Consider the following 72,089-nt stretch of genomic DNA (forward strand, 5'->3'; position numbering starts at 1 on the left):
GGACATTGTTCATCCATTTGGAATTATTACCTCCCTATGACTAGGGAACTAAACACAATACACAACCATGATGAAAAATTTCTTGGTGGTTGATAGGCCATCTATCTATAATGTAATCATTGAGTGTCTCAACTTAAGTGCATTAATATTTGTGATGTCCACACGTCATTTGATGACAAAAGTTTTTGCTCTAGATAGGGTAGGAGAGATGAGAAGTGAACAAATGGCGACACAAAGTTGTACAACAACACTCAAGGGAAAATCCTAGGTGCAAGGAATATTAAGTGGAGACTTGATTCAAAACATATAGATGGCTTGCATAATGGAAGTCCCATGGACAAGTCGGTAGAGGTTTTTACGAAGGAACAAGAAAATGAAAAATGTGTTCGCATTGGTGCAATCCTTCCAAAACAACAAATATAGTCGCTTCTAGGGTTGTTAAGAGAATATACAAAATAATTGCGTCGATAACTAAATATATGCTAGGGATCAACCTTGCAATGATCACACACAAGTTATAGGTAGATTCAAATCATCAATTTTTTATATAGAAGAAGAGACGCTTTTATACTAAATGATTGAAATTCATTGGTGAGGAAGTGATATAATTGTTGGATTCAAGACTTATCAGAGAAGTACACTCCCTAGAATGTTTGGTCTTGGTGAAGAAAGTAACGAGAAGTGGAGAGCATGTATTGATTTCACTGATCTTAACAATGTATTCCCTAAGTATAACTTCCCTCTCCTTTTTGTTCATGAGTTGTTAATCTTCATAGATGCATACTCTAGATATAAGTAGATTCCCATGCCTCGGAAGGATGAGGTGAAAACATTGTTCATTATATGAAGAGGTTTGTATTGTTATAAGATGATGCTTGCTGGTTTTAAAATGCAAGATCAACTAAACAAAAACTAGTTAATAAGATTTTGAAGGACCTTTTGGTAAAAAATATAAAAGAATACATGGACAACATTGCAGTAATGAGTTTATAAGAACTTGATAAAATGGAAATTTTTTAGAGCACCTTTGAACCCCTTTAGAGGTATTATATGAAGTTGAACCCAATAAAGTATGCATTTAGAGTATTAGTGTAACGACCTGAAAATTCTTACCATTTTTTTTAAATATATACCACAAAATAAAATACTCTGTTACCCCTGATAATGTCTGCTATAACATCTTAGGCCCTAGGTGGGCACTGAGGAAATTCCTGTTTACAGAATAACATACCTGTGCAGTAGAAAACATAAAGTCATACATTTATATTTACAATACCATAATCCAAAATTTTCCCTAAATATACATATATAATTACACAACGTCCCAGTATCTTCTACTCAAAATTCCTGAATACTATTCAAAAATACAATCCCCTTGATAACACTTACCCTATAGATAGGGTAGTGCAGATGACCTCTCTACCTGCGAGCCTGGTCTGCTCGTCTAGTTGGATCTCCTGAAAAATATTAAGTCACTGGGATGAGACAACGTTCAATAAGAAGAAACATGCTATTATTAGTATGTGGCAACTGAGTTTACATAAATAATTTACTAATAAATAAATGTACTTATTACCATATACCCGCAATCATTATGCGGTATTGACATTTCATCAATCATATTTCCAATGATCCCATTGCAGCTTTCTAACTTTACAATGTTCACCTTTCTCAGTATACTCATCATTTCAATATTCACATTTCAATATTCATATTTCAACTCCCACATTTCAATGTTCATATTGCAGAATTTACATTGCAATATTCCCACATTTCAAAATTCATTTCATAGTAATACATATATGTCTCTTTTCACATTCATTTCATTCTCATGTTAGCATATAACTCATTTCATGTTTTTCAATACTTCTCAACATACCCAAATCAGTATTCGTACTTTCTCATTTTAATAAAAATCATTTCTATGCACGTATTTATATATCATTTGCATCATTTCCAGCAAGCATATCGATAGTTCTCATTTCATTATTTTCTTAGAAAATACTCATCATCAAATTTCACATTTTTCAATATACATCACAAGCCACACAATTTTCAACTAATATTTATGATATACTAATTTCACAGGGAAAAATATTTTAACTTCATTTTTCATATATTCATTCAATCAATAATATAAAAAATACTGCTATAATTTATTCCCCTTACCTGACTTACTGAGAGTCTCGTTAAAACCCAGATCCCACACCCCCGGTGCCCAAAACTCAAATCTTGCAATTCACGTTTTTCTCAGATTAATTAACTCATTTTTTGAAATAATACCCATATAACCTTCCTAAGGCTCTATATACTCCAAATTAACATTTAAACTAATATTTAACACCCTTACCTGGTTTCCTGAATTATGCCTCTAGGGTCTCGAAATTACACCCGCGACGCTTATCCGAACCCTGAATTCAATAACTCTAGTTCAACCTCAGAATACCCAATATTCTAACATTTCTAAATTTACATTAATTAAATAATAATTAGCCCTTTAATAACTCCCTTATCCTAATTTTGGGGTTATGTCTATGATGATCTCACAAGAAATTCGCTTCGCTAGATTTGTAGAGAATTATCCCTAGATTCTCGTGGTGGTGTTTGATCGTCAATTAGCCTTAAGATTTACGCAAAATTGAGATATAAGTGAGAATTTAGCTTACCCAAGGAGATATGCCTACGCCGCTCCTACGACAAATTTGCTTTGGTAGAAATGAAGGTGGCAGAGAATGGAGTCTAGCAATATTTTCTGATTTTCGATTGGCGCCCGATTGGTTGAAAAATCGGCTCGTTTGGCTGAAAAATCGGAGAGAGAGAGAGAGAGACAGAATGAAGAGAGAACTTCTCTTTGAAAATTACTTTAGATGCTTCCTAAAGCTTGCTTCAAGAAGCTTTACCTTTATAATAATAATAATATTATTATTATTGTTATTTATTATTATATTTAATTAATAATAATTTATTTAATTAATAAAAATATAAATAAAATTTAATTATTATTTTTTAATTTTCCCTTTTTTTAATTTAATTTAATTAATATATATATATATATATTTTAAAATCACCCCACTAATCTTGTATAACCATTTTTGAGGTTATTACAGGCTATCCTCGCCTACATCCTCGCCTTAGGCAACACACCTAAGGATTTTACTATACCACTCCATTACGGGTGGAGTAAACCTTTTACAACACTCTTTTAATAGGATAAAACCCTCCTTTCCAAGTGACACCTCACACTCAGTACAACGATTCAACAATCCTAAACCATTAACAAAACAACAAGAGAATTTGGTGTACAAAGACACTCTCAACAAGAGCTTGATTAGTACAAGTATAAAATACAACTATATACTTCAAATCAAAATATCAAATATGGAAAATTTGAAGCTTTAGAAATCTATCACCATGATCTTCTTTCTTTAATTGAAAGATTCAAATTTGTGTGCAAAGATCGATGAGAAAATCTCAGCAAGATTTAATAAAACTTCGGCAAGTATGTGAGCAAGAGAGTTTTTGAAGATTGTAAGCAATAAGGCTTGATTGTTGGTTTTAATTCTTGGTGTCTTGAATCCTTTGTCTTGGGGGGTATTTATAGAGTTTGTAAAGTATATTTCGTGTTCTGCAAGTGACTTTGAGTGTTTCCCAAGTTTTCATAACGTTTAAAATTCAAAAACTTAATTTTGGAAACTTCCCATTACTTTCAAAAATTTGAATTTCGAAGGGTCAGTCGATTAGACTCAAGAGGTCAGTCGCCTGGGCCTTTAAAAATTGTAGAAATTCAAAGAAGTGTAGGGATAGTCAAGTGGGCTCGTTAGGGTTAGTCGACTAGGCCTTTACTATCTGCCCAATTTTGTTTTGTATAAATGTTCAGTCGGCTGGGCCAGCAAGGGTCAGTCGCCTGGACAGTTCAAAAAACTATTTTTCAATTTGTTTCCAAAATATTTCGTGTTCTTTTATACTTGTCAAAACACTTTGAGACTCTTGAAAATATTTTTCAAGGTTCAAAATATGGTCTCTAAGTTGATGATTTATCTTAATAAGTTTCAAATAATCCATATTGACTTTTGAATAAAGTACTTACATAAAGACTTTCTTAAGACTTAAAAACGTTATAAGCTTAGAGTTTTCATATTTGTCTTTTGTTTAGTCCATCTTAAATTTGAGTTTCAATACTCTTTTAAACTTTCATCAAATCATCTTTGAATCCATGCTTTCATACTCTTAAAGTTTTCATTTTTCAACTCGTCCTTGGATTGTAATCTTTCAATAAGGCTTGTGATCACTTAATCTTGAACTTATATACTTGATTTCTGAAATATCATCACTTTAACCAAAACATGTTAAATAGTCTTGATTTGTTATTATCAAAATAAGATTCGTAAGCCATGTTATGCCAACATTGGGCTAATATAATTTCAAATTTTCAACACTTATTTTGTATTATTATAACATAATGATAACATTATTTTTATTTATTTTTATCGATTTGTATATGTTATATTAATTTATTATAATAAATACAATAATTGCATGTTATTATATACTATTATGAGAGTCTAAAACTCCAAAGAGTCCAAATATTAGGGATAGATTAATATTTTGATCCTCAAAATAAGATATTTTTGGAAATAAAAATTTTTATGAAACTTATCTAGAGAGTATGGGAATGTGATTTCTATAGCAATGAAAAAATGCCTAATCGATAGATTTTGGTTTAACGAGGACAAAGAGCAAATTGAAGTATCCTTGCAACTTGCACATTGGGGGCAATGCAAAGTCCACGCCGCCCCCGCCGCGCTCATTTGATGGCACCCGCGGGAGCGAAGTGACATGGAGACGTTAAAAGGCGTTTGTGATGATCCGAAAGAAATTAACGGACAAGAGCTCAAACCGTCACCAACGGTGGAGCCTATGGCAAAGGTGCACAGCGCTCAGCACCCTGAAACAAATCCACGCGTCCATGGTCATCCATGGCTTCAACAACAGCCCCTCCGCGCTCAGAGAACTTGTTTTTGCCGGGGCTGTTGCCATATCGGGAGCCATAGAGCACACCCACAAGGTGTTCGCTTATATTACTGAACCAGATCTCTTTATGTGGAACACCATGATTAGAGGCTCAGCTCAGAGTCCAAACCCAGCAAAAGCTATATCTCTGTATACCCAGATGGAGAAAAAGGGTGTGGCACCTGATAGCTTCACGTTCCCCTTTGTCCTCAAGGCATGCACCAGGCTTCGCTGGGTCAATATGGGTTTGGGGACACATGGGAGGGTTGTAAAATTTGGGTTTGAGTTGAATACTTTTGTCAGAAATACTCTTATTTATTTTCATGCTAATTGTGGGGATATAAGGATGGCAAGTGTGCTATTTGATGATTTGGCGAAGCGGAATGTGGTTGCTTGGTCAGCGTTGACAGCTGGGTATGCAAAACGGGGAGAGTTGAGCATTGCGCGGCAGCTTTTTGACGAAATGCCTGTTAAAGATTTAGTTTCTTGGAATGTAATGATTACAGCTTATGCGAAGCAAGGGGAGATGGATAGTGCGAGGAAACTTTTTGATCAGGTGCCTGAAAGAGATGTTGTCACTTGGAATGTAATGATAGCAGGATATGTACTTTGTGGCTCACACCAGTTAGCATTGCAGATGTTTGAGGAGATGAGATGTGTTGGAGAGCAGCCTGATGAGGTTACCATGTTGAGTCTTTTATCTGCATGCGCCGATATGGGGGATTTAGATGTTGGGCAGAAGATACATTTATCCCTGTTGGAGATGAGTTCAGGAGATTTGAGCATTGTACTTAGTAATGCGATGATAGACATGTATGCCAAGTGTGGAAGTATTGAGAGAGCAATCAAAGTGTTCCAAGGGATGCGAGAGAAAGATGCATCGACATGGAATTCTATAATAGGGGGGCTGGCTTTCCATGGCAATGCTGAGAAATCAATCCATCTATTTGTTGAGATGCAAAGATTGAAAATCAGACCGAACGAGATTACATTTGTTGGAGTTATAATGGCTTGCAGTCATGCTGGGAAAGTTGAAGAGGGTCGTGAATATTTTAAACTTATGACAGATAAGTATCATATCGAGCCAAACATAAAGCATTATGGGTGTATGGTGGACATGCTGGGGCGTGCTGGGCTGTTAAATGAAGCCTTTGATTTTGTTGACAAAATGCCAATGAAACCGAATGCTATTATTTGGAGGACTCTGCTTGGGGCTTGTAGAATTCATGGAAACGAGGAGCTTGGTAGGCGTGCAAATGAGAACCTACTTAAAATGAGAAGGGACCAAAGTGGGGATTATGTATTACTTTCTAACATATATGCGTCACGAGGTGATTGGGGTGGAGTTGAGAAGGTGAGGAAGTTGATGGATGATAGCGGGGTGAAGAAAGAGCCTGGCTGTAGCCTAATTGAAGAAGATAATAAACTTCTCATGCATTTCATGTTCGACTCAAAACTTAAGTTAAGAAATAGAGTTTTCAGAGCTGCAAAGGGGTGAGTGGATCAAGTTTTCTAAAATGTTAGGCATCTGTATAAGATGAAAATTTTCCCTCTTTTACTTTGCAAAACCAGTTTTATCTTCTTCAAAACCATGCGCATTTGTGAATTTCAGACAACTAACTGATGCAATCTGACTATTCTATGTATTTTGATATGTTTATCAATGGCAATGACAAACTGGAATTATGACTTGGGTGCCAAAGAAAATATAATTGGGTCCTATTTATTTGTTTAGTGCTTTAAGTAAATGAATTATTGAAACTTTGTGGTGCAGAGAGTTCAACAATGTACTAATTTTTGACTTAAGGTCAAGATTGTCTCCATCATCATATAAAATTTTTTTTCTGGCTATTTTCAATAAGAATAATTAACAGACAGTCTTACCCTAAGCGTAACAAACAGATAACATTGGTATTACAATATATGTTTATGCTTTTAGATAGCTTGTTTTAGAATATTTAGAGCTACCTCGTCATGTATTGGCACCCTAAAGTTTTTCAAGGAACTAATCTGTTAAATTTTTTTTGGGTCTGATACGACTATGTGTAACTTCTGAGACTGGTATGGGGTGATCCGATTGTCATAACGACCGTTATGGACCATTACTGGCTGTTACAGACTGTTACAGTGCCAGACTAGCTGTGAATGACAAAAACAGCTTTTTGAGTTCTTTTTTTGCACACACACACCTCCCACCCCTTTTGTTTCCCCTTGATTGAAGCTTAGAAATTAAATTTAAGTTGGTTTACATAGTAAGTGATTTTTTTATTAAATAAATAATTTTATGGGTTTATTTTTCTTGACATTCAGCATGCATTTTTTAATAACAACCATTCAAATAAGCCCTACTTTTTCTCTCAGTGAATTACATATGTTTGTATTCTTAGTTCTTTCAATTTTTTTTTTCCTGTTTTAATTATAACTAGATTGGAGACTAAAGAAAGTTCTATTGTATGCATTTTTGTTCTTGTTTAACATATGACCATTCTATATTTTACTTTTTGGATAACAAAACTTCCCATAAAGATTAAAAGAGTAAAATAATATGGCATTATATATTTTATATTTCTTTATATTTATAATTTCTTACTTTGAATTTCACTTATTAATCAATGAAGTAGTGAAAATTAGTCAATGCATGCTTCTTCTTGCCAATAGCAACTAAAACAACAAGAGGACGTTCAATACTTGTAGTATATGTCATATTTAAAGTGATTAAAAAATTTACTAAAATCATTGAAAGCATTAGTATATAGGATTATGGGATCAAAACATGTGAATCTATATGTATGCAAAATCGAGTTCATGGATGTGGTGTCCATTATCCATTATGTAACATCTGCGATGGCTGGGACCATTACACTGTGATCATTACCGTTACACAGACCGTCACAGTTATTTAAAACCATGGCTTCAACAAAATAGATTCCATGAGTTCCAAAATATAGTTAAGTGGCTTCCTTTCTAACACAACTGGAGGACTGCTTTGTAGGTAGGCTGGTTGTCACAGCTTCACTTGTTTCTTGTAAAGAATATATTAAAGGCACTGGAGGAGTGCTGCATTTTGCCCAACCAAAGTTTTCACCATTTCTGCAGCAGCAGGTGCACGTTCTTGGTTGCCACCATCTCTGCGCCTCTTTTCAATGCCTTCAAGACCATGCTTTGCAATTTCTCTGGTTCTGCTACAACATGCAAGGTAGCTCTATGCACTCTTCCATCACTTCCGATTATCCCCATTCTTTCCACATTTTCAATGTCTCAGATTTTTTTATTAGTCACCACTACAACTGCCACACCATCTGATGCCTGGTATATCTCTGCTAGAACTGATATGTTCTTTATTGTCTAATTGATAGTTTATTGGGTTTTTCAAAGTGGATTTTGTTTCTGAATCTGGTCTCTTCCCATGTTTCTTTGAAGATACTTATTTATAGGCCATGTTTGGTAGCTGGGTAGGTTAAAGAAAAAGAAAAGGGAATTGAAAGGCTTTTATCCCTTGTTTCTTACTTGATTGATATGTTCTGTTGCATCTACAGAAGTGCAGCTTTCCAGTCCCTTTGGAGATCAGGCAAGAACTCCCCCAAAAGTTCCCAAAGCAGGTGCCCAAAAAGAAGCAAGTAAAAAACTTTATCCCGTAACAAATGGAAGATAGTTTCTTGTCATTAAAATAAATCCTTGCATTTGTGGCTTCACTCAAACAGATCCCAAGCCATAAAATCCAAAGAATAGCATACGCTGCACAATCCCTCAAAGTCCTCCCTTTTTTGCTTCTCCCAAAACCCCAAAATTGCACAAACCAGAAGTCATCAACTTTTTGTGGCTTGCCTCAAACAGAGATCCAAGCCGTCTAGCTTCTGCGACAATGTCGAGAGGGATGCACTTTAATCTTATTAGACTCTAAATACATCATACATTTTTCTGGGTTAAAACCTTGTAAGTCATTCATATTAATCCTATTATGAGTCAAAGTCCAAATAAATGCCCTGGTCTTAAAAGGAACCTTAGTCTTTTAAATAACATTGTTCAAAGGAGAAGTAGGAGAGGTTGAAGGTTTCAATAAATGGAGAAAGAATGATTCTGAAGAAAAAGAACCAAATATATTTCTACAAACCCTCAAATCACACGGCATCTGAGGAACAAAAGAATGCAAGACTCAACAAAATAATAAGCCCATCGGCTTCTATTTCATCAAGATTCCCAAAGAAATCGAAGTGTCAAGGAAGACAGCCTCTCTCCAAAAAATAAAAGGATGTGATTGGAGCATTATGAATGGAAGACAATCTAAAAAGGTGAGGCATTAGAACCTCCAAGAAACCTCTCCCACCCAAAAATCTTCCCCTTAGCTAATCTTGTTGCCAAATTGATGTAGGACAAGGAGCAAGACCTTGGGAAGATCCAAGTCAGTGACTACTTAAGAAGAATTGGATTGATAATTGTTGGGTTAAGTTAGTAGTTTATTGTGTGTTTCATATTAATTAGTGTAGGATTGTGTGTATTTGGTGCTTGTTTGTAATATTTTGTAAAGTAGGGGTATATTTGTAATGTAATGTAATTTTAGGGGTTTATGTGTAATTTCATTTAAGAGGTTTTCTTATAAATAGTGTATGAAAGCCATGTTGTAGTAGTTATTGATGAATTTGAATTTAAGCGATCGTGAATTTTCCCCTTGGTATCTCCTCTCTCCTCCCTTCCCCTTCCTACTCTTCTAATTTCTCCATGGCTGCAGAACCTTGATGCTGCCCATGCATCACAGATCAATTTTGAACATTGTAAAAGGAATAGTTGAGCAGTAGTTTCAGCTCAACAAAGTCAAACAGTAGTTTAGTTATTCTCATAAATCGACATGGTTACAATATGTTTGCTTAAATAGCCATTGAGAAAAAAAATAAAAACAAAAACAATATCTAGCATTTGCTCAAACTGCTTCTTTTCAGTATTTTGCTTTTGTTCAACTTAGTTTTGGTTTAATTTTTTGGGGCTAAATACACCTCTTCTTTCTTGAACGTTTTTCAAAATACTGCAATCATCCTTGATACTTAGTGTTGGCTCCCGATAACACTTTTTTGATTTTTGGTATTTTGATTTTCACGGGTTATGATTGTTTACTGCCTTGGTTTTGGAAGATAAGTTACTGGATTGTCTATTTGAAGATTTCCCCCCTTTTTGCAAGATTATCCTCAGTCTTAAGTCTTAGCTTTCCTTCATGATTGCATAAATTGGAGGAATTTCTATTGTCAGTTGACCTCAATGTCGACAATGAAATGTTATGCTCTTGCATTCTTAGCTGGTGTGATGATTTGTTTAGATTATGGTTGATTAAATTTATAGGGGATATGATGCAGCGTACAAGCAAGAGCTAGTTTCCTAAAGCTTTGTAATCCTATAATAAGGCTTCCTATGTACTAGTTTATTTCAAAGTTGAATTACAACTGTCTTCCCTTGACATTGATCCTACATCAACTGGTATGAAAGCAAACTCTAATCTAACATAGCTGTTGATTTTAGTTAACAGGGTTCACAATTTTAACCCAAATTATCACAGCTGCCAGTCTTTGACAGGGTTGTCTAGAAGTTTGAACTCAAGTTTCTAGGATTTGTGATTTCAACTTAAGTCACTTTGTTTTTCCATCTCTGCACCTTTGCTGCCTTACTGCCACACCATCACCACTGCTGTTGCTCTACCACCTCCGACCATCCTTTAGTCACACTGTCACAGTTAACAGGCATTATTTTCCATCGTTGCCATGATTAGCAAAAGCAGAAGCTGGAAAAACATCCCGCACATCCTCAAATCCCTTCAAACTCTAAACCAATCCCAGCCTACTCACATCATATTTGTTTAGAATTTGAGGCAAACACCTTTTGATTTTTTTATCTGTTGAAGGCTTGAAGCCAACATCACAACCTGAAGCAGTTGTTGACAAAAATCTCAATTGCTATCAGAATAATAGCTGACAAAAGTCACCATTGCTGCCTGTCTGCGATGCTCTTCTAGAACCAAAGCATGCATGACATCCATCCGCCACTGTTGTTCCAGAAGCAGAGCTAAATGCCATTGACAGAGCTCTACCATCTCTGTTGAGCCATTCCTTTGCTGATGACTCATCATTGCACTGCCTTCAGGTCAGTTGAGTGTGACCAAAAAAGTCCAAAAAATAAAATAAATAAATCCTCAGTTTTGATTGAAAAGGAGGATTTAAAAGAACCAGGTTGCTTGATTTGGACAGTATTGACCCAGACCAACCAGTATGGGGTAAGCATATCAGAGGGGGAAAACGTACATGCAAGAAAACACCGGGCAGATGAAAAATGTTGATTAACTTAACCTCTTCAATAGCTATGGAAAAGTTTGATGGTATGAGCAAGCTTGACTCTATGCTTTGCACTCTTAGTCATTGATCCTAATTATTGTGAATTAGAAGAGAGGCCTTCCTTTGAACTTTTTAAAGAGGAGGTAGCCCAGGAAGAGGAAGTGGTTGAGGGAGCTACTATTGAGATTGAAGAACCGCCGGAAGAAATAATAGATGCATAAAAATTGGAACCGCAGCCCCAACCTGTTTAGGTCATCATTCCAAGTAAATTTATCAGCTGCACCTCCAATGGCTCTTCTATAGTACAATCCTACTTCATTTTGAAGCTGGAAAATTGCATTGGTCTTCATCAGGTATGGTCTGTTTCTGTGATCTTCATCATTCAGATATTTAAAATTCAAGGTTCAATTTTTTATAACCATAGCAGAATGATGCAGATACAAGCAAAGTTCGACTTTTCTAATTTTTATTGTATTTTATTTGTTTTATTTAGGATTTGTTTTTGGGATCATATCCTAGGATAGTTTATTTAGAGGAATAGTGTTAAAATTATATATGCTTTTAAAATTCATGTTTTTATTTAGACTACTTTTATTGGGATCATGACGTTAAGATTATATGATATTCTCTTTAGGGAATTATCATTTTACTTTGTTTTTTGGTTTCTGAAATTAGTTTTCTTATTTCCCACAATGTTTTCAGCCTATAACAGTCCATCTACTAATTTGTTTCACAATTGAATCACAATAATTTTGTCTTGAGTACTTGTGTAGCCTTTAATATGCCAACTCCCATATGCTGCAGATTACTTGATACGGAACCCCAAGAATGAACGTCTGGAGACCCCAAATCAGATTTATCAAAACCCCAAACCCAAAATAAGTTTCCACATGGCAGTGGATCCTTGACCTATTGCTTGATGTGAAGCACAAACCAAGAATATCAAATTAATGGGATGAACGCCACAAAGGTAGCACCTTTGATAAGTTTGGTGAAAGTTCAATGAAGAACTTGAAGAGAAATAAACCTCACTTGTAATTTTATTCAGCAAAAATAATCATCCTTTACTACAATAGAGAGTTGACTACTTATAGAAAATAAAAGAAACCCATGACATCAGTTCGGCCAATAAAAATAAGCTATGACATCAATCTGTCCAATAAAATAATCCCACATAACCTTAAGCATGTTATGTCATTTAATGAAACATGTGCAAGTCACATGACATGTGTCATTTAATGAAACATGTGCAAGTCACATGCCATGTGTCATGTCATTTAATGAAACATGTGCGAGTCACATGTCATGTTTAATCCATAAAAATTCCCCAAACAGCCCTTATTGACTTAACGTTCCAGCTTCACACGCCTTTAGACAATTTAACATCTTAGGCTCTTCAAGAAAGTCTTTTTCTTTAGTGTCCATGGCCCTCATTGACTCTTGCTCAAACAATTTCTCGATTATTCCTTGCATAGCCTCCTCGACCTCCTTGGCTCTAGCTCTTGTGATGGGTCCGCTTGGCACGTGCAGATCATCGTGTGCAATCGGAGCTTGTGGGTTCATATCATTCCTCCTCTCTTCAAAAAGATTCGTCCTCGAATCATCACCGACATCAAAAAAGGATAAATCAGAAACATTGAAAGTTGCATTGACCTTATACTCACCTGGTAGATCCAACTTGTATGCATTATTGTTGATCTTTTCTACCACTTGAAAAGGTCCATCACCCCTCGGGTGTAGCTTTGTTTTCCTTTTAGTAGGAAACCTCTCTTTTCTCATATGCACCCATACCTAATCTCCCGGTTCAAAAGTAACGAACTTGCGCCCCTTATTAGCTTGAGATGAATATTGTCGGTTCTTCTTTTCAATGTGTTGCCGTGCTTGTTCATGGATCCTCTTCACCAAGTCAGCCTTGTGTCGTCCGTCTAAGCTAGCTATCTCATTCACAGGTAGCGGCATCAAATCCAATGGAGTCAAAGGATTAAAACCATAAACAATTTCAAATGGAGAAAAATTAGTAGAAGCATGCACAGTTCTATTATAAGCAACCTCAATAAGTGGTATGCATTCTTCCCATGATTTTAAATTCCCTTGAATGACCGCACGCAATAAGGTTGCTAAAGTCCGATTAACTACTTCGGTTTGACCGTCGGTTTGGGGATGACAAGTAGTAGAAAATAATAGCTTAGTTCCTAATTTTCCCCATAAAACCTTCCAAAAGTAGCTAAGGAATTTAACATCCCTATCACTCACAATTGTCCTAGGAATGCCATGCAATCGCACAATGTTCCTAAAAAATAAATTGGCTATATTTGTGGCATCATCAGTTTTATGGCAAGGAATAAAATGTGCCATTTTAGAAAATCTATCAACCACCACAAATATAGAGTCCCTACCCCTTTTGGACCTAGGCAAACCTAATATGAAATCCATTGAAATGTCTACCCAAGGTTCACTAGGTATAGGCAAAGGAGTATAAAGGCCATGAGGTAAGACCTTAGACTTAGCTTGTTTACAAGAAATGCATCTAGAACACACTCTCTCTACATCTCTACGCATATGTGGCCAAAAGAAGTGTTCATGCAGAATATCTAAAGTCTTTTTTACCCCAAAATGTCCCATCAAACCCCCACTATTCGACTCTCACACAAGCAATTCTCTTAGGGAGCAGTTAGGCACACAAAGTCTATTCTCCCTAAACAAATATGCATCATTCCTATAGAATTTATGAAACGCAACTTTATCACATGCCTTATACACATTAGCAAAATCAGAATCTTTAGCATATAAATCCTTTATGTACTCAAAACCTAATAGCTTAGTGCTAAGTGTAGTAATTAAGGCATACATGCGAGAAAGCGCATCAGCCACGACATTTTCTTTCCCCTGCTTGTACTGAATGACATATGGGAAGGTTTTGATGAACTCTACCCATTTGGCGTGGCGGCGATTTAGCTTACCTTGCCCCTTCAAATGCTTTAATGATTCATGATCAGAGTGGATCACGAATTCTTTAGGCCACAAGTAGTGTTGCCACGTCTCCAATGCCCGTACGAAGGCATACAGTTCTTTATCATACGTGGAGTAGTTCAATGCTGCCCCATTGAGTTTTTCACTAAAATATGCAATGGAACGCTTATCCTGCATCAAAACAGCTCCAATACCAATCCCGGAGGCATCACGTTCAATCTCAAAAGTTTTAGTGAAATCAGGTAAAAGCAACAATGGAGCAGAACACAACCTATTTTTAAGCATTTTAAAGGAATGTTCTTGTGCAGTACCCCATTTAAACCCCACGTTCTTTTTTATTACTTCAGTTAAAGGTGCAGCAATGGTGCTAAAATCTCTCACAAACCGCCCTATAAAAACTACCCAACCCATGAAAACTACATACATCAGTCACAGATTTAGGTGTTGGCCAATCTTTTATTGCTTTTACTTTTTCCTCATCCACTTCTACGCCTTTAGCACTCACCATATAACCCAAGAAAATAACCTTTTCCATGCAGAAATCGCATTTCTTTAGGTTAGCAAACAAATTTTCTTTTTTAAGAACATCTAGTACACCTTTCAAATGATCCAAGTGATCATCAAGATTCTTGCTATACACTAGGATGTCGTCAAAGTAGACAACAACAAATCTGCCTATAAATGCACGCAACACATGATTCATCAAGCGCATGAAAGTACTAGGTGCATTGGTCAGACCAAAGGGCATAACTATCCATTCATACAAACCGTACTTTGTCTTAAATGCAGTTTTCCATTCATCATCCGGTTTCATTCTTATTTGATGGTAGCCACTTTTTAAATCAATTTTAGAAAAGATGCAAAAGCCATGTAGTTCATCTAACATGTCATCTAGTTTAGGGATAGGATGGCGATACTTTACAGTGATTTTATTGATGGCTCTACAGTCGACGCACATCCTTCATGATCCATCTTTCTTCGGTACCAGTAGCACGGGTACCGCACACGGACTCATGCTCTCCCTCACATGCCCCTTGACAAGCAGCTCCTCAACTCGTCTTTGAAATTCCTTAGTCTTCTCGGGGCTGCTCCTATAGGCTGGACGGTTGGGAATCGTAGCCTCGGGGATGAAGTCAATCTGATGCTCAATTCCTCTAATTGGTGGCAAACCTTTGGGCACGTCCACAGGAAAGACATCCTTGTATTCCTGCAGCAAAGAAACAACAGCACTAGGCAAGGAAGAGGTGAGTTCGTTAGTGCTCAAATATGCCTCCTTGTACATGAGTACAGCTAGAGGTCTTTGTGCATAAAAAACTTTCATACACTCTTTTTTTTTTGCATACAAACTCACTTTTTCCTCTTTCGTTGTTTTTCTCTCATTTTTACCACTTTTTTTTTTTCTAATTTCAATGCTCTCTGCCTCTCCTTTTATTTTATTCTTAGCCTATTTCTTGTTGTTCTCATCATTTGCTCTTTTCAATCTCACTTGATCTTCATACACTTGCTTAGGAGTCAATGGTACAAGGGTCACACTCCTCCCATCTTTTAGAAAAGAATACCTATTCTTGAACCCATCATGAGTGACATGTCGATCATATTGCCATGGCCTGTCCAATAAGATGTGACTAGCATGCATAGGGACCACATCACATAGAATCTCATCAGAATATTTTCCAATTGAAAATACAATCAACACTTGCTTATTCACCCTAACCTCCCCACACTCATTCAACCATTGAAGTTTGTAAGGCCTAGGATGTTTTATGCATTGCAACCCCAACTTCTCTACTAATGTGGTACTAGCTACGTTAGTGCAGCTCCCTCCATCGATGATCATGCTACACACCTTATCATTGATGTAACATCGAGTATGAAATATATTCTCACGCTGCTCCTCATTTTCATCTTTCACGACATGCATGTTTAAAGCTCTCCTAGTTACTAATGCCTCACCATGGACAGCATACTCAACATCACTAGAATCTTCTAGTGAAGGCATGGACTCATGATCGCTCTCTTCATCATCAGTCTCAATAGTACCATCATCTCTCATAATCATTGCTCTTTTGTTTGGGCATTGTGATGCAATATGACCAATCCCCAAACACCTAAAACACTTGGTATTTCTGTACCTACTAGATTGAGAAGAAGTTATACCTTTTTCATGGTTGCCCACTTTGTCTTTGCCTTTCTCCTTCTCTTCTTTGGATTTGGAAACAACCATTTCTTCTCTTGATTTCCCCAAATTCGGTTTCCATGTGAAATGGGAAGCCGAAGTTGTTGTAGCATGCTTGTTTCCACCCTTGTGTTTGAGTTGCCTCTCTACTTTCATTGCCATATGGACCATGTCCTCTAACTCCACATGCTGCGGCTCCACTATGTTAGCAATTTCCCGGTTCAACCCACATATGAATCGTGCCATCATAGCTTCTCTATCTTCCTCAATATATGCCCGAATCATAGCTATTTCCATCTCCTTGTGGTAGTTCTCCACACTTTTGGTACCTTGGGTAATACTTTGAAGACGTTGGTGTAAGTCTCGGTAGTAGTGGTTTGGTACAAATCGCTTCCTCATCACCGCCTTCATTTCAGCCCACGTCAGGATAGGTCTTTCCATGTTTCTACGCCTACTAAGAAGAATTTGATTCCACCATACTAGTGCGTAGTCAGTGAACTCCACAGCTGCCAATTTCACCTTCTTTTCTTCGGAGTAGTTATGACACTCAAAAATGAGCTCAACCTTCCTCTCCCATTCAAGGTATACATCCAGGTTATTTTTCCCTTGAAAAGGAGGAATCTTCATTTTGATGCTTCCGATGTTTCTATCGATGTTATCTCGACCCCTTAGCTCCCATCGAGGTTGTTGCTCTTGCCTAGCACCTCGATAAGCAAATCTGCCCATACCGTCATGTTCATCATCACTTGCTTCATTGCTACCTATATCATGTTCAAATTCAGCAATCGGAGGAGTATGTGGCCTTCGCCGCCATTCATTGGATTGCCCTCTTCTCAGTCCATCAATTGCAGCGTCTTGTCTATCCAATCTATCTCTAAACTCCCCAAAAACCGTATTGAGTCTTTCAAACTGCTGTTGAATGGCTTGCAAGGTGAAGAATGAGTCTTGTGGAGGGTTCTCATTCTTGCTACCTTTGCTGGAAGTTTTAGCGCCATCCACCTTTCTACTCATAATTTTAAACTTGCAAAAAGGATATTAGAGAGAAAAAAAAAATTCCTCATTCACTCCCTTACATGTTTACCCTCCAAACAATGACACTCAACGCTTGTGTTTTTGACACAAAATTTTTTTTTGGCTTTTTCCCTCTGATACGCTCATACACTCGTGCCTCTTACCACTCAGGATTTCTCTTTTAGTTCTTTAATGAACTAATCCCAAACAAATCAAACGCAACTAAATCAATGAAAACAACTAAATCAAGACACGAAACAACGAAGGAAAGACAAAAAGAAGTCAAGAAAACAATAATGACGCAAACGAAATAAAAAGAAATTCAACGGAACAAAATAACCAACTCGGCCAAGGATATATTCAAACACAAATAAGAATAATAAGTTGCTGCCTCCTCTTTTTTTATATTTATTTTTAATGCAAAATACTGCCTTTTCTCTTTTTTCTTTTTTTTTTGAATGCACAAAATGGTTTTTTTTTTAATGTGCTCTAATCGGCCTTGCTGTATTTCTTGCAATTTCCAGCCACAAAAGATTCAATCTTGATGATGGACGATATTAAAGAAGAGATGGAAAATTTCGAAAACAAGAAAACAAGATAGGTAGGTCGGATGATAGAAGAATATGAAATAAGGATAAATGATTATAAGATAAAAGAATTTTCGAAAGAAAACAAGAAAAATAAGATAGATAGAACCTAATTTGAACCAAAGCTCTGATACCAAATGATACGGAACCCCAAGAATGAATGTCCGGAGACCCCAAATCAGATTTATCAAAACCCCAAACCCAAAATAAGAATCAACATGGCAGTGGATCCTTGACCTATTGCTTGATGTGAAGCACGAACCAAGAATGTCAAATTAATGGGATGAACGCCACAAAGGTAGCACTTTTGATAAGTTCGGTGAAAGTTCAATGAAGAACTTGAAGAGAAATAAACCTCACTTGTAATTCTATTTAGCCAAAATAATCATCCTTTAATACAATAGAGAGTTGACTACTTATAGAAAATAAAAGAAACCCATGACATCAGTTCGGCCAATAAAAATAAGCTATGACATCAATCTTGCCAATAAAATAATCTCACATAACCTTAAGCATGCCATGTCATTTAATGAAACATGTGCAAGTCACATGACATGTGTCATTTAATGAAACATGTGCAAGTCATGCCATGTGTCATGTTATTTAATGAAACATGTGCGAGTCACATGTCATGCTTAATCCATAAAAATTCCCCAAACAGCCCTTATTGACTTAACGTTCCAGCTTCACACGCCTTTAGACAATTTAGCATCTTAGGCTCTTCAAGAAAGTCTTTTCTTTAGTGTCCATGGCCCTCATTGACTCTTGCTCAAACAACTTCTCGATTAGTCCTTGCATAGCCTCCTTGACCTTCTTGGCTCTAGCTCTTGTGATGGGTCTGCTTGGCACGTGCAGATCATCGTTTGCAATCGGAGCTTGTGGGTTCATATCATTACTTGTCTATTGTAGTAGAGCATTTCATTTTGTAAATAATGCTGGTTTTATTAGTTTACCTTTTGTTCTTGGAGATTTGTTTATAACTTTATATTGGTTACATGTTTGCTGTAGTTCGCAATCATGGTAGTTTCCTTATGGGCTTACTTGGTGCTTGTCTGTTGCCCTTGTGTTTTGTAGTCAATCAAAAGGGTTGCCCGACAGATGCCCTACTCTAATTGATAATCTTTTCCTGCACTTAATCGGGCACATTAAAGAATCTGCAGTGTTACTTTCTGTCGGCTCCCAAAAGAAGCATTGTTTGATATGTTGCTTAGAGGTATGTGGCAATGTCTCATTTCTTTGAGAATAATAGGAAGCTCAAATAAAGGGTGAATGGTATTTATGGATTTATAGGAACATTTATTGAAAAAAAAAAAGGTCAAACATGAAAAATTTTCAGTCGTATAAAATTTTATAGTTCTTTCTTGAAGTATTCAATTCTTGGTTGGCCTGAGTACTTGTTTTGATTAATCTATTGGCAAGGGTGGAGATCTTGAAGTATAAATTAGTTAGTTTTCAATGACTGCTCGCAAGATCATGTCAATATAAGATGCAATGGGATTTCTATGGTCTAATTCATTATGGAATGTGAAATTGATTTCTAATCAATTCACATTAATTTTATTCTCTAGATCTTGATGGTCATGGTAGTCTATGATGGAATGGAATCTCTTTTACACTGGTTCCAGATTTAAGTTTGAGCATGATGCATGCAAGAGAGATGTGAAACACATTCTCATATATGCTATCCAAATAATATGATCTTAGCCTTGTCTATGATTTAATTTGATACTCATAAATAGAATGTGCCTGACCCTACCTTCTAGAGTTCTAGAGTGATATATTTTGCCTATTTCCTTCATTATTTGTTTCCATTTTTGAGAAAATGATATGAAATTTGTAAGCCTGTTTTTGAGAAATTCTTTGCAGTTATGTGGTGATGTTTCATTTCTTTGTGAGGATTAGGACCCTCTAGGAAATAAAAATGTTACATAGAAATGATCAATAGGAAAAAAAAAAAAATTCACTTTATATTCTTTTTTAAAATATCATTTTTTTTTTTTTGGTTAGCTTGCATATTGATTTTTGACTAATCTATCAGCAAGGATGGAAATTCTTAAGTAATAAATTACTTATTTTTCTATTTGTTGTTAATGAGATCGATAAGACACACCAAGGGAACAATTAACATTTTCTATAATTGTTAGATGTGAGGGATTTTGGGGAGTGGTGGTTTTTTTGGCCTTCGTAGTCCAAATTGGGTGTTTTTTTTTTTTTGGGGGGGGGGGGGGGGGGGGGGGGGGGGGGGGTGGGGGGGGGGAAGGTTATTTAAAACCAATTAAGCTTGCTAGTGATAGTTAGGGGGTTCTAGGGTGACTACACAAGGATGTTCAATTTCTTTCTTTACGATTGTGGCCTTCAGGATTTTGCTTTGGCTGATGGTCATTTTGCTTCGTGTCTTAGGGTGATAGGCTAGCTTCTTCTCATGTTGATAGATTCTTAATCTGATTCAATGAGGCCCCACTCTTAGATTTGAAAAATATGTTGTTAATGCATCCTTCTTTTGAGGGATGCGTTGAAACTTGGTGGAGAGGTTGTTTTTAGGGGTCATTGGGTTGGTGATGAATAAATTTAAGCTTGTGAAGAAGAATTTGAAGGTATGAGTAAAGATCCTTTTGGAAACATAACAAAGAGAAAGAAATGTTATTTTTTTTTTTGAGAGTTTAGATAGGTGGGAGGAGTATGGTTTGGCCCTTGAAGAGGACATAGCTTGAATAGTTCACATTTGTAACGATTTGGAAATTGATCCCTTTCTAAGAGGATATTGGTTTTGAATAGGAATTTAGGGTAAACTGGGTGAAGGAGGGGATTGTATCTCCAAGTTGTTCCCTAAGATAGCTGATGGAAGGAGGAAAAGCCTTATTAAGAAGTTGGGGTTAGATATGGTGAGTGTGTTGCAAGGTCTTAAGAAGATGGATTTCTTTAGGGCTTGTACACAGGGAGTTTTCAGCTCCATTTGACATTATACGGCTTTGTCGGAGTCCTATTGGTGAGGGGTACAAGGTCTTAAATTTCAATTTCAAATCAAATTTCAAAGGTTCGAAAGTGAGGAAATTTCGACAGAAATTTCGATTTCAATGTCAATTTCAATTCCAATTTGAAAAAATAACAAAAATTAGTAGTAAAACATGGAATTCTTTTATGGAACTTTAGAAATGGTTAATAGACATAATAATGTCAGTTTTAGGACTTATATATTACAATTTAAATACATCTATGTTGTGTATGAGGTGAAAAATTTGTAATATAATATGTGTATCAACTACCAAACATACTTGCAAGATAATGTGCATTTAAGATATTAAGTTAATACAAATGAAATTTATAAATTATTTAAATATTATTTATTATATAAATAATGATAATTTAGACATGAAGGTTAAATAAAATGTTGTACGTTTATTTTTTTTCATATAATTTCAAAAGTCGTCATAATAATTTTTTGTTTTGATAAAAAAAAATTAAAATAGAAAGAAATTTCACTTCACTCCTAAATCTCTCATTTGAATTATGAGGAGATTTCATTCTATACTTAAAATTTTGACAAGTTTTGCTAAAATTTTAACATTTTTTTGATAAATTTCAGATAATTCATTGAAATTTCAATGGAAATTATGTAAGATGGAAATTGACTGCCATTTTGATTTCAAGGGTGATGGAAACCGGAAATTCAATGGAAATTTCAACAGATTTTGTGGAAATTTAAGACCATGATAAGGACCTAGTTGTCTGGTTAAAGAGAGAGTTTGATATTGCTGAGGTTAGGGGGCAGTGTTTCAGATGGTGAGGGACAAGCCCCAGACCCTAATGTTTATAATAGTCTTATTTGAGGATAGCTGTGAGGTGAGATGTTTTTTCATGACTTTTATTGGAATAGTGTGGTGAGGAAAATGTTAAATTATACTTTAATGATTTTGTTCCTAAGAAAGAGCATTCTGCAAGGGTGAGAGACTTTCGACTAGTCAGTTTGCTTAGTAATCTATAACTGACTAGTTTGCTTAGTAGTCTATACAATTTGCAAAATCTTTTTCTCTAAGGGATCAGTGGGACCACCTTATGTTATGTGTTGAATCGGAAAAAAAACGTTGAATTTGTTAAAGTATTGATAACAAGTATTGAACTAGATGAGTACTAGCAATTATAAGTATTGTTTGGTTGTGAGAAGATAAGTACTAATTTCTCTTGTACTTATAAAATAAGCAATGTTTGGTAATAATAATTATAGATGCTATTTAAAAAAAAATTACACACATTTTATACTTCAAATTAATTTACAAATGTTGTGTTTGATTAGTCAGAACAATAATATAAGTATTAAATTTTAAAGAATTGGACACATAATAATACTCTACTACAATTTTTGCAAATATATCATTTGAGGATTTAAAATAAAAAGAACAATATTTTTTGGTAAACTAAAAAAAAAAAAAACATTTCCCAAAAAATCTCAGAAAAATTCCCAAAGCTTATCAATTATGATATTTTTCTGTAAATTTAAAAAAAAAAAAAAAATTCCCACTGACTGCAGTAAAATGATGCCAAATAATAAGTATAAAATGAATGATCACATTAGCAAATTTGGAGCAATTTGAAATACAAAAGTAAATGGTGAATAAAGTAAGTTGATTTGAAAACAAAATAAATGGTTAGTTGAGTTTTGCAACAATTTAGAATTCCAACAAGCAATGACCTAGCTTTGGAAGTTCTATTTGGCACCGTTGTTGAGGACGAAGCTATCCTAGGGGGGGTTAGAGCCACGGCGAACAAGGTAACAAGCAGGGTGACAGCGACACTAAGGGACTTTGCATGGTAAACATGGGAAGCTATGGCGTGTGGTGTGTGCATTGGAAGTCAAATAAGGGAATGTAATCATTGACAATGGGTTGATGACGATGATGTGGGCGATGAAGCTATTGAAATATTCATGGCCTTGGTGGTTGCTCATGGATGGTGGAGCCTGATTTTATGAGGAGCACAATGATGAGAGCCTGATTTCGCAAGGAGCACAATGATGAGCTAGATGATCCAGTTGGAGTCACCTATAAAGCTTTGATGTCAACAACAATGCCGATGATTTTGGTCAGAAGGAGTGGCTCCCTCCTGTGGATGAAGAGTTTCTTCAACGCTTGAGAAGGAATGGCTTAGCTATGACCATTGGCTTTTTTGAGGAGAGAGAGAGAGAGAGAGAGATAGGAGAGAGAAGGGAGGCTCACGACTTTTGGCTTTTATTACAAAAATGCCACTGTGCATGAACAGGGACCTCTTATAAGAAGTGGCAAAAGTCATTGTTCTTTGCTTATCAAGATCCACTCTAAAGAAGTTTTTTTTAAAGCATGTTTTTTTCATGAGTACACTTTTGGGAACATGCCAAATACAACAATAAAAATAAATCAAGCCTTAAGTCCCATTAGGTGGGATCGGCTACATGAATCATTTGAATCATTTTCCAACAATTATGGGAACATGCCAAATAACACCTTTTTTTTTTTTTTCCACAAGCAGTTATTCTAAGTATTAAGTGCTATAAGAACCTTTTTAAGTGCTGGTAAACAGGGGCTAGAAGACTACAAGAGGTTTCAAGGGCACACAATAACTTAGCATCAGTCCACCTTCATTAAGTGTGAACAGATTTTATGGTCAATATTAATAAAAGAAGGTATATTAAATAGAAAGAAGAGAAGGTACAACATGCTACCATAAAAAAGCACCAAAGGGAAAAAGAAGAAAAGAAAACAAAAAAATAGACAAGATCCCAAAAAAAAACTGAAAATAATCAACCAAGAAACCCCCTTTTCAAAACCCTTTCCATCATTATTTACCAAACTCTTCAAATTCACTAATTCCCTTTGACCCTTCATCTTTTGACTTTTGCCACCACCCAAACGCATGTCATTTCTTTCAACATCACTCAACTTTAAATCCATTTTATCCAAAAGATTTTGAGCTTCCAACTCCTCCGAAATCTTCTCCACTAGTGCAGGCAAAATTCTATCCCTACACTAACGCTTATTCACCAACCCATCTTTATCAAAACTAGAAACTCCCTCCAAACCTTCCAAGGGGGGTGGATGGACATAAGATAAATCCCCTATTTCATCACAAGAATAAAAAAAATGTACCCATATTGTTCTCAATTCTCATCCAACAACAACCCTCCACCACAATCAAAATCACTAATATCATCACTTTCTAAATATGAAAAATTTTCCCATTTCTTTACCACCTTACATTTTCAAATCTCATTACTACATCCGACAAGCTTCTTAGGGTGAGGGACTTCCACAATACTGAACTCTCCTTTAGAATCTCTCCTTAGTAACTTTGTCAATTACTCACCATAATTTTCTCTCTTATCTTCAAATATCTTCTTCATTTCAGCATCCAAACAAGCTACCTTTTGATGAGCATAAATCTTATTGCCTTCCAATTAATCCGTATAAAGACAACAATCATCAAATTTCTCCCCCAACCCCGCTTCTTCTTTTTTACTCTTCTCAACACCACCTTTATATACATCTTTAGAACTAGACACAATTTTATTACCACAATCTTGATTCAAATCTAATTTGCTCGCGGCCTGGGCTTCCACCATCTCTTGATTAGTTCGATTCGTATTTCTAAGCTAGAGGCTGAATAATATTCCAATAACTGGATGGTGAATAAAAATTCCATCACCAGAAGTTATAGTCACCAGAGGTTGTTAATTTAGGTGTAATCCCTAGAGGGGGAGTGAATTGGGTATTTAAAATTATATTGGTATTTCAATCCTTAATTGAAAACCTAATCATACTAGCACAAATTTAGATATACACTGATTTTAGTATTATACAACTTAATTGATTTAATCAGTGGATATCTCAATTAATTCAGTATTACTCAATTATTCTCATGTATTTTAAATATTCATATATACCAATATTTAAAACATGCACAGCAGATATAATATGAATATAAGTGTGAAAATATAAAGAAAGAGAGAGAGAGAGAGAGAGAGAGTAGACACCGAATTTTTAATGAAGTTCGGCCAAACCCGGCCTACGTCCTCGCCTTGGGCAAAACCTCCAAGGATTTTACTGGGACGAAGCTTCCCTTTACAGTTCGCTACTTACAAGAGATACAACTTCCTCCTAATCTGCTGCTTACAAGAGACACATCTTCCTCTTACTTCATTACTTACAAGAGGCACAACTTCCTCCTACTCTGCTGCTTACCACGAGGTGTAGCTTCCTCACTATGGTTCGCACATCGAATCGCAAATACAATAGATGAATACAATTTCTCGATACACTTAAATGCTTCTTAGCAAGCTAATGTGTACAATAAATTCCTAAACACATTCATAGGACATAACTTGAAGCTCAATAAGTGTATGTGATTTTTTCAATAATATTTTTGCAATAATTAAATATATGATCTTTGTATATAAAAATATATATGATGAGTTTTCTCAAAGATCTACACCCAATGCAATATATTTCCAAATATTGATTTTTCAAATAATATAAGTTGGAGATCTAGGGTTTTCTCTAATAACTTTTGGCATGAATAAAAGAATATTAAATCTTTGTATAAAAATAATATCAAGAATGCTTCACAGATTTAAAGTCCTAGAATGAACTTCTCCCATAAGATTTTTCAAACAAAAATATGAAACTTAGAGTTCTTGCTCTCTTAATAAAATATTAAATAAAAATATGAGAGACGAAAACTTTTACAATGAAGATTAAATGCCCAAATATAAAACCTTGTATACCAAACCTCAATATCAAATGTGCTTAGCAAGATGTGTGCGTGAATGCCCTTTGTGAAGCTGAGAGAATGCCCAAAAGATGTTTGAACTTGATAGTGTGTAGGCAAAGGAAGCAAAAGTTCTCAAAAGTATGCTAAAAATGATCTATTCTTGTCTTGTTATGTTCTCCTAGGGTTTTGGGAGTGTTTAAACATGTATTCTTGGCATTGGATCAATTCCTGGCCTTTGGATCATTTAAAATAAACTATTTACGTTCGTGTCCGCATTGAATCGTCTTTCTGCGCCAGGAACTCGTCGACGAGTGCACACGTTCGTCGACAAGTGTTCAACACTCGTTCATCGACGAGACCATGAATTCGTCGACGGGTGGACTGTCTGAGATTTTTGAGCTCTCGGTATTTTCTCATCAACAAGAACAGATTGTTCGTCGCCGAGTGGCCTGCATGCATTCGTCGATGAGGCCATGAGGTTCGTCGGCGAGGCCTCTGTTTTCCAGTATTATTTTGCCTCTAGAATGTCCGTCCAACCTAGAACTAATGTAAATATATTTTTCATGAAATGCATGAGTCCTAAGGTCAGTCTAGGGTATATTTGAGCTTCCAACTATATCTTATGAAATATGTAAATACAAGTGAGATTAAACACACATTACAACTGAAAATCTAAGGTGTCCTCATCCTTTTGCTCTTTTAATTTCATGGAATATGCCAGGTTGTATGTGCTTCAAGTTCCTCATGGTTTCCATAGCATTCGTATCATTTGTGCGTGTTAAATAATGATCCTGCTAAAAAGTTCAATGCACAGATGAGATAATTGTGTTTTGTTATTATCAAAACAAGATTGGACTCAAAAAGTCAACACTCTCTTCCTTTTTGATAATGTTAAACACGAGCAAAATGCATAAATTTCAAAATAGATATTGTAATTCAAATATATTCATAGAGAAGACACTGAGATATTTCAAGTTGACAATTTTAAGTTCAACTCAATATGCATCTAGATATAGCAATAAAGCATATGTACATTAAACCTCTCCCCTTAAAAATCCTCTCCCCCTCAACACAAGGAGTATATCGTTTTGCTCATTAATGCTCTCCCCCTTTTGGCATTAGCAAAAGGGTTAAGTTAAATGTAAAAACAAAAATTCTTAGCTTTAGAAAGGATGACTCCCCCTTTTTGAATCAATTTTTATTTTAGCTCAGAAAAACTCTCCCCCCTTTTTAAAAAAACTTCCCCCCCCCCCCCCCTTTTTTATTTAAACTTATACACATTGTAGACTATGCAATTTAAAAAAATATCTCTCCCCCTTTTGATTTCAAAAAATTTTGCTCTAGTACATATTTCTCACCTTTTGGAAAAAAAAAATTTTGCTCTAATTTTTTTTCTTTAAGTACATTCCGAAAAGAATTATAACTAGAAAGATTAACCATACAGATTCTAATTATATCAATGCATTTTAAAACAAGATTATATGGTTAACTCAAGGAACTGGTGGCAAAGTAATATATTTTTCATTTAGAGTTCAATAAGATCCTCATGATTGAGTGCATGCCACAGAAAGTTCAATGCACATCTAAGCAAAAAAGTATTGATGAGCATAATAAGATAGGAAATAATTTCCAGATGCTCCCCCTATGAGTTTGAATACTTGCTTAGATGAAATGAAATACTTGTACTTATCACAAATTAATTTCCCTAATATTTCCAAGTCGTATAAACAATCATTTTAGAATAACTTAGACCAACTATAGCGATACCATGATGCACATGAGTTCTTTATGCTCTTTCTTTAGGGATGGAGCTTAGCTTCCCTAAATATTTTCAAGCATGCAACAAGTTTAGTTTAGTATAGTTTAAAAAAATTCACGTGGTTAACAAGTTGCATCAAATATGCATAGAAGAATTTACACAGACCATTCATTATTTGATACCAAATGTAAATACCAAATGTGATTATGCTTATTTTTCAAAGCCATAGTATTTTCAAGTTAATTTGCTCCCCCTCAGTTATGCACTTATCATCGTCTTATGTTTTTTTCTTTTAATCATTCTTTTCCAGTTTAATCAAGTGTTCTAAGATTTTCAATGATTTATACTTGGCTTTACCTTCTTTGGCTTAGAGGACCAAAAAGTCATAAATAATTCTTCTTCATGGTCATAAGCCTATATTGTCTCTTTTCTTATGGATCTCAACGCATAGATTTATTAGATATTTGCATTTTTATATATTTTGAAACCTAGTGCGAATAACTTAGCCATTTGACATATTCAAAAGCTTCTAATAGATTTGACTTGAAGTTTGAGAGTTTGTGAAGTGAGATTTGACAAATACTCTTATCAATTAAATTGCTATTAAGTTTAGAAGAGTATTCATTATGAGTGGACAGTATTCAAAATATTTTCATGGACGCGAATATATCGAACTACTTAGGAAAAGAGCAATTTGAGAGAATATTAATTTGTGAATGTTGCTCTTTAGGTATTTTTGATTATCCCACCATTGGATGATACTCTACAAGTATGATCTTGATTTTAAGTAAGAGTATGAGCCAAGAATAGATGATTCTTTACCATATATGATTGTGGTATGGTAAAGATTTCTTATGGAGGAAATGACTTAATCACAAATCAAAATTAGGGAATTTTACATTTTGTTGGAATTGGTGTATTCCAAGAGGGGAGGGGGTGAATTGGGTATTTAAAAATTATCCTTCCTAGGTTTGGTTAAACCAGTAGTAGTAATACACAACCTAGGGTCTTTCTAAGCATATACCAATTGCGCAGATTAAAATAATATGCGGAAATTAAATCACGGGCAACATTGACAATGTATCGAATATAACATACATGTGCAGGAATATAAAGTGCAAGAAATTAAGCACAAACACACAATATGTTATCGGTGTTTGGCCAATATTGCCTACGTCCCCACCTCAAGCTCACAAGCAAAAGGATTCCACTATGTTGCTCACTTGCGGGTGGAGCGACACCGTTTACAACACCTTACCAGGATGGTGCACCTAGTTCTCCTAACCGAGTTTGAACCAGTCTGGGACTATTCAGAGGGCTAGTTTCCCTCTTCCGACCACACGTCAGGAATACAACAGATACTGAAATAAATTTTTGTGTACAAACAAATGTGCTTCTTACATTAAGTAGATTTGTACAACAATACAACTCAAAATACACTCACGTATGATGTGAAAATAAGCTCAGTATGAGTATGGTGATTTTTCTCAAAATAACTTTTTGGAATCCTTGAGTAAAGTGCATACAATGAATATTTCAAAGATTCAACCCCAAAAGATTTCTTCCCATAAGATTTTCAAAAACTTGTTTAAAGGAAGCTAAGGTTTTTGCCTTGTAATGATCTTGCAAATCAATGTACATCAAGGTGAGCACAAATGCAAGAAGACTTTCCTAGCACAAAATATATGTGCTCAAGTCTTTCAAGGTAACCAATATAAACTTTCTCCCAATAATATTTATCTATAAAATACATGGGAGATCCAAGAAGCTAACTCTCAAAAATAAATTTTCACAAACAAAAAACAAGGGAGAGTATGAGCTTTGGATGAAGAAAATAAATGCCCAAAGATTAATCAAATGCTCTCTTCAAAATGATTTTAAAAACAAGGGAGTGTAAGAGAGTATGAGTAGTATGCTTTGAAAAGATTGGAAGTATTTGAGCAATAAGAAGAGTATGAGTATAAAAAACTTCAGAGAATTTTTCTTAATGATTTTGCTAATCTTGTGCTAATTAAGACAAATGAAGAGGTATATATAGAGTTGGGTGAAAATATGATTGTTGGGGACACAAAGGGTATTTTTGAAAATGTTTAATTAGGTTTAATGAAAAATAATCCTGTTTAATTGCGGTAAAAAATTTGCCAATCGGAGAGGTTCGGTCGACCATATTCAAGGTTCAGTTGACCATATTAATAGGTTTGGTCGACTGTGTCAATTTTGAACTACGGATTTGGTTGACCGTCTTAGGGCGATTTTGAACCCTTCGTAGGTTCGGTCGACCATGGCTAAGGTTCGGTTGACCGCTCATATGGTTCGGTTAATCGTGGCCAATTTGAACAGTGAATTCGGTCGACCTAGTAGTTGTGTGTCAGACACATGTTAATTCAATTGACCGTGGACAGTTAGTTCATTTTAGAACGGTCGACCAAGCGAAGTCAATATGTTGACTTTTGGTCAGTTCGGTCGACCGTGGCATTTATACTGCCAAGGGTTTAGTCGATCGAGATAGTCGAATGTTTGACTCGGGGCAGGTTCGGTCGACCAAGCCAGTTTGTACTAAATGGTTCGGTCGATCGAGATATTTGAATTAGGCCTAAAAACCCAACATTTGTAAGCCCTAATTTGACCGTAAAGCTATATGAAAACCTTTGTAAGATTTTATCTTTTTATGAAAAAGGTTTTGTATGAAGTTAATTTAGGTGTAATCCTTTAAGTTGATTTTACCACTTAATCCCTATTTCAATATCTAACAAATTAATTGCAGGGGCTTGAAATTAATTCAAATTATTATCTCAATAAATTCTATTTTACCCAATTAATTATCAAGTGCGTATAATATAAATCAACATACAAACATACAAAAGCTGATAATGAAATGCAAGCGGAAATTAAAAAGATAAGGGAAGAGAGAAGACAAACATGATTTTACAAGGTTCAGCCAACCCGGCCTACGTTCTCGCCTTGAGCAACCCACTCAAGGATTTCACTAAATCCCTGCTCCTTTAACTAGGACGGAGCTTCCCTTACAATCCGCTGCTTATAAGAGGCACTGCTTCCTCTCCGCTGCTTACATGAGGCATAACTTCTAGCTCATCGGTTCACAACTCGAACCGTGATTACAATATAAAATTACAATTCTGCAAAACTCAATATTGCTTCTAACCAAGTTAGTGAGTACAATTGAAATCCTAACATATATTCATATATGATAAAACTTGAAGTTCAGTATGTATGTAACGATGTAATTGTTATATGAATGATATGCTTCACAAAATTTCCCTTTGATCAAATCTCCCAAAATAATTATATAAGTAGAAGCTTTGGAGAACTTAGGGTTTTAGTTCAACTTACTAGATGCAAGAATACCAAATGTGATCTTATTAAAAAATTGGTCTTGAATATTATGAAGATCTAAGTTCTTGCTATCAAATAATTTATAAAGTTGAATCTTTGAATAAATAAAAGACTTTGAATATTGCAAAGATTTAAACACTACTTGTCACTACAATATTTCTCACAAATATATATTGAGAACCTTTAGACTTTTCAATCAAGTAGATTTCGCAATAACAAAATATTAAGTCTTTGAATAAAAATAAGAACTTGAAGATCACCAAATATTCAATGTTTAGAAATTCCTTTCACAAATAAAATTTTATGTAACAACACAAGGTTTTTTTTTTTTTTTAATAAGAGTAATAGATGTATGAGTATGAGATATGAAAAATCTTCAAGATATCTATATATTGAAAACGCAAACCAATCCCTTATTTACCAAGCCTCAATCACCAGAGCTTGCTTTCAAGATGTGTAAATGAAATCCCTTCAAAAAAATGAGATGATTTGCCTAAACTTGATGAGTATAAGTTGGAGTGTAGGCAATCGTATTGCAAAATGTTCAAGTCTCTTAATATTATCCAAAAAAAGAGGCACTGGGGTTTAGAGGTTTATTTTATAAGTGTTCTCGGCCCTCAGTTAAGTCTTTACCGTTTTAAGTAAATAACTCGCGTGTTCTCTCGCTAAAGATCATATTTTTCAAGTTTCTGTAAGTTCAGATGACTGAGGTCTCGGGTTCAGACGACTGAAGTTCCTTAAAGCTTTGAAAAATTAAACTGGACACAGGGTTAGACGACTGAGCTTAAGGTTCAGACTTCTGATGTCCCTGCTTCAGACAACTGAACTCAGGGTTCAGTCCTCTGAAGTCATTTTGCTTGTTCTGTGTTTCATTAGTTAAATCTACAGTTGACTGAACTAAATCTTCAGTCTTCTGAGGAAATTTTTCAGACGTTTGAAGTAAAACTTCAGTCGTTTGAAGTAAAACTTTAGTCGTCTGAAGTTGCCTCTTCAGACGTCTGAGGATAATCCTTAATCGTCTGGGTAGTCCAACTTTAGCTTTTTTATTTTATTTTCAAAAACTATTTTTGCTTTCTTGCTTTGCTTCTTCATAAAACATTTTCCGAGGTTTAAAAATAAGTTTTATAAATCCATATTTAATCCTAGAAGGTTTTCATGAGATGCATGTGTATATATTTTGAGCTTCAAATCAAAACATATGAAATATGTAAATACATTCAGTTCTAAATACCTATTCCCATGACGATCTTGAACTTGACGCTTGCATCTTCATTCTTCTACTCTTTTAGTTCCATGGATTGTGTCAAGTTATATATCCTTTAATCCTCATGGCTTCCATGACTTTCTAACCTTCCGTGCATACTAAATATTGTTCCTGTTCACAATCTCAATGCACAGATCAAATACCAAGTGATTTGTTATTTTCAAAATAGGATTGGAATCATAGAGTCAACAATCTCCCCCTTTTTGATGATGACAAATACATGAACAAAAATATAAAATGGGTTACGTCTAACAAGGCTTCCCCTCAAATAATGCACAATCAAATATTCAGCAAAATGAAATATGCTCATGCACAATTGAAAATAGACAATAGTTTTGCACGTATAACTCATGTACTTGTGTACTTTTGCCAACTATTTTTACTATAATCTTATACTTTTCTCCCCCTTTTTGACATCAACAAAAAAGTATATAACAAAAATGTTCGGACATAATTAAATCTCAATTTATTTTTTAAATATGCAACCTTCAGATTTCAAAAATTGTACTGTGAAATATGTCTCCCTGTGTTAATTCAATTTACTTCTCCCCCTTACTAATGCAAAAAATTGTGTTATTGAATTAAATTGCAATGTGAACATACACAGTGTGTCAAATTTCATAAACATGGAAAAGTAAAAACAGTCACTAAAGTTCAAAGGTTATGTGAGGATTAATATGTGTCAGTTAACATGCACTCATCACAATATGAGTTTATTATCAAATGTGAACAAATGTGATACAAAATGGGAACAAATGAGCCAAATTTGAAATTTTTAACCAATTGTGAATATTAAGTGATGTTGCACCTCCTAAATTATGTCCTCTAATATAATTCTAGGCGGCTTCTCGACTATGCATCAGGCGTAATTCACGTCTAATTTGGATAAACCTATCCTCTGCAAGTGGTTTCGTAAATATGTCTGCCCATTGTTCATTTGTGCATACAAACTCAAGTGTCACATCTCCTTTTTGCACATGATCATGAAGAAAATGATGTCTAATTTTTATATATTTAGTTCGTGAATGCAATATAGGATTCTTTGAGATGTTTATTGCACTTGTATTGTCGCACCTTATAAGAACTGTATCATAGCTTAATCCAAAATCCTTGAGTTGTGGCTTCATGTATAGCGTTTGAGCACAACAACTTCTTGCCACTATGTATTCTGCCTCAGCCGTGGAAAGAACAACTGAATTTTGCTTCTTGGAAAACCAAGAGACTAAAGAATGTCCTAAAAAATGACATGTGCCACTTGTGCTCTTTCTATACACTTTGCTACCAGCAAAATCAGCATCTGAATAGCTAATCATCTCAAAGGATGTATACTTAGGATACCATAACCCCAGTTCAATAGTTCCTATCAGGTATTTAAGTATTCGTTTGATAGCTAACAAATGTGACTCTTTTGGCACAGTCTGAAATCTTATGCACAAACATACGTTGAACATTATGTCAGGTCTTCTGGCAGTTAGATACGGTAAGCTACCGATCATTCCACGATAGAGCTTGACATCTACTAGTATATCTTGTTCATCTTTGTCTAATTTCAAAGAAGAGCTCATAGGTGTCCTTAGTATTTTTTCATCTTCCATATTAAACTTTTTGAGCAGATCTCTAGTGTACTTCTATTGATTTATAAAAATTCCATGTTTCGCTTGTTTGATCTGAAGTCCTAGGAAGAAATTTAGTTCACCCATCACGCTCATCTCAAATTCCTTTTGCATAGTGCTTGCAAACTCATTGCACAAGTCTTTATTTGTTGCTCCAAATATGATATCATCTACGTATATTTGAACTAGGAGCATGTCATCTTTCTTAGACTTTACGAAAAGTGTCGTGTCTATCTTTCCTCTGATAAATCCATTATCCAGTAGAAAACCGCTTAGCCTTTCATACCAAGCTCTAGGAGCTTGCTTTAAACTATACAAGGCTTTAGTTAGTCTATAAACATGATTTGGATTCTTATGGTTTTCAAAACCTGGGGGTTGTTCTATGTAAACTTCTTCACTTATGTAGCCATTTAAAAATACGCTTTTGACATCCATTTGATACAACTTGAAATCCTTAAAAGCAGCATAGGTTAAAAGCATTCGAATGGCTTCCATTCTAGCAATAGGTGCAAAGGTTTCTTCAAAATCTATTCCTTCTTCCTGGTTATATCCCTGAGCTACTAGTCTTGCCTTATTTCTAACAACTATCCCATGTTCATCTTTCTTGTTCTTAAATTTCCATTTTGTTCCAATAATTGTCTTATCCTTAGGTCTAGGAACTAATGTCCATACTTTATTTCTCTCAAATTGGTTTAACTCTTCTTGCATGGACATCACCCAAGATCCATCCTCAATTGCTTTACTCACATTCCTAGGTTCTTCTTGAGATAGAAAGGCAAAATGACTAATCATATTCCTATGTGAGGATCGTGTGGCTACTCCACGTAATGGTTCACCTATTATTTGATCAATGGGATGACTCTTTATGTACTTCCATTCTCTAGGTAGTTCATTAACCTCGTTTTCAATTTGACTAGTTTCAACAAATGGTTCCTTAATTTCATTTCTCTTTTCTGAATCATTTTCAATAGACAGTTTTTCAAATTCCTTATCTATCTCATTTTCATCTTCATCAGTCCTTTTAGAGAAGGGATTTGACTCATCGAATACTACATGAATGGATTCTATAATGGTTAATGTTAGTTTATTATATACTCTGTAGGTTTTATTATCTAAGGCATACTCTAAAAAGATACCTTCATCTGATTTCACTTCAAACTTTCCTAAATGTTCATTGTCTCTAAGCACAAAACATTAACAGCTAAAGATATGGAAATATGATATGTTAGGTTTATGACCATTCCATAATTCATAAGGAGTCTTATTTAGAGGGTCTAATCAAAATTCTATTTAGAACATGGTAGGCGGTATTTACTGCCTCAACCCAGAAGTACTTAGGTAGTTTATGTTCGTTAAGCATAGTTCTGGCCATTTCTTTTATGGATCTATTCTTTCTTTCAACTACACCATTCTGCTATGGTGTTCTAGGAACTGAAAAATTATGAGCTATTCCTAATGAATTGCAGTAGTCTTCCATGCCTTGATTTTTAAATTCTCTACCTCTATCACTTCAGATTTTAGTGAAAGTATGACCCTTTTCATTTTGAATTTTCTTACATAGATTTATGAATTGTTCACATGCTTCATCTTTGTGACCTAAAAATAGTACCCATGTATATCTTGAATAATCATCAACTATGACGAATGCGTATGATTTTCCTCTTAAATTCTGAATTGGGTTTGGACCAAATAAATCTAAGTGTAGCATTTGAAGAGGCCTAATAGTAGAGATTTCTTTCTTCTTCTTAAAGTTAGTTCTTGCTTGTTTTCCTAATTGGCATGCATCACAGATTTTATCTTTCACAAATTTAGTCTTAGGCAATCCCTTAACTAATTTTTCCTTAACAAGTTCAGATATTAAGTCCACATTTAGAGTAGAAAAACAAGTAACATGTTGAGAAGCAAGTTGTCAAGGCTAGTGGTGTAGACATTTTCATGACGATCAGCAGTAAACAATATTTTGTTTTTAGATTTGTTTTCTACAGTGCATTTGTCATGTTCAAATGATACTTTATAACCTTTATCACATAGTTGACTTATACTCAATAAGTTATGTTTCAATCCATAATTTAATAACACGTTATCAATGACAAGTAAAGGTTCCTTACCAACCTTACCAACTCCAATGATTTTACCTTTATAGTTATCCCCAAATGTAACGAATCCTTCATCTTTGGATATGATAGATGCGAGTTTAGCTTTATCTTCTGTCATATGTCGCGAGCATCCACTATCCATATACCACTTGTCCTTCGAGGAAGACAATTTCAAGCACATATGCAAGACATAATCAGATAACTACTTTTGGTACCCAGATTTTCTTGGATTCATGGGGGTTAGTACTACATTCTCCTTTGACTTTCCAGACTTTCTTAATTTTGACATCTTTATTTTTGAAAAGACAGTCAAATTTTATGTGACCCAATCTCTTACATTTAAAACATATAATATTTCTATGATAGTCTTTAGTTGGAACATACGATTTTGACTCTCTTACAAAATATCCCATGTAGAGATGTCTCTGTTTTAGATTTTCCTTCCCATTAAAACCAAGACCTTCCTTCTCTGGGGAATTTCTTTGAGCTCCTAAGGAGTTTTTCAAAATTATTTTGACCTTTTGTAAATTTACAAATAATCTTAGATTTATCTTTTAAATTCTTTTCTAACTCCTCAATTTTCAAATCCTTGTCTTTTATGAGAGATGCATGAGATTCATTTTGACTTTCAATTAACTTCGAAAATTCTTTTAATTTTAATTTCAAATTAGAATTTTTCTTATTCATTTTCTCAAGCATTTTAAGGGTATACAGATATTCCTGATGTAATTCATCATAAGAAAGCATGTTATTTTCATTTTCTGAATCACTTGAATAGTAAGATGAAACAGAACAAAAAGATTGTACTTCATGGTCATCGTGAGCCACCAGACATAGATTCGCAATCTCGTCATCACTAGATTCAGATTTTGAACTACTTGTACTGTGAGTGTCCCAACTCACCTTTAGAGCCTTCTTCTTCTTAGACACTTTCTTTAACTGGGGACAATCTGGCTTGATATGTCCAAATTCTCTACAGTTATAACACATGGGAGGATCATCCTTTTGCTTCCTTTTGCTTGACTCTCCCTTTTCTATTTTTGAGCCTTAGAATTTTCTGGTGTATTTCTTATTCTTTCTCATGAACTCTCCAAATTTCTTAGTCATAAGTGTCATGTTTTCATCCGATTCTGAAACACTTCCCTCACTGGGGCAGTGAGATGATGCCTTAAGTGCTATAGATTTCTTTGCTTTAATTTGATCATTCTTCCTCTCATTTATTGCAAGCTCGTAGGTGATGAGCGATCCAATTAGTTCATCAACAAACATCTCCTTCAGATTTCTCCCTTCTGCTCGCAGTAGCTTTAGCTTCCTAAATTGGAGGTAGTCCCCTAAGTATTTTCCTGATCAACTCATAGGTAGGGTAAGATTTACCAAGAGCATTTAAGGAATTCGTGATGTGTGTGAATCTAGTGTACATGGATTTAATAGATTCATCAATAGTCATTTTAAATGCCTCATATTCACTAGTAAGCATGTCTATCCTACTATCTTTTACTTCCTTAGTACGTTCATATGTAACTTCTAATTTTTCCCAAATCTCTTTAGCAATGTTACAGGCCATCACCTTATTAAACTCATTTACATCTAGTGCACAGAATAGCAAGTTTATTGTAGTAGCATTTATTTGCATAGATTTCCAATCGTCTTCAGTATACTCATCTTCAGTTTTGGGTACATTCATCTTATCAACTACTTCCATAGGGACATGGTTTCCCTTGGAAACAATTTTCCACACTTTTCAATCCACATTTAAAAGATATGTACTCATCCTACGTTTCCAATAGGTGTAATTTACACCGCAGAAAATTGGTGGTCTAGTAGACGAGTGTCCCTCACCAAATGGAGTTACGCTGATGTGTGCCATGTGATCTTTTTACAAAATGAACAGTTAAGTCTATATAAACCCGCTCTGATACCAAATGTTAATTCAAGTGTAATCCCAAGACGGGGGGTGAATTAGGTATTTTAAAAATCTTTAAGTTTATTTTGCCACTTAATCCTTATTTCAATATTTAACAAATTAATTGCAGTGGTTTGAAATTAATTCAAATTATTATCTTAATAAATTCTATTTTACCAAATTAATTATCAAGTGCGTATAATATAAATCAACATACAAACATGCAAAAGCTGATAATGAAATGTAAGCGGAAATTAAAAAGATAAGGGAAGAGAGAAGGCAAACACGATTTTACGAGGTTCAGCCAACCCGACCTACGTCCTTGCCTTGAGCAATCCACTCAAGGATTCCACTAAATCTCTGCTCCTTTAATTGGGACAAAGCTTCCTTTACAATCTACTGCTTACAAGAAGCACAACTTCCTCCTATTCCGCTACTTAGACGAGGCACAGCTTCCAGTTCACTGGTTCACAACTCGAACCGTGATTACAATATAAAATTACAATTCTGCAAAACTCAATATTGTTTCTAACCAAGTTAGTGAGTACAATTGAAATCCTAACACATATTTATATGATCAAACTTGAAGCTCAGTATGTATGTAAACGATGTAATCGTTATATGAATGATATGCTTTACAAAATTTCCCTTTGATCAAATCTCCCAAAATAATTATATAAGTAGATGCTTTGGAGAACTTAGGGTTTTAGTTCAACTTACTAGATGCAAGAATACCGAATGTGATCTTATTAAAAAATTGGTCTTGAATATCATGAAGATCTAAGTTCTTATTATCAAATAATTTGTAAAGTTGAATCTTTGAATAAATAAAAGACTTTAAATATTGCAAAGATTTAAACACTACTTGTCACAACAATATTTTTCACAAATATATATTGAGAAACTTTAGACTTTTCAATCAAATAGATTTCACAATAACAAAATGTTGAGTCTTTGAATGAAAATAAGAACTTGAAGATCACCAGATATTCAATGTTTAGAAATTCCTTTCACAAATAAATTTTTATGTAACAACACAAGGTTTTTTTTTTTAATAAGAGTAATAGATGTATGAGTATGAGATATGAAAAATCTTCAAGATATCTATATATTGAAAACGCAAACCAATCCCTTGTTTACCAAAGCTCAATCACCAGAGTTTGCTTTCAAGATGTGTAAATGAAATCCCTTCAAAAAGCTGAGATGATTTACCTAAACTTGATGAGTAAAAGTTGGAGTGCTGACAATCGTATTGCAATATGTTCAAGTCTCTCATTATTATCCAAAAAGTGAGGCACTAGGGTTTAGAGGTTTATTTTATAAGTGTTCTCGGCCCTAGGTTAAGTCTTGACCGTTGGATCAACTTGATTAAGTAAATAACTCGTGTGTTCTCTCGCTAAAGATCAGATTTTTCAAGTTTCCGCAAGTTCAAACAACTAAGGTCTCGGGTTCAGACGACTGAAGTTCCTTAAAGTTTTGAAAAATTGAACTGGACATAGGGTTAGATGACTGAACTTAAGGTTCAGACTTTTGATGTCCTTGCTTCAGACGACTGAACCCTCCTTGCTTCAGACGACTGAACTTAGGGTTCAGTCTTCTGAAGTCATTCTGCATGTTTTGTGTTTCATCAGTTAAATCTTCAGTTGATTGAACTAAATCTTCTGTCTTCTGAGGAAATTCTTCAGACGTCTGAAGTAAAACTTCAGTCATCTGAAGTTGACTCTTCAAAGTTTGAGGATAATCCTCAGTCGTCTGGGCAGTTCAACTTCAATTTTTTTTATTTTGTTTTCAAAAACCATTTTTGCTTTCTTGCTTTGCTTCTTTATAAAACATTTTCCGGGGTTTAAAAATAAGTTCTCTAAATCCATATTTAACCCTAGAAGGTTTTCATGAGATGCATGTGAATATATTTTGAGCTTCGAATTAAATCATATGAAATATGTAAATACATTCAGTTCTAAATACCTGTTCCCATGATGATCTTGAACTTGACGCTTGCATCTTCATTCTTCTACTCTTTTAGTTCAATGGATTGTGTCAAGTTGAATATCCTTTAATCCTCATGGCTTTCATGACTTTCTAACCTTTCGTACATGTTAAATATTGTTCCTATTCACAATCTCAATGGACAAATCAAATACCAAGTGATTTGTCATTATCAAAACAGGATTGGACTCATAGAGTCAACAGTGTAGGTGCCCTAAGGTTAGTTTATGGTCGTTTTAAGCTATCCATTCACATCATGCATGCAATGCATTATATTATTGATCAAATTTAAAACAAAATGCAATTACAATTGAAAGTGTATGTCTTCTTCTGTCTTGCTCTTCAGTTCCATGGAATGCGCTAGATTGATGTGACCTTTAAGTTCCTGCTGGCTTCCATTTTTTGGTATCTTATGTTTGTATTGAAATGAAAACCTGTTCACGGACTAAATACACATATAAGACATTGGTGGTTTGTCAGCATCAAAATAGAGATCGGACTCAAAAAGTTAACACATTTTAAGTACAAAGAGAATATTTATTAAAATGTTTTGATAAACAATTTGGATCCCTTAGAGAATGCCCCGTATTTGATTATAACAGGATGTCTTTTAATAAGCACTTGATAGATATGAAATTTTTGATTATTAGTACTTATGGCTAGAGTGATAACTGATTTAAGTATTTAAGGCTCCAAGAATGTGTTTAGGATTAGATGATGCTTAATATATAATTTATTTCCTAAGGCTCAGTCTTATGCAATGGACATGATCTGCTTAACTTAAGATTTTAATATTTAAGCATGGGTTAAGTAATAAGAATTATTCACTGAACAACAATGCTTTAGTCCATTTGGAAGTGGATTTATTTTTCAATATTATGATTTATGTTACTCATTGCAAAGATACAAGGTTCCTAATATTTTAGCTAGTTAAACCTTCAACCTTTACTTTGAATAAATCAAGGTTTGCATGTTATCCAATATTTTAACATTTTACCCAATCATTATGATATATAAGCATTAGATAGTCAGATTGGATATATTATTTAAAAGAAATCATATTGGCTTAATTTTCCAAAATTCTTAGTATATAAAGTTTTGTATAGTGGATACATATACTAAGATTCTTCATTTTAAGCCCGAATCACTTCCTAAGCCATTTAGTCATCACTACCCCTAAACTTAGGAACTAAGAAAGGATAGATATATAATTCCTATTGGAACCCATCATTCTTCTTGTCCTAGGAGGTTTGTCTTTGCTACCCATTTTTCTTTGACTCTCTAGACCTGTTTGGATTTCACACCTTTCTTTTTGAATGGACAATCAAATTTAATGTGCCCTTTATTTTTACATAGTACGCAGGTGGTGTGAGCATACAAATGGGAGGAGGTACTAGCATAGAATTTTGATGCTTTAACAAAGTACCCCATGTATTGGTTCTTTCTTCTCCTATTTTCAATTCTATTGTAACCTATACCTTCTTTGTCTAAGGTCATCTTTTGTAAACCTAGAAGCTTGTCTAAGTTTTCTTTGCCTCTAGTAAGTGTATGGATGATCTTAGCTTGGTCCTCAATTTTTCTTTCTAGGCCTTGAGTCTTTGAATCTTTTAAGCCCTTGCAAACACCTTGTAGTTTTGTGAGTTCTTTAGACATTGTGTTTTCTTTACACTCAAATTCTGAAATAAAAAGGTTCTTTTTATCATAACTCGAAATCTTGAATCTTAACTTTTTCAGCTCCTTTTGCTATCACATCATTCTTGTTTTCTAATTTCATGATTTTCAAATCCTTTTTTTCAACACTAATTTTTGAGTCTAATTCTTTTAGTGATCCCTCATTTTTGTTTTTTTTTAATCTCTTAATTTCTAATCCCTTTTCAACCTTACCTTTTTCCCAAGAAGTATGAGACTCTCTAAAATCTTCTAACTGTTTTGCTAAGTCTTTATTTTCATTTTCCAACATTGTTTTCTTTTTAGACATCTTTGTTAAAATTTTATGAGCCTTAACAAATCCCTTTTGTAATTCCTCATAAGATGACATGTTATCATTATCAGATTCATCATAGGATTCACTACCAGAATTTTCACAATATATATCACAAGATTTCTCACAATCATTGCATGAATCATTTTGAGAATCATTATGAGAAGTAGAAGGAGAGGAGTGTACCTCTTCGTCGATTAATGCAACTAGGCCACAATTTTCCACTATCTGGTCATTTGAACGTGAATTTTCCCAAGTGGTGGACTTCTCTCCTTTGGTCTCTCCAAATCTTCTATTGAGTTCTTCCCATATCTCCTTAGCACTTTGACATGACTTGATTTCATGAAAAGCATTAGTATCTAAAGCAAGCAATAGAATATTCATGACACCGAAATTTAATTGCATTAATTTTATGTCATTCTCATTTAGCTCATATTCAGATTTAGGAATTTCAACATTATCAACAATTTTTATTAAGCACAAAATTCCCTTGAGCAATTACTCTCCAAGTCCTCCAATCAATTAATTTGATAAAAACAGTCATTCCTAGTTTCCAATCGGCAAAATTTTCACCATAAAACATTGGAGGCCTTGCAGAGATTTGTCCCATACCGAATGGGGATACACCAAAATAAGCCATTGTGATCTTTTTACAAAAAAAAAAGAAGTTAAGTCTATGCAACGAGACTCTGATACCAAATGTTAATTTAGGTGTAATCCCAAGAGGGGGGTGAATTGGGTATTTAAAATTATTTTGGTATTTCAATCCTTAATTGAAAACCTAACTCATACAAGCACAAATTTGGATATACATTGATTTCAGTATTATACAACTTAATTGATTTAATCAGCGGATATCTCAATTAATTCAGTATTACCCAATTATGCTCACGTATTTTAGATATTCTTATATACCAATATTTAAAACATGGACAGCAGATATAATATGAATATAAGTGCAGAATTATAAAGAGAAATAGAGAGAGAGAGTGTAGACACTGAATTTTTAATGAGGTTCGGCCAGGTTGGGGTGAATTGGGTATTTAAAATTATTTTGGTATTTCAATCCTTAATTGAAAACCTAACCATACAAGCACAAATTTGAATATACATTAATTTCAGTATTATACAACTTAATTGATTTAATCAGCGGATATCTCAATTAATTCAGTATTACCCAATTATGCTCATGTATTTTAGATATTCTTATATACCAATATTTAAAACATGGACAACAGATATAATATGAATATAAGTGCAGAATTATAAAGAGAGATAGAGAGAGAGAGCATAGACACTGAATTTTTAATGAGGTTCGGCCAAACCTGGCCTATGTCCTCGCCTTGGGGCAAAACCCCTAAGGATTTTACTAATCTGCTCCTTTAACTGGGACGGAGCTTCCCTTTACAGTCCGCTGCTTACAACAGATACAACTTCCTCCTACTCCGCTGCTAACCACGAGGCATAGCTTTCTCACCACGGTTCACACACCGAACCGCAAATACAGTAGATGAATACAATTTCTGGATACACTTAAATGCTTCTTAGCAAGCTAATGTGTACAATAAATTCCTAAACAGATTCATAGGATATAACTTGAAGCTCAATGAGTGTATGTGATGTTTTCAATAATATTTTTGCAATAATTAAATATATGATCTTTGTATATAAAAATATATATGATGAGTTTTCTCAAAGATCTACACCCAATGCAATATATCTCCAAAAATTGATTTTTCAAATAATATGTGTTGGAGATCTAGGGTTTTTTCAAATAACTTTTGGCATGAATAAAAGAATTTTAAATCGTTGAATAAAAATAATATCAAGAATGCTTCACAGATTTAAAGTCCTAGAATGAACTTCTTCCACAAGATTTTTCAAACAAAAATATGAAACTTAGAGTTCTTGCTCTCTTAATAAAATATTAAATAAAAATATGAGAGAAGAAAACTTTTACAATGAAGATTAAATGCCCAAATATAAAACCTTGTATACCAAACCTCAATATCAAACGTGCTTAACAAGATGTGTGCGTGAATGCCCTTTGTGAAGTTGAGAGAATGCTCAAAAAATGTTTGAACTTGATAGAGTGTAGGCAAAGGAAGCAAAAGTTCTCAAAAGTATGCTAAAAGTGATCTCTTCTTGTCTTGTTATGTTCTTCTAGAGTTTTGAGAGTGTTTAAACATGTATTCTCGGCATTGGATCAATTCCTGGACGTTGGATCATTTAAAATAAACTATTTATGTCCGTGTCCACATTGAACCGCCGTTCTGCGCCACGAACTCGTTGACGAGTGCACACGTTGGTCGACAAGTGTTCAGCACTTGTTCGTCGACGAGACCATGAATTCGTCGACAGGTGGACTGTGTGAGATTTTTGAGCTCTCGGTATTTTTTTGTCGACGAGAACAGATCGTTCGTCACCGAGTGGCCTTCATGCGTTCGTCAACGAGGCCATGGGGTTCATCAATGAGGCCATGGGGTTCATCAATGAGGCCTCTATTTTCCAATATTATTTTTCCTCTAGAATGTCCATCCAACTTAGAACTAATGTAAATATGTTTTTCATGAAATGCATGAGTCCTAAGGTCAGTCCAGGGTATATTTGAGCTTCCAACAATATCTTATGAAATATGTAAATACAAGTGAGACTAAACACACATTACAACTGAAAATCTAAGGTGTCCTCATTCTTTTGCTCTTTTAATTTCATGGAATATGTCAGGTCGTATACGCTTCAAGTTCTTCATGGTTTCCATAGCATTCGTATCATTCGTGCTTGCTAAATAATGATCTTGCTAAAAAGCTCAATGCACATATGAGATAATTGTGTTTTGTCATTATCAAAATGAGATTGGACTCAAAAAGTCAACAAAGGTTATAGCGTCCTCCTTCCCTAAACTCATTATCTGAGATGTAAGAGCAACGTTTTGGGCCTGCCCGTTATCTGGAACCAGTGTGGTAGTACTTGGGTCCTTGGTTTCCGGATCATGGGTCTGATTACCACCGAGACCCTTGTGCGGGAAGCCCATATGGGGGCCCAAATCAGTCTCCTAAACATAAGGCCTGTTCAAATAATTGGCCCAGCTTAGTCAAAAAAGAAATACTTCCTTTTCCAATTACTTGGGCCAAGTCCAAAATGAGCAGTCTGAGATTTGGAAAAGGGTAGGATAGGGAACACTATAATTTTCCAAGGGGTGGCCACAGCTAATAATTTTGTTTGGAGTAGAGTGGTTTGTCTTCTGTTTTTGTGGGTATCAGCTAATGGCTGTTTTCGTCATGTTTCTCTGGGAGACCTGCAGCAGGACTGATTGGCTCTGCTTCATTGACTTGGCTTTTAGATTATGATGATCTCGTGGTGTAATTTTTTTGTTTTTGTGTTAAAGGGAGGATTACTTATGCTCCTAGTTTTTCTTTCTTTTCCACTTTTTTATTTTGGTGTACATCCTTATCTCTTCCAATAAATTTCTTTGTTTATAACAAAAGTATTAATCATAGTTTTAAAAATCAGTGTGTAACAGCCATTGTGGCTATTACATACTGTATCAGTTGCTTCCAAGACCATTATGGGGTGATATCTTAGAGGTCCTCTAAATCACAATCGTAATGGCCCTTAACAACCGTAATGGCTGTTGTGGGTCATTAGACTATTAGAGTGGCTGTGAATGACTATAATAGATTTTTTAGTCCTTTTTTTCTGCAAATTCCCCCCCCCCCTTTTTCCTCAAGTAATTTTTTGTAAAAAATTAATTTTGTTTATGTTCTCGAAGATTTAATCTGTAATTTTTTCATTCCTAGCATTCAAATAAACCTAACTTTTTCTCTTATTAAAATTACATATTTTCATATACTAAGTTCTTTCAATTTTATTTATTTGTGTTTTTCTCACACAGACAAAAATATGTTGTATTGCTATACATTTTTATCTTGTTTAATGTATGAACATTCTATATTTTATTTTTTTAGACAAAAAAGTTCCATTAAAGACTAAAAAAGTACAAAAATGTCATTCTATTTTTTATACTTTTTTTGTATGTATGATCTCTTAGTTTAAACTTCACTTATGATCAATAAAGTAGTGAAAAGCAGCAAATGCATGCTTCTTGGCGCCAATAGCAACTAAAGCAACCAAGATGACATCCGATACTTGTAGTATATGTAATATATAAATAGATTAAAGTTTTCTAAAAATCATTTAAAGCATTGGAATGTAGGATTGTGGAATCAAAACATGTGAATCTATATGTTTTTAACAAGTTCGCTACTGTAAAAAGAGAATACACGGATGCAGTGAACATTAACTGTTATGTAAAGTCTGTGATTGCCACAGCCATTACTCCACAACCATTACCATTACTGTTTCCATTTTGCAAAATCATGGTGTTAATCTTGTTTTGCATCCCTACCCATTAGTAAGGGTAATTGCTATGACATTCACACGTCACTGGCAGCAAGGCCCCTCAACATCTGCGGCTGCATTTCATTTTTGCTTGCAAATTTTGCTATCAAACCCATTGCTTGCTGATGGATTGACTGTTGCCTGATGACTAAGAAACAAATCTGTTTTAGTGAATGAGTTGAATTCATGCTGATTTTATTTTATCAATTTTGTAAATCTTTGAATGGAAGTGTGTTTTGCTTGCCAGGGAATGAACAGAGCACAAAACAAAATTTTCCAGTCACTGGCAGCAAGGCCCCTCAACTTTTTTACTATTACTTACCAGAAAGTAAATAAATAAAATTTTTAGGGTTAATGATGAAATCTATCTCTACTTCTTTCTAATATTTAGATTTTAGAAATCTCCACTGAATTTGTTTTCTGCTTCTTTAAATTCCTTATGGATCCTATACTTCACTAGTTATCTATTAGTGTGACTATGTTTGAACATGATTATTGAATGTTTTTTATGTTTGAACATGACCATTGAATGTTTTTCTTTTCCATGTTCTAAATTGCATATTCTGCATTTATGTTTGGCTCTGGGTCTGAAGCTTTCAATAATCGCATACAGACTTGTAGTCATATAATGGTTCAGTCCTAAACCGTATATGCTTTTGCTCTGCCGTTAGGTTTGACTCTGGGTTTAATGCTTTCGGTCATCCTTCTAGTCATATTACAGTTTTCCATTGACATTATTTAGCAAGTACATCAATGCTTTGCAACTAATGAGTTTGGGTCCCTCTCTCTCTCTCTCTGTACATATATGTGTGAATGTGAGGATCTATGTACATTTATGTGTGCATGCGTGGATCTAAACTTTTATCTCTCAATCTAACAATATGTTGGAATTGTGCATTTTTGCTTCTGTCCATTAGTTCGGTGCAGCATTTTGTCCAGTGAACATAAACATTATGTTCATCTGAAGCAGCAGTAGGTTAAAGGTAATTCGTGCCGTCAGAGTTCCTACTGAATATAAACATTATACCTGAAAGCATGTATGCTGAAGAGATCATCAAATTTGTATGTAGTTACTGGTAAGAAACCACCAAAGCATTTGCCCATGCTCACATTTGAATTCAGCAATCCTGAGGTTTGAATAGCATGAAGCAGAAAAATACCTTAACTTGTTTGAATTAACTGAACTGAGGAATATGGTAATGATATTGAGTTGGCTTGGCTTCCAAAGAGGGTAGTGGTGAGGGTTGCACCGGAGCCCATTAAATTTTAAGCCAGAAACTGAAAACCCCATTGGAGGTTACCCATCTGGACTCTCTTTACTTGTTATACCTCAAAGTAGTAGGTTATATATTTTTTCCAAATCTAGCAAACATTACGAATTATGGATTCTACCGAGATATCAAAGCTATACCACCAACCCACACCAACATGACCACTACCACCTCCCCCCACACAACCATACATTTGCTTGCTCCTTTACGGGTTCAACCAACAAAGTGTTTTGCAACTCTATGTTGAGCCTATAAAATCTACTATATTTAAGGAAGAAAGGGTTTGTTTGCATGATAATTGAAAAATCCAAACCACACATGATTTAATTTTCAAGTATATGAAACTTGCTCCACTCTGCACATTCCACTAGTATAGGCCTAAGGGCGAAGTGGCCCTCTCCAAATAATTATGTTGTTTTGGACCATCAAGCCTAAACAGAAGAAACCTTTGTGATATAATACTAGCACAATTAGATAAATGTGACCGACTTTTGACGGTGTAGCTGAAGACAATTCTTGGATTCAGTTAAAGGAAATCTTGGTTTAAAGGGAACTTCACATAATTATTTAGTACCTTTGTTGTTTATTTTGTTTTCTTGTTCCCCTAGTTGTTTACCTAGTTTAGTATAGTCTTATTAGGAATTAAGTCTATAAAAGCCTATGCAATGCAGTATGTTGACTCTAGCAGAATTTTTTAAGAACTATGTGTTCCTAAGAAGTAAATTTAGTATTAAATAGATGGTTGATCAATTATTCCAAAAGTTTGCCCTAGCCTGCTTTTGGGTATGTGCTTCTAGTGAGTACTTAATAATCTGAATGTATATATTCTACTAACCTCTGGGTTTCATTTATATGAACAGATCTTCCACATTTTGAAGTTAATCTTGTTTATTTTTCTTCAATGTTAATTCTTCCTTTGAACTGGACTATTGTGACTGAAAATGACCCACTAGGTCAATAGTCCAGAAAAGTATAGCTTAAAAATCATTTTTTTTTTCCCTTTGAGCTATTTTTTGTTTTTAATTTTTGTCTTTTTTTTAGAACTCTAATACAGTAATTTGATTTGCCAAGTGTAACACATCATAGAATGGGGTTTGGATCTGAATTTTATTAGGAATGATTTTTTTTCTAGCAATATTCTTGTAAGCCATCTGAAGATCAGTATACAGTATGCATGTTATGCTCACATTCAAAATCAGCCCTGCCTCCTCCAGCTGGAGACTGGTAATTATTCTTTTAATCCTGTCATTACCTAAATTAGGGCCAGTATTATACCATTATGATTTTTGGTTTGTTTGAAGTATATATTCCACTGCTGAAGTTAACTTTATCTTGCACCTTATTTTTATGTAGCATGAGGACCACGGAAATGCACTTGTCAATGAAATATAGAATAGCTAGCTTTCTATGATCTAACTGGCAAAGAATTTCATGGTCTGGTAAATCCTTCATGGGACAAGGAAAATAGATTTTATACTTGTCTATAGTTGCCAACAAAGAGATAAAAACAATTCAGTGGGAAAAAACCCATCCATCCACATTCACACTAGGCCAAACATGAGTTAAGCAATAGTTTTGGTTTGTAGGCTTTGAATGAACTTGAAGTTGTTGAACATGTGAACTTAAATTTGTTGAAATGATTATTGTTGTCAACTATGATTTGAATTGCGTGAAGGTCCATACAGCCGTTCTTTTAAATGTTTTAAGGTTGTCCATAAAATAGAAATGGTATTGAAATTTTGCTAGTGATAGATAAGTATACATTAATTATTGGATAATGTTGTTGAAGATGTAAATCCAGATGTATTGAAATGATTGCCAATTATGTCAACTGATGAACGAGATTTTGTTGAGTTTTATTGGGTTGTTTTTTCAAATTTTACTAGTTTAAAAATGTGGGAATGCTAGTAAAATAGGGGAAATGCTACAGAAATTTTGATAGCAATAGCTATGGATATATTAATAATTGAATGACCCAGTTATAGTTGAACCTTTTGCTTTTCTAGTTTACCTAGTTGCATTTCACCAATGTTGATCTTCATGCATGCTCGCACACAAAATCAAGCATGAGCAAAGTTATAGTTTTTGGGTTGTAGGCTTGGAATTACTTGGATGGGTTGAATAATGAGCTAGATTATGTTGAGTTCCATCGTCGGGTTTTTTATTTTTTTGGTTCATTTTTTATAATTTAAAGAAAAAATACATTGGAGGTACGAAGGGTTCCATGCTTTGCTTTAAGAGCTCAACAAAAATTACATATTCCTTGGCTTAAATGAAGTTTAACTCAAGCAATACCCAACTTGATTGAGATTAAGTAAGAAGTGTTGTGCGGTCCTTCTCAATCTCATAAGTTAACTCATGGGGTGAGACTTTTCCTCACACTTAATAACTGACCACTAGTCTCCTTTCACAATTGATGTGGAAAAACCCATGACTCTGATATGAGTGTTGGGCGGTCCAGAGTCTTCTCAATCCCAAAAGTTAGCTCATGGGATGAGATTTTTTCTCACACTTAGTAATTGAACACTAGCTCCATTCACAACGGATGTGGGAAAACCTCAACAAGAAGTACCTGACCTAACTCCGAGCAAAAATAAAGAAACAGCCACCTAAACTAGAGATAAAATTTTCGAAGAACGTTATTGTGACGCCAAGGGTAGGGACAAGCTTTCACACCAGGGGTAAAGAAAATGAAAAATGAGTGAGGATTGGAGTAGAGAGTCGGTGCAGTGAAGGAGTTTGAAAATTGATGGGGATTAGATTAGACCACACGAGTGGGCACATTGATTGGACTGGACCACAGACAAGCGCATAAATATTGAACTCTGATCATACTGATAGACACAAATTGAAAATGAGTATGGATTGGATTGAACGCAGGGGATACAAATTGAAAAGATTTGCAAGACTGCACATCAAGGTAAGCAGATTGAATGACGGTGAGGATTAGACCTCATAGGCAAATAGATTTAAACACAGGCAGGGAAAGGACCGCACATTGAGACACGAATTAAAAACTAAGAGATTGGGGCACATACTAGGACAAACATATCAAAAGTTAGTGGGGACTATATCTCATAGGAATAGGGATTAGTACTCGCGAGGATTGGATCATACACCAAAACACATTAATTGAAAATTGGTGGGACTCGTACATTGACACAAATTAAAATTTGACAAGGACTAAACGGAACTAGGCAACCATCCTAAACATATGGTAAAAGATATTGACATTTCCTGAAATTTCAAAAATTTTAGGAATGTTTTTGAGATTTGAAAATTTTCACAAACTTATCTTAAGGTTTGTTAAAAAAATACAAATCTTCCCTTGTATTTGTAAAAAACAAAACAAAAAAAAACATGTTTTGAGGGGTGTAAGTTTCCTAAAAATTAAATGTTAGGGGAGGTGTGAAACTGAGTATTGACAGCAATAAGAACAGAAGCTACAGACTCAAGAAAGAAATGAAAACTTTTTCTCTTATTCCATACTTATTACAATTTGAAGAACTTTGTATTTATAACTAGAGAAAAAAGAGGAAGAAAACAGAAAAGGAGAGAGAGAGAAAAAAGAAAGAGTACAACATAAGAACAGAAAAAAAAAAAAAAAACAAACAAATTAACCAACCAACTAACTAAAACTAACTGTTAACTGTAATAGTTCCCCTTAAGATGATGTGTATATATTTTGCACATTCATCTTGGATAATAGTGCTGCAAATGGCTTAGAACCCAAAGACTTGGTTATTAAATCTGCAACTTGATGAGTAGAAGAGACATGCAAAGTAGTGATCAGACCACCTTGTAATTTCTTACGCACCAGATGTCAGTTTATTTCAATATGTTTAGTATGTTCATGATAGACTGGATCGGCTGCTATGTGAAGTGCTGCTTGATTGTCACAGAATAAAAGAGCTGGTTGAGAATGTTGTTGAGACAAGTCAGTAAGGCTTTGATCCAAATAATTTCACAAACTGTGAATGCCATTGATCGATATTCAACCATTATTGAAGAACGTGATATTGTGTGTTGCTTCTTAGACTTCCATGAGAAAAGAAATTTCATATATGAATCTATTTGAAGTACTTACAAGATATGTCCTATTAGACTCTCTTCATTTCTTGAATTCCTTGAAAATCTTCAAGTTACTACTTTTGAGTTTTCTTTATTTCTGAGCTTCATTGATCATTGAGCTTTCAATATTGATTACTTGAATTCGATATGAGCTTTCAAATCTTTATTACTTTAAGTTATGAGTTTCATTGATCCTTGAGCTTTCATTCTTGAAGTTTTTTCTTTAATATCAATGCTCTCATGATTTTCAAGCTTTAATCTATGCCTTAAGCTTCATATGATCATCTTTCTTTAGAATGTAAGAACTGGACCTTGCTTTGTCATATGTGAAACCTGAAATATCATCACTCAACCAAATATGTTAAGTTCCACTTGTTTGTTAGTATCAAAACAAGATGTTAAGACTTGTACGACCAACAATCTCCCTCTTTTTAATGATGACAAATAAGGAGTAAAAATCGAAGTGAGTCTTAAAAAGACTCCCCCTTACAATAAACATCATCTTAACAATATTTGTAATATCAAAGTCATTTTTAATATAAAATTCAATATCATGCTCATTTATCAAAATCACATTCTTCAATATCAATAGCATTCAATATTTAATACTTTTCCCCCTTTTGATACATATATTATGTTCAATTTTTGCTCAAAACTTCTCTCCCGTTTGACATCAATCAAAAAGAGTAAGATATAAAAATGATTAAGTTCAGATAAAATCATATTTTGAACATATGAATATCAAACATGCATATCAAGCATATGTACACACTCAATTCACACTCAATTCATTATTTTTCAATATGGCATGTATGGTGTGCTTCAATAGTCAAATAGTCATGTATATTTCATATTTGTAATTCATATATGTGTTGTAACATCTTTACTAACAACATTATCCCTCTTTGAAAATTTCATTAATTCATGATACCAATTGAAAATTTCATTAATTCATGATATCAATTGAACTTTTGAATTGTGATACCACTTAAAACATTAAAGAATAATATTAACTGAACATTTCATTAATTCATGATATCAATTGAAGAATTAGGGAGAAACAAAATACAGCACAAGCAATAAGTCATATGACTCCCCCTGAATTTAATACATTCAGTTTTGATACCAATTATGCTTTCTAAATTTATCATCCATATTTCAAACATTAATTTATATCATTTACATGCTCATAGATACTAATATCAAATACCAATATCATGTTAATGTCATAATATGTTCATGGATATAATTATAATTGTTATGCTTAAATACCAATTTATATATTCATGAATACCAATATACTAATGCTAATGTCACATTATGCACTGCTCAAGAATACTAAATTATTTAGATGCAAATTTATCTATTCATTCATGTGATCCATCATAAGCATACATGATCAAGAATTAATCAAGTCATTAAAATTCATGTTTCTAAATCATGCTTAATAACTTTATGCTTAGATTTTCTTACTTTTGACTTTATATGAATTCTTAAAATTTATCTTTAATACTTTCTAAGTTAAGGCTTGTATGAATCGTCTTATGATTTTGGCCAACAATGTTATTTTTGTTTTTATTTCTTAAATTCTTCTTTGAGATTATTCATGATTTGAACAAGGCGTTTTATTTAGGTACCCATACTTTCTTGGGTTCGGATGTTTTAAAAAGAGAAGATTCTTTTACTTTCTATACTTCTTTAGTTTTCACACCCTTTGTTTTTAATAGACATTCAAACTTTATATGTCTCTTCTTTTTACATAGTTAGTATGTGGTGTGAGTGTAAGCATTTGAAGAAGTGCTAGCATAATTTTTAGATTCTTTTGTTAAGTGTCCCATGTAAAAACTCTTTTTCCTTTTATTTTCAATTCCATTGAATCCTATACCTTCTTTATTTAAAGATATTCTTTGTGAGTCAATCATTTTGTCAAAATTTTCTTTTCCTTTTATGAAATTGTAGATTACTTTAGCTTGATCTTCAATTTTTCACTTAAGATCACTGATTTCTGAAATTTCTATATTTTTCCCTTTTTCTTTCACCTTGTCTTGGTTTTGAGACATTTTGTTGATTTTGTTCTCTAATTTAGAAATATATAGATCTTTCTCATTCTCCACAGAAGTTTGGAATTTTAGATCTTCTATTTCTTTTATCATCTTTTCGTTCTTACTTTCTAATTTCTTAATTTTCAAATATTTTTCCTTTTTAACAAGATTTTTAGCTTCTAACTTTTCTATCACAGCTTCATTCTTATTTTCTATTTTCTTGATTTTTGAGTCTTTTTATTTTTCAACAAGTTTGAGAGACTCTAATTCTTTCATAGTTCATTTATTCTTGTTTTTCAATGATGTGTATTGTTTAGTCACATTAACTAACATCTTATGCACCTTAAATAAATCATTTTGAAGTTCTTCATAAGATGACATACACTCATCATTGGATTCTTCTGCTAAATCATCACAAGAACTATTTAAGGATTTGGATGAGGAGCTTTCCTCATCATCCCAAGCCATATAGCAAGTAACATTTTGGTCACTTGATTCATTATCGGATCTACTTGTACTCATATTGTCCCAAGTAGTGGTTTTCATTGTTTTTTTTTTTTTTTTTATAATCTTTATTAAGTAGTGGACATTCTAGTTTTATGTGTCCATCTTTCTTGCACTTATAACATGTAGGGATTTTGTTTCTTGATTTCTGTGTATTGGATTCTTCTTCATCTGATTCGGATTTTGAGTTCTTAATTTTTCTTGTGAATTTTTTCTTCCTTCTAAGAATTCTTGCTAGCTTCTTGGATATGTAGGCTAATTCATTTTCATCTATCTTTTCTTCATCTTCATTACTAGAGTTTTCTTTTGATGTTTTAAAAGCAACAGATTCTTGGACTTTAGCTTTTCTGCTTCTTTCATTCATTACCATTTCATATGTGAGGAGAGAACCTATGAGTTCATCTAGGGAAGTGATTTTAAGGTTTCTTCTTTTCGTTATTGCAATGCTTTTGGTTCCCAAATAAGTGGTAGCCTTCTAATGCATGTAGGGAGTTTATTATATGGGTGAACCTAGTGTACATGCTAGTGATTGATTCTTCTTAGTTCATGTTAAAAGCTTCATACTCACTAGTGAGCATATCGATTCGATTGTCCTTTACATCAATAGTACCTTCATAGGTTACTTCTAATTTATCCCATATTTATTTTGCTAATTTACATGTCATGAACCTATTAAATTTATTAATATCAAGGGCATAATACAAAGCATTCATAGCACTAGAATTTATTTGTAGCATCTTATGGTCATAGTTAGTCCATTCTTTTTCTTTTTTGGGTATTTCTTTACCATCTACAAGTTTAGTGGGGATTAAGTCACCATGTGTGACAACCTTCCATGCTTTCAAAGTGGTTCAGGTGGTAGTGCGGGTTACGGGAGTGTCTTTCATGAGATCAGGTGTTCAAACCCTCCCGGGTTCGTTTTCGCTCCTGGATTCCTAAAATTTACCTCCCTTTGGAGTTGTGGGGTTGGCTTCAAGGGGCACAGGATTAGTCACGTGGACCGTAAAACGGACACGTGGAAATCCGATGCGTAATCCAAAAAAAAAAAATCCATGATTTGAAAGTAGATCCTCATGCGTTGTTTCCAAAATGAATAGTTTAAATCACAAAACATGGGAGGCCTAGTTGAGGATTGACCCTCTCCAAAAGGTGCTACGCTTAAGTGAGCCATTAAGATCTTTGTATAGCTATTAATTAAGATTTGCTATAACCTCTCTTTGATACCAATTGAAAACTAAGGTGTAGTCCCAAGAGGGAGGGGTGAATTGGTTTTAACAATTTTCTTTTAATTTCTTTTAAGACTCCTTAATTCATTTACTTCTTTTAATGAATTCTTGGCTTCTTGTTGATTTATTTAATACACAACAAAAACTTAAGCCTTGATACAATTCATAGCCACACAATAATTTAATCAATCAAGTAAAAAACCAATCAACCAAATCAATCAACCACAATATGAGGTTCAACTTATATGCAAGTTTCAACTTTTGTCTGTTTGCAACCCTGTATATATGATTTTGATTCAACCTTTTAAAGTAAAGATTGATAATGCAAGTTTGCCGATATAAAGCCTTGTAATAATGAATTTGCTTTCTCAAAATGAAGTGCAATATAAAATCCAATACTCTTTCCAAAAGCTTTAGACTTTAAATAAACTTTCAATTAAAGAGTCTTTGAGTGTTTAACCAATCCATGTACTTTCTTACGGTTTCTACAAAGTATGGATAAACCAATGTACTCTCTTTCGATTTCTGCAAGCCCAAAAATAATTTAAACTTCAATTTATTTAATTTTCAAACTTTGTAGTATTTATTATTAAGAATTTAAAACATCCACGTAGTTAATATATGTTGAAAATAAAGAGAGTAAGGGAAAGAGAGTGAGACCGGGTTTATACAAGGTTCGGCCCTAACCTACATCGTCACCTTTGGCAAACCCCCAAAGGATTCCACTATATCAGTTCCTTTTTTGGACAGAACAGCACCGTTACACACTCTTTTAGTAGGCTAGAGCTCACCTCTCTAAGTGATACCTCTCACTCGGTCACTCCTTAAATTAGGCTAGAGTTACACCTCTCTAAAAGATACCCCATGCTTAGCTAACAATCCAAACACCTTGGAATCGTTAAAATCACTGCAAGAGAAGATTCAAAAGAAGGTGTACAAAAAATACTCTCAAAAGAGCTTATTAGTGCAAATTCAATCTATATACTTCAAAGCAATTCAAATATGAAAATCAAATTGAAGCTCCAAGAGTATATCACCAAATGGTTCTTTCAATGGATGAAAGATTTAGAACTTGATGCACAATTTCAGTGATGAAAGGCAGCAGTACTTCAGTAGGATTCGTGCACAAGATGAGAGTGAGAGAGCCTTTAAGAGTTTGAGAACAAGTGAGAAAGTATGAGAGCTGTAATTGATTCTTGGTGTTTCCATTTATTGGTCTTAAGGGTATTTATAGATTTAGAAATGTGTCTAACTTGATCCCCAAGTTTACTTGGAGTAGTATCCAAGTTTTGAATAGGTTTGAGCTCCAAGCAATCTATTTTTCAAAAATATGTCTGTTATAAAATTTAAAATCTGCCATGTGGCAGTAGTCTGAGAGCTTTTAGTTAGGCACCTGCCAATAATTTACATAGTTAATTTTCACAGGCAGTAGGGTGACAGTCGCCTATCACCTTGTGGTCAGACGCCTGCTACTGAATTTCTCAGTTTTAAAAAAATGGGTAAAAGGGTGACAGCAGCCTCATAAAACCTAGATATAGACTTCTCAAAATACCTCGTCAGGCGCCTGTCAAGGTCCAGGCAGCAGCCTGACGATCTTCTGTCTGTGTATTTTAAAAACACTTAATTGGCAGCCTGCTGACTATTTTCAGTCAGGCTCCTGTTAAGACAAAAATTCTGGTTTTTAAAATATTTTTGTACTAACTCTCTTTGCTTCTCAATTCTTGGAATGTTAATTTGTTTTCTTGAAAAATATGTTCCAAGGTTTAAAATAAGGTCTCTAAAGTCTCTTTATACCTAATGAGCTTCAAAAAGATATTTCATATATGAATTTATTTGAAGTACTTACAAGATATGTCCTATTAGACTCTCTTCATTTCTTAAATTCTTTGAAAATCTTCAAGTTGCTACTTTTGAGTTCTCTTTGTTTCTGAGCTTCATTGATCCTTGAGCTTTTAATATTGATTACTTGAATTTGATATGATCTTTCAAATCTTTATTGCTTTAAGTTCTGAGCTTCATTGATCCTCGAACTTTTATTCTGGAAGCTTTTTCTTTAATATCAATGCTCTCATGATCTTCAAAAAATTAATCCATGCCTTAAGTTTCATATGATCATCATTTTTTGGAATATAAGCACCGGACCTTTCTTTGTCATATGTGAGACCTGAAATATCATCACTCAACCAAATATGTCAAGTTCCACTTGTTTGTTAGTATCAAAACAGGATGTTAAACCTTGTAAGGCCAACAATAACCTATACCTTCTTTATCTAAGGTCATCTTTTGTGAACCTAACAACTTATCAAAATTGTCTTTGCCTCTAGTAAAAGTGTAGATGATCTTAGCCCGATCTTCTAATTTTCTTTCAAGATCTTGAATTTTAAAATTCTTTAATTCTTTGCAAATATCCTGTAATTTTACAAATTCTTTGGTCAATGTGTTTGCTTTACATTCAAGTTCTGAAATAAGAAAATCCTTTTTATTATCACTGGAAATTTGGGATCTTAAATCTTTCTACTATTTTTCCAACATTGCATTTTTGTTATCCAATCTTATGATTTTCAAATCATTTTCCTTAACATCAAGAATTTTAGATTCTAGATTTTTCAATAAGTTTCATTCTTGTTTTTTAAGACAGTATATCTTTTGTTAGTTTTAATAAGAGACTTATGAGTTTTAATGTATTTAACTTGTAGTTCCTCACAAGTAGGCATGCTTTCACTACCAAAACTATCACATGATTTGGTATCAAATGCATCACAAGAATTATCGTGTGAATCATTGTATGAATTATTCAATGACGTAGAAGGAGATGAATTTACCTCCTCGTTGGTTAAAGTACTAAAACACCGATTTTCTCCTTCATAATCTTTTGAACTTGAATCACATGGAGTCACAGTCTTTTCTTGCTTAGTTTTTCCAAACCTCTTTTCAAGTTCCTCCCATATTTCTTTTGCAATTTGACATGCCATGACTTCATGAAAGATATTAGTATCTAAAGCATAAAATAGAATATTCATGGCATCGAAATTAATTTGCATTAACTTTATATTATTCTCATTCAACTCAATTTCTAATTTGTGAATTTCAACATAATTGGCAGTTTTTATAGGCACGATATTCCCTTGAGCAATAACTCTCCAAGTCCTCCAATTCAATGATTTTATAAAAATAATTATTTTAAGTTTTGAATTGGAAAAATTTTCACCAAAAAACCTTGGAGGGCTTGTAGAGAATTTTATCTCACAAAATGGGAATACACCAACGTGAGCCATTGCGACTTTTACAAAAAATGTTAAAGTTAATGCAATAAGGCTTTGATACCAATTGTTAGAATTAGTGTGTTTCCAAGAGGGAGGTGAATTGGAAATTTTAAAATTTCCTAGGTTGAATGATCAATAGTTCAGTATATCTCAACCTAAGGGCAATCTAAACACGTATGAAATTGCAGAAAAGATAAATCAATCAATACTCAGCACAAGCAATACAGTTCCAGTATCTCCCAACAATTCACAATTCAGTATATTCAGTAGATGAATAGAATTAAGCTAGCAACAGAATGTAAAGCAAGAAAAATAAAGAAGACACTGAAAATGTTATCGGGGTTCGACAAACGTGCCTATGTCCCCTCCTCATCTCGCAAGTCCGAGGATTACCACTATTGCTCACTTAACGGGTGGAGTAGCACCGGTTATGTTAATTAAGGTGTAATTCCAAGAGAGGGATGAATTGGGTATTTTAAAAAATTCTTTGAACCTATTTACCACTTAACCCTATTTGTATTCTTTTACCAAATCAATTGTTGGGATTTATGACTAAATTAAATTTATTTTATCAATGAGTTCCTTTTACCCAATTAATTGTGTGTAAAGTAATTCAACATTCACATGCAATGCAAATAATATAATCTAATGCGGAAAGTAAAGAGTTAAGGGAAGAGAGAAAACACGCAATTTTTATGAGGTTCAGCCAACTCAGCCTACGTCCTCGCCTTGAGTAACTCACTCAAGGATTTCACTGTAATCCATGCTCCTTAAATTGGGATGGAGCTTTCCTTACAATTTGCTGCTTACAAAAGGTACAATCCCTCCTACTCCGCTGTTTATAAGAGGTATAACTCCTTCCTACTCCACTGCTTATAAGAAATACAACTCTCTTCTCAAACCCTAGTTCACAATCTGAAACGTGAATACAATGAAATCTGTAAAACACTTAAAATCGCTTCCAACAAAAGCTAGTGAGTACAATTCAAATTCCTAATGCATTAACATATGATGTAACTTGAAGCTCAAAATGTATAAAACGATACAATCGTTTATGAATGATATGCTTCATCACATAAATCTTTTTTTATCAAAACCTCCAAAGTAAAGATATATTTGAAACACTTTGAAGTATATTAAGGTTCTAGTTCACTTTGTAAAGATGCACAAATATATCTAATGTGAACTTAATAAAAGCTTTATCTTGAATATCAAATCAAAAAGCTTTCTTTCAAATATTCAATCACAACAAGATCTTTGTAATATGCAAAAACTAATGTAGTCTATTTCAGAAAATATCCTTCAACAATATATATATTTATGAACTTCAGGGATATCTAATCAAGTGGATTTGTAATATTAAAAATATCAAGTCTTTGAATGGAAAAACTCACTTGAACCTAAAGTATTCAATCAATAGCTAAAGCTCTTTTCAAGTGACAATCTTATCAAAGTGATTTAATATATGTGCTCTCAAGATCAACATCTTAACCAATATTCAAAAGTAGATTTTAAAATGATAAGCTCTATGAAATATATATATATATATATATATATATATATATATACTCTTGAATAAAAAAAATATATATATTCAACTTATAGCTAAAAAATTTCTCAAGTAATGATCTTGTCAAAAACAATCTTTATATGTATATGCACACTCAAGATCAATTTTTTTGACGATATTCAATAATAATTGATTAGATGAGAAACTCTTGAAAATATTAACTTGAATGACCAAACCTCAATACCAAGTTGCAATCAAGATGCATAAGAGAGATCCCTTTTTGGTTTTCTAAGTTGAGTAACACAAAGAAGATGAATATAGGTTGGAGTGCAGGCAATCGTATCACAATCAGCTCAAGTTTCTCAATAAGATGTGTTCTTCTCTTCTTGTGTGACTTAACTTTTCACGTTTTTCTTTTTTATTACGTACTAGGGTTTAGATATGCAGTATAAATAAGTGTTTAACCCCTAGAACCAATCTTGACCGTAGGATTATAAGATAGCTCGCGTGTTTGCTCAATAAAAATTAAAATTTTAATCTTTCCTGCAAGTTTAGACTACTGTGGTCAGAGGCCCATATGACTGAAGTCCTTTTTATCCTTCGAAAAAATAACCTAGACACAGGGTCAAATGATCAAGGTTAAGGGTCAGACGATCAAAGCGTTGAGTTCAGACAACCGAAGTTAAAGTTCAGTCATCTGAGGTGCTTCTGTCAGTTTCTAATTTTCACCAATAAATCTTCAGATGACTGAGCTTATTCTTCAGACGTCTGAAGTAATTCTTCAGTCAATCAAACTTAAAGTTTAGTCATCTGAAGTTGCCACATTAGGCTTCTTAACAGAAACTTTAGTCTTTTGAGGTTCTGTTCTTCTGATTTTTCAAACTCAATTCAAAATATGATTCGCTCTCTTTATTTATCCTTTTATAAGTCTATATAATCCCCTAAAAATGTTTATGAAATGCATGAGTCCTAAAGTAGTTCTAAGATATGATTTAAGCCTCAAACTAAATCATACGAAAATGTAAATACATGAGTTCTAAATACCCATTCCCATGACGTTCTTGAACTTTCCCTCTTGTATCTTGATTCTCATACTCTTTGAGTTCTATGGATCTTGTCAAGATAAATATACTTTACTTTATGGCTTCCATGACTCGTTATCCTTCCGTGCATGCTTAATATATGTTATGTTCACAAACTCAATGCACATATCAAATACCAAGTGATTTGTCATTATCAAAACAAGATTGGACTCGTAGAGTCAACAGGTTACAACTACCCTTTCCTTATTGGGCAAGGGAATACACCAGGTCAAATTAATAGAGATGACCCTAACCTTTATAATCAATCCTTATGGGCTAGATCAACACCCTCTTAGGCCACGCTTGGAATACAACAGATAAGCAATACAAATTTTGTGTACAATAACAATGCTTCTCCAATAAGCAAGTATGTACCAATATAATCAATGCACTTCAATATGATAGGATTTATAAGTTCAATGAAGTTTACTAACAACAACTCTCAAGCTAATGTCAATATAGCAAGTATGTGAGAGTGTTTGTGTAATGATCTTTGAATCAAAATAACTATATCAATCACAAAGTGTAATATCAAAGATCTTAAACGCACAAGCACATGTCTCAAAAATGTTTTTCTCAAAAATCAACCACAAGAGATATTTTGATTTTAGTTTGTCAAAAATGTTTTTCACAAACAAACACAATGCAAGCTCTTGAGTTTTGCAATAATAATGCAGGACTCACGAGCCCTAGAGAGTTTTCCCAATGAAGACTTATGAATAAAATCACAAGAGAAAAACTCAAGCTTACTCTCAATAAAAATCAATATCAATAAGAGAATATGAGAGTGTAAGCTTATGTGGATAATCTCAAGAAACTCTCACAAAGGATATCTTGTAATAGGAATGAGTAAGAGTAGGGTTTTTAAGCTTGTATAAAAGAAATGGGTATTTGAAAATTCAGAGAAAATTTTGCTAATAATATTTGCTAATCCGTGCTAATCAAACCAAATAAGGGAGTATATATAGACACTCCAAAAAATATGGTTGTTGGGGACTCATTTGGTATTTTTGAAAAAGTTTTAAGTATGGTTAATAAAAAATAATCCCTGTTTTATCTCGGTAAAAATTGGACAACTTGAAAGGTTCGGTCAACTGTATTCAAGTTTTGGTCAACCACTTTAACAGGTTCGGTCGATGGTGGAGATTTTGAACTAAGAATATGGTCGACTGTCATTGGGCGATTTTGAACCCTTTTATGGGTTCAGTTGACCATGACAAGTTCGGTTGGCTACTCAACTAGGTTCGGTCGACCGTGGCCAAAATGAACTGCAAATTTGATCGGCCAAACGGTTGGAGTGTTAGACACGTGCTGGTTAGGTTGACCTAAGTCACTACACTTAAATGTTGAATGGTTGACCGTGCGAAGTCAAAAAGTTGACTTCTTGACCATTCGGTCGACCATGGCATTTATACTGCCACAGGTTCGGTTGACCGTGGTTAAGCCATTTTAGCCAACAAAGGTTCGGTCGACCGGGACCCTTTCAAAGTTCATTTTTGGTCCTAATTTTTGTTAGAATTCACCCCTGTTACTAATGGTATATAAGTTATAAGAGATTTTTCATGAAGTATTTATAGGGACCTAAAGTCAATCTATGGTCATTGAGCTTATTATATCTATTATGCATGCAATGCATTAATTATTACAGACCATGATAAATTACATACCAAATAAATTGACTGCAATTTCAACAAGAAAAAGTGGTCTTCATTCCTTTCGTTTTTTCAAGAGCTATCTTAAACTTGAACTTTATGGATCGTATCACTTCTTTGTGTTCCTACCATTAGTGTATGCTAAGGATGAACTTGTTCAAGAAGCTCAGTGCGCAGGTAAGAAACATTGGTTTTGTTATAATCAAAATGGGACCAGGCTTATAGAGTTAACACTTTTACTCCCACACACTTTCACCGGGTGATAGACATGTGATGGTCTTGACTAGACCTTAAACCGGTTGAGCCCCTTTCCGAATCGATTTTTCTCCAAATCAGTTTGGGTAAATTGAACCTGTATGGAACCGGTTTAATTTTTTATTTTATTTAAATTATCAAGTAAATTCAACAGAAATCATAAAAATTCTGCACAAAAAAATATTTTGAAGTTTTAAAATGTTTTACACTTGAAAAATGTTATAAAAACTTCGAAAAAAATTAGAGGAAATTCTCAAAAATATTTTAAGGTAAAAAACTATTTTTGCATTTTGAAAATTCACAAAAATTCACAAAAATTCATAAAAATCACCAAAATTCAGAAAACACATGGGACTTGATTTTTATTATTTTTTTTAATTGTATTTTTTTATTTCAAAATTCGAGGAAAGCATGAAAAATTATAAAAAAATTAGAAAAATAGAGAAAAATCAGGAAAAAAATTTTGAGACTTTAAAATAATTTTTGGCACTCTTTTCATCCTAAATAAGTCCAAAAACCTCTCGGAATATTATTTTTTACTTAGAAAATTCTATAAAAATTTCAAAATCCCGAGCATATTTTCTTAACTATTTTCTCGATTTTTCGATCTCGATAATTGCAATGAGAGGCATTGAGCTCTTTGGAGTATGGTATCCTCCGATTTTGAGGGAATACCTATATGATATTTTTCTTTTGCGTTTGTTTTACAATTTTCAAAGGGAGTAAAATAAGAAGGCTTGTTAAATTTGTTTTGAGATAATTTTCGATTAATTAGGTACCGTTCATAAGAACGGGCGTGTAGGAGGTGCTAATACCTTCTCCTCACGTAACCGAATTCCCTAGCCCGGATCTAGTAGCCCAAACCGATTCTACCACTAATCAGGTAGTAATCAAGTGTTCTAACCACACTTTAAAAGGTTAGTGTTGACTCCATATACTTTGTTTTCTACGAAAATCATATTTTCAAAATCCACACACTTCAATTCATTTTCAGTTGTCCCAAGTTCATGTATGGGAACGTCACAACAACCTTTATAACCAAGAAACTTGCAAAAATCCTTAGGAAGAATAAAGTTAAAAGAAACCTTCAAGATTCAAAATCAGATGAAGGAGAAATTAGTAAGAAGAAAACAAATGCTGAACTTTCAACATGTTATAATTGTAAGAACGTTGGATATATTAGATTGTCCATAGCTTAAGAAGGATACTAAGAAGAGAAAGAAAAGTCAATGAAGGTTACTACATAGGACAATATAAGTTCCAACAGTTCGGAGAGTGAATCAAGTGATCAAGAGATGTCAAATGGTTGTCTTATGACATGGAACGTTGATGAAGTACAAAGCTCTTCATCCAAATCATTTAATGTTTCTTATGATGATTCATTTGATGAATCTAATGATGAGAGTAGACCATCTTATGAAGAATTACAAATGGAATTATTCAAAGCTCATAAGATTTTAATTAAAGTAACTAAACGATATTAAATAAGAATGAACCTGTGATAAAAGAATTAGAATCTAAAAATCTTACTGAAAGAGAAAAAGATTTAAAAATCAAAAATTAGAAAGCAAGAATGAAAAGGTGATGAAAGAATTTGTTAACTTTGGTGTATTTCCAAGAGGGGGGTGAATTGGAAATTTAAAACTTTCTCCTAGGTCAATTCAGATTCTTTAACCAATATTGCACAAACCTAGGGACTTTCTATACAATCAATAACTCTATCAAATATTTAAACAATTAAATGTAGACATTCAAGTGTTGAAATTTAAAGTGTGGAAAATAAAAACAGGCACAAGAAGTGTTATTGGGTTTCGACCAATACTACCTATGTCCTCGCCTCAGCTTGCAAGCCTAAGGATTACTACTATTGCTCACTTAATTGGTGGATCGGCACCGGTTACAATCAGGTCAAATTACCAGCGCTGACCTCAACTTTTACAACCATCACCTTATGGGTTAGATCAATAGCCTTTTATGCCACACCTGGAATACAACAGATTAATATAAATTTTTGCGTACAATTCAAATGCTTATACACAAGCATATATGTACCACGATATGCTTAATACAATTACAAATTGCACATTCGTATGATATAAAAGTATAAGCTCAGTGAAGTCTAAATGTGACTACTCTCAAGATAATGTCAATATTATCAAGCAATATGTGAGAGTGATGTGAGTATATCTTTGTGTTAAAAAAGTGTATATCAATCACAAGCAATAACCACAAAGACTTCAAGAGCACACTCAGACATCTCTAGAATAAATATTAAGTATAAAGTATACGAGATATTTGAAATCAAGCTTGTTTGAAAAGTATTTCACAAAGCACAAGAACAAGCCTCTGAATACTTGTAACAATAATGTAAGATTCACAAGCTCTAAAGAGTATTACCACTGAAGACTTATGAAATAAATCACAAGGGAACTCTCAAACTCACTGTAGAGACCCTAAGAATTATAGTAATTTAATGATAAAAGAAAGGAGAGAAATGAGAATTTTTAAGGGGGGCACTGCAGGGTCTCGTTAATGAACAGACTTCTTGGGATCATCGACATGGACACGTGTCTCGTCGATGAGAAAGTACTGAGAGGGCCATTGTCTCGTCGATGAGAAAGTACTGAGAGGGCCATTTTCAGGGCCTGAATTTTGTTGACGATGTGTAGGTGTTCGTCAATGAACTCTCTTCTGAGCCTCGTCGACAAAGTGACGTGTCTCATCAACGAAGGCTGGTGTATAAATAGGCTCAAATATGATTTTCTACGAGAAAAATTCAGTCAAACCCTTTTCTCTCTCTCCCACTTCAGCTCCCTCACATTCTCTCTTCGATTCCGGCCCTGTTCTTTGTTTGTTCGATGATCGGAAGCCGCCCCGTCACTTTTGGGAAGATTCTCTGCACATCTGCTAGAGTGATTTGTTGGTTAGGCTAACTTGGAAACCATCCTAAAATTTGGGTAAGATAGTTAATTTCAGTTTATTTAGGTTTTTGATGTTTTTGGACTGAGAAGAATATGTTAGATAAGATAATACCGAGATTTTGTAGGGAAAATATCAATTTTAGGGTATTGAGCTGAGGACCACACGGGTGTGATTTTGGAGTAATTCGTAGGTTTTTTTTTTTTTTTCATAAGTCAAGTAAGGGGATAAATTAAGTCAGTATTTTATGAAATTATTTATTAATATTCAGCTTTTATTTTCAAGGAAATTATGTATGTTATAGAACTGATTTGGGAAATACTGCTGTTAATAGGAAAATGATTTTAATACAGTTTAGTAGGGAATATGATTCTGTGTAGATTTTATAAATAGAACAATATTCACTTTTTTGTGGCATGAGTATGAAATTATTTAATTTTATGTAATATCAAAGTACTATGTTTTCAGAATCATCATGTTATTACTGTATTTAGGAAGATATTAAAAACGGTACAAGAACTATGTTTAACGTATGATATTGAAACAGTATAGAGTTTTCAAAGTAGGTATGTTAAAATATATGTCGGCGTAAGGGTCATATGTTAAAATATATGTCGACGTAAGGATCGTGGTTTTATTTATATGATATGCTGGCGTAAGGGTCGTGGTTTTATATGATACGCCGGCGTAAGGGCCGTGATTTTTATGATATGCTATGCTAGTGTAAGGGTTGTGGTTTTCATGTTTTACTATGCCGGCTGTAGACACTCAATTTTTGCCCTAACCAAATAGAAAAAGAGGTTCCCTTTTATTATTTTATTATTATTATTAGTATTTTTATTATTTTTATTTTATTATTGCTTTCTTATAATTATTTGTATTATTTATTATTTATTACTAGTAGTAGTATTATTATTATTATTATTATTATTATTATTATTTTGGATATATTATTATTATTATTATTATTTTCATATATTATTATTACTTTATTACTTCTATATTTTTGCTTATGATTATTAATTATTGTATTATTACTTTATTTACTAATTATTATTATTATTATTATTATTATATCTATTATTACCATAAAAGTATAAAAAGAATAAAAAGAAAAAGGAAAAGAAAAGAAGGAATAAGGGTCTAGGGTTTCTAAATTTTTTATAAAGGGGGCAGCGCAGCACAGCCAAAAAAAAAAAAGAAACAGAAAAAAGCCTTCTTTACTGTTTGCCTCTCCTCCTTCTTCTTCTCGGAGGCCTCCTTGCAGAAACCATCTTTAACCTCCCTGCTGCAGCCGAATACTAGTTTACATCAAACTAGCCCCCCAGTCGAAGCACTCCCATCTCGGAGCAGAACTGGTCCCTAGTCGTCGTCATCCTTTGGCGACCACAGCTCTTGCCCACGCCGTGAGCCACCACGCCAACCTACTGAAACCCGAACCAGCAGGCCACCCTACTGCTAGCTTCCCATGAAGCTGCCCTCCGCAGCAGAGCCGGCAGCAACACCAGATTCATCCTCAGCCATCTCCGGCCACCGTAGCAAAACGACGTTACACCAGCTCCGTCGGAGCAGAGCTTTTCGCACAGCCGCACTGTTGCCGCGGCACCATTGCCGAACACTCCATCATCGTCGTTGCTTGCGGCATCCTTCCCTGCTCCGATTTCCGCCATCCAATGGTAAGTACCCGGTGAGTTCCTCTGCATGCAAGACACACACACACACACACACACACACACACACACTATCTACCTACACTTTTACACACACATTTACATATACAGTGCACATACACAGCATACACAATACACACGTGCACGTGTATTTTATTTATTTTATCTTCGTTTTATTTATTTATTTAGCTATTTGTTTACCTATTTATCTTTTTGTTTCTTTTCTTATTTTGATTTTTTTTAAAAAATATTTAAAACTTAAGACTTCATTGTATATGTATTTATATTAATATATTATTTGTCGTAGTATGTAGTTAATATTCGCATCAAGGCTTTTTATTGTATATATGTTAAAATTCTAAATATTGTGTTTATAATTTCATTTTATTGCGGTGACATTTGTTTAGATTTCTTGTAATAATTACTGTAAATACTAATTAGTTTTCTCTCATTTTTATAGGTTTCCTTTTTATTTGTTTGGGTTAATTTCAAATTTTAAATTTTGAATTGTACATATGTTAAATAGGTAACATTATGGTTGATTGAATGTTATTGTTAAAGTTTTAATTTTTTTATTGTCATATATTTATTTAATAAATAGTATATTACTATTTAGGGTTGTAATTATGTTATGTTATTATTTAAGCATGTTTTAAGATTTTTATTAGTTTCTATGTTTAGGGCTCAATTGTTTTCATATGGTTTGTGTACTAATTTTAAAATTGATTTGTTTCCATATTGTATAGTTTACATGTTAATTGTGGGATTGATTTGTTTCTTTACTTTTATTAATTATTTCCGTATTGTATATATCATCATTAATCGCATGTTAATATTAAGGCAAATATTGCATTATTTAGGTATGCCTATTATTACTAATATTATTATTGCTATAATTATTATAGACATATACATATGTATATTTTTAAATGTGTGTTAATATTGTATATCCTAGTACGCGGTATTATTAGTGTTATCATTTTTGTGCAAGTATATATATAGGTTGAAGTAGATAGTATTATTACTAATAGTATATGTATATATATTTGAATTACGTGTTATCGTTACCATATATTAGAGTACATGTTATTTATTATTGTCATACATATATATATATATATATATATATATATATATACATATGCTGAGGTAGCGTTATTATGACCATGTGATATTATTATTAGTATATAATTATTATACTTTAATTATTTATGTAGTGTCATTGTGGTATCATTGTATGTTATTATTACAGTATAGCTTGCAAAATTAATATGATATTATTAGTATATGAATATTATTATAGTACTATGTTGTCATTATTGTTACTATTGTTATTACTTATTATTATTATTAATATCAAATATTCTTAGTATTTTTGTTTCTCAGGTATATTCAAATTTTGCATTATGTATTATGATATTTACTCTTATTATTTTATTTTACTATTTATTTTCGTGTACGTAAATCCCTATGATTTTAATGCTAGGGTATTAGCCTTCGGGCTTCACGTACCCTTAGTTCTGAGGGAATATGTAAATATTTATATTTTACATATATTTTTGTATTATTTATTCACTTATTTATTTATGTATTTATTCACTTTGTAGAGTAATTTTAAAGACTTACTAGATTAACTTAGAGATAATTCCAAATTAGTTAGGTACCGTTCATAAGAACGGGCGTGTAGGGGGTGCTTGTACCTTCCCTTCACGTAACCGAACTCCTAACCCCGGCTCTGGTAACATAGACCGATTCTACCCTTAACGGGGTAGTAATCATGTGTTCTAACTACACTAAAAGGTTAGTGGCGACTCCAACATTCCCTATTTTTCCTTGAAAATTAAAATTGATTTTTATATCGCTGCCTGGGGCACACGCGCTCCGAGATGTTGCGACATCGTCATATGGGTCGGGGTTTATACGTTTTGATAAGTAAAAATTCATGGAAATATTATTATGACAAATATTATTATGAAATAGTTATGTATTATTATTTGAGATTTATTATATGTTATCAGAACTTGGTTGACTTAGTTTAGGCTTTCACGAAGTACGGTACCGTAGCTATATGATCATGATCATGTATATGTTAGTGCTACCACTTGTCGTAAGAGGCAGTGGAAAATTGGTAGTTGATGTGGTTTTATGGTAGTGTAGGTGTCCCTTTGATGTCCGGACTAGGAGGGGCAGATCCATCATACTTATAGACTTATATTGATCTAACGTGGTCGGCTAGCCATTGTTAAGCCCCACCTTCGGGCCGTACAACCCAGTCATGTGCAGGTAAGACATGACACCAGTCAGCTATCCATCCAGGGTGTTATTTCACGTACAGTTATATAAGGTAATTTTTATGTATATAAATTCAATATGTTTTACCATGTTATGATAAAATTGTGTTTTCTAGATATGATACAGACAATTTCATCAAATGTAATTTATGTACTATTAGATGTATAACACGAAAATACTCATACTGCCACACACTGATATTAGTTTGTTTCCCTTACTGAGAGGTGTCTCACCCCAGTTATATAAACATTTTAGGAGCCCTAGATAGAAGAGTGGATAGAGCTCTGCAACGTTAGAGTTCAACCGTTCTACCCTGTATGAAGGGTAAGTCATTTTGCTAGGGTCTGATGAATTTTTTGATGGCGACCCTAGGACACTTTTTGGATATTTTGGGATGTGTGCATGCATATGACAGTTGTAGTAAAACTCCGGTATTGTGTTGGATGAATGATTTGATATGTATATGGTTTTCTGTTTCCCGCTGCTTAGGTACCAGTGTTGTATTTCTGGCATAGTCCTAGTACCCATGGATCCAGGTTGATTATGTTTTATCATGTTTATTATGTTTAAAAGAAAATTATTATGATAAAATAGGTAGGTCGTTACAGTTTGGTATCAAAGCTTAGATTGTTAGGTTTTGTAGACTTTAGAATGTAACGAAATTGATACCAGAGTTAGGGAAAGAATTTAAGGTTTTGTTCTACAGTCTTGAGGTAGGACCTTCATGGTAGTTTCTGTATTTTTCCTGGAGTGATGATTTTAGGAAAATCATAGTAAACTATTGTTGGGTTGTGTTTCTATAGTGTAGGATAGGATCTTGAAATAAGATAAGGAGGGGATTTAAGTTAGACGCGTAAATAATAAGAATATGGTCCATGAGCCATGTTTATTGTCTTTTCAGGATGGACCCTGGAGGTGGTAGTGCCCATGCGAGCGGTAGTGATGGTGCAGGGCCCATGAGTGCAAGTGGGACTGATTCAGATGCGGTACTACGTAGCGTAGTTTAGCAGGTTATGATTGAGATTGCTAGGAGCTCCAGAGAGCAGGGAGGCCCGTTTGCAGGCCATGGATGCATGATAGAGAAATTTACCAAAATGAATTGTCCGGCATTTTCAAGAGGAGTTGATCCTCGTCGAGAATTGGATGTAGGAGATTAAGAAAGTTTTGACAGTATTGCAGTGTATAGAGGAGCAAAGGGTCGTCTTCGCCACCTATAAACTGACAGGGGAGGTTAAGAGGTGGTGGATTGCTGTGAAACTTCTGGAGTAGCAGAGGATGACGCTGATAGTCATGACATGTGTTAGCTTTGGTGCAATCCCAATAGGGGGGTAAATTGGGAATTTAAAAATTATCACCTAGGTCAATCGGTTTAACAGTAGTATTACACAACCTAAGGTCAGTTTATGCAATCAACAAATAAACATACATGTGCACTAAAAGTAAAGTGCGTAAAAGTAAACTATACACGTAATATGTTATCGAGGTTCGGCTAAATTGCCTACGTCCTCGCCTTGGTTAACAAGCACAAGGATTACCAGTATAAGCTCACTTAATGGGTGGAGCGGCACCTAAACAATCAAGTCAATTAGCACAAGGTTGACCTCAACCTTTACAATCAGGTCAATTAATACAGGGCTGACCTCAACCTACATAATCCTTCTGGGCTTGATTACCACCCCCTCAGGCCACGCCTAAAATACAACATATTTCTCAATAAAATTTGTGTGCAACAAATTTATTTCTCAACTAAGCAGATATGTACTATAATACACACAATATAATCAATGCACTACCAAAAGATAAGATACGATAAGCTCAGTGTAGTCTAAGTGTCTCCTCCTAAATATTTATGCAAATATTTCAATTAGTGCGTGAGAGTGCAAATGATATGATCTTTGTGTCAAATAATGATTTCAATCACAATGTACAAACAAAGATCACAAGCACACTTCAAATATCTTAATAAATAATTTTTCTCAATATAAATCACAAGAAATATTCAAAAATGGTTTGTAAAATATTTATTTGATCTTTGTAATAAAATGATAATCTCAATCAAAATGTATAGCAACAAAGATCTTCAGCACACTAACAAATATCTAAAAATATTTTTCTCAAGATAAACTATAAGAGATATTTGAAATCGGTTTATAAAATAGTATTTATCATCAAA

At 34.0% G+C, this 72,089-nt stretch overlaps 1 protein-coding gene across 5 annotated transcripts; it reads left to right on the forward strand.

Moving 5' to 3' along the window:
• The first annotated feature begins 4,683 nt into the window (after positions 1 to 4,683).
• LOC131164998 (pentatricopeptide repeat-containing protein At5g15300) lies at positions 4,684 to 46,681 on the forward strand. Of its 5 annotated transcripts, none has more exons than XM_058122614.1 (3): positions 4,684 to 6,504; positions 8,007 to 8,206; positions 19,140 to 19,434. In XM_058122614.1, exons 1-3 carry the CDS (start codon positions 4,862 to 4,864, stop codon positions 19,175 to 19,177), a joined length of 1,881 nt encoding a protein of 626 aa, XP_057978597.1. In that variant the 5' UTR covers positions 4,684 to 4,861; the 3' UTR covers positions 19,178 to 19,434. The 5 variants fall into 5 exon arrangements, with proteins under 5 accessions (XP_057978597.1, XP_057978581.1, XP_057978590.1 ...); XM_058122598.1 differs by lacking the exon at positions 19,140 to 19,434 and adding an exon at positions 46,407 to 46,681 and having other exon boundaries at positions 4,717 to 6,504; XM_058122607.1 differs by lacking the exon at positions 8,007 to 8,206 and having other exon boundaries at positions 4,717 to 6,504.
• Positions 46,682 to 72,089: the final 25,408 nt, after the last annotated feature.

Source organism: Malania oleifera, chromosome 1, assembly GCF_029873635.1.
Source record: "Malania oleifera isolate guangnan ecotype guangnan chromosome 1, ASM2987363v1, whole genome shotgun sequence".
In the NCBI taxonomy this organism is placed as follows: domain Eukaryota; kingdom Viridiplantae; phylum Streptophyta; class Magnoliopsida; order Santalales; family Ximeniaceae; genus Malania; species Malania oleifera.

Coding starts and splice junctions, on each gene's coding strand:
- LOC131164998 (XM_058122588.1), top strand. CDS start 4,862: ATGATCCGAAAGAAATTAACGGACAAGAGCTCAAACCGTCACCAACGG. Junction 6,505..8,006: donor GTTTTCAGAGCTGCAAAGGG/GTGAGTGGATCA, acceptor CTTTGTAGGTAG/GCTGGTTGTCACAGCTTCAC.